The sequence below is a fragment of the Labeo rohita genome, chromosome 8, assembly GCF_022985175.1.
Source record: "Labeo rohita strain BAU-BD-2019 chromosome 8, IGBB_LRoh.1.0, whole genome shotgun sequence".
In the NCBI taxonomy this organism is placed as follows: Eukaryota; Metazoa; Chordata; class Actinopteri; order Cypriniformes; family Cyprinidae; genus Labeo; species Labeo rohita.
Genome location: NC_066876.1, coordinates 24,392,862 through 24,450,781, shown reverse-complemented (window position 1 = coordinate 24,450,781; position 57,920 = coordinate 24,392,862). Strand labels below are relative to the sequence as shown.

Genomic DNA, 57,920 nt, shown 5'->3' with positions numbered 1-57,920 from the left:
ATGACCTTTAAAATGTCAGAATTTTACACGGACAATCTTTAAAAACAGGGTCAAACCTAATCCCTGTTACCCACATGTCAAAACCTGTTATTTTAAAAAGTAACAGGTTGACAGTAACAGGTTTGATGATTTCAAACAAATTTGCTAATTGCTAGCTAATAGTCAATTTCACAAAAGCGCATAATGTACACTTTGAAAAGACTTTACTTGTAGATATTAATTATATTAAATGTACATTTTAAAAATGGTAACAGGATTGACATTGCACAATGACAATGTGACTATATTTAGAACAATATGCAAATTTGATTTTTATCAATAGATAAATAGATTTTTCTTTTTTTCTTTTTTTATCTATCTGTTTATATGCATACTATAATTTCCATACTTTGTTATGATGCTTACATCACATATATATTACAATCTATTTTAGAATTTAATGCTTGCGTTTCAAGTGAACGCATATTGAATTGACCCAAAGAAACATTGAAGACTGTTCTTTGTGATCACTTTTATTATTTTATGTATAAAAAACATCAGTAATTAGAAAATGCCAAAAGTTTGTTTTAAGCTGTATTCAAGAATCTGAATTCTGCTCCTCAAGCACTGTAGAAAAATAAAGTGAAAATGAAAAGACATTGTAAAAAATCATAATTTTAAATAGCCAAATTAAGCCACTGGTGACTTTCAAATAAAGACAAAAACATAAAACCTAGTTATGTCTCTCTAGATTTGTCAACTCACCACATGAAATGTTCACTTTATTTGAGCGTAAAATGTCAGCTTGAATGTCATCCATGTTTAAATGTAGGACATCAGCATTGTGCTGTAAACAACATGCAGACAAACACAGTTTAAAGTTCACTTTAACTTTATATTGACTATTGATGTTTTTACTGCAAATTATATATATCTCACCATAAAAGACTCGAACAGTCTGGTGCCCATGGCTCTGCGTACATGCTCTTCCACCACTGGATACATGCGCACAAAATGCTAAACAGATATTACACATTCATATCAGATTCTCATTGGTCTATTGCTTGCCCAATATTATATTTACTTAAGGCTGATGCAGAATCAGTGTATGCAAGATTAGATGAGTGAGGTAGTTTTAATTGTACCTCCAAAGCCAGGCTGGCTTGTCTCTGAGCATCTGCATGTTCCTGATTCCCCATTGCATATAGTAAGTGATGGATCACTCTGAGAGAGAGCAGCTCTTTGGATATCTCTTCACTTCTCTGTGCCAGAATCCTTTAACATCATGTCAATATATACTGTAAGTCAAGCTGATCTGTGTGTTTATGTACGATATAATATTTTCCATGCAGTATGTCTTGAATGTATCATTGTTTAAAGTACCTGATGGTTTTTGCAGAAGCTGCTTGCTGGAGAAGCACAGGGAGTGAATCAGTCATTTTGGCCACCTCTGGATCTAACAAAACAATTCAGCTGAATTTCAAATACAGAACGGGCCTGTTTATGACTCTTATGTCAGACGAATCAATAATGAGAAAGATGCTAATTCAAGCCACAATCTGTGTTTGTTTCTCATCTCGTCTACATCTGCTCCAAATTAAATTAAAGGTAACAATTGGGAGGTTGAATTAAGGACGTCTCCACGCTGCAACATGATCATAATGCAAAGCAGTATTGTTATTGGAGAACCACTGTTTCAGTTGCAAACAACACATACCTTGGCAGTTACACAAGTTTTATGCCTTGCTTTAATTGAAAGAAAATGAACAATAGATCATACCCTCCAGGATCTTGTGTTTGGGGTTTCTGTCTTTAGTTGGTTTGAGAAAAACCACCAGACCCCTGAGCAGAGCCGGTCTGACCTCTGATTGCATGAGCTCTGTTATCAGTTCTATGGCTGGAAGTTAAAATAAAAGTACAAATGAAACAGTGGGATTCACAGTAGGATACACAACAAATAATGTCAAATTGGAAATGTACACTTGCCCTCATATTGCACTTCTAAATGTAGGGACCTCAGCAGATTCAGTAAGGGTTCCACTATGCTATGATGGGCTGTCTTTACAATGGGCTGGACAAAGCAAAAGAAAAATTCAATACATTTTCATACGTTTTATAAATTGCAAAAATGTATACAAATTATAAAATTGGATAGTTGATGCAGTCATAGCAGTGTGACATCCCATTATTTAAAACTATTTTAAAACTAATTTAAAAATTTTGTTTTTCTATTTCTTAAATAATTATTTATTATAAATGGAGTTTTTTATGCTCATATTATAAGAGAGACTATCTGGAATATTTGTACTTTTAAACATTAATTTGTCACATCGCTAAAACAGCTAAAATGTAAAATGGTAAGCAGTTATAGTACTTACAAAATATACTTTTCCCATATACACTGCCAGTCAAAAGATTTTTACAATTTTTTAAAGGAGAAGTCCACTTTCAAAACAAAGATTCATATATAATGTACTCACCCCCTTTTCTTCCAAGATGTTTATGTCTTTCTTCAGTCTTAAACAAATTACGTTTTTTGAGGAAAACATTTCTGCCTTTTTCTCCATATAACGGACTGATATGGTGCCCCGATTTTGAACTTCCAAAATGCAGTTTAAATGCGGCTTCAAACGATCCCAAATGCGGTTGTAAACGATCCCAGCCGAGAAAGAAGGGTCTTATCTAGCGAAACCATCAGTTATTTTCATTAAAAAAGCAATTTAAATACTTTTTAATCTCAAACGCTTGTCTTGCCTTTCTCTCCATGAACTCTGTGTATTCTGACTCGAGACAGTTAGGGTATGTCGAAAAACTGCAATTGTATTTTCTCCTTCAACTTCAAAAATCATTTCAAAATCATCCTACTTCACTGCAGAAGTAACAACCCAGTCTTTGCAACATGAACATGCAAAGAAGATCAAACACCCTTAACAAAAAAAGTAAAACAGCGATATAGGGCGATTTTGAAGTTGAGGGAGAACATGAGATGGGAGTTTTTCGACATATTCTAACTGTCATGAACCGGAACAAAAACAACAAAAACGACGAGCGTTTGGCATTAAAAAGTATGTAAATTAGATTCTTTTTATTAACATAACCGATCGTTACGCTAGATAAGACCCTTCTTTCTCGGCTGGGATCGTTTACAACCGCATTTGGGATCGTTTGAAGCTGCATTTAAACTGTATTTTGGAAGCTCAAAATCGGGGTACCATATCAGTCCATTATATGGAGAAAAATGCAGAAATGTTTTTCTCAAAAAACAATTTCTTTACGACTAAAGAAAGAAAGACATGAACATCTTGGATGACAAGGGGGTGAGTAAATTATTTGTAAATTGTTGTTCTGGAAGTGGAGTCCTCCTTTAAAGAAGTCTCTTCTGCTCACCAAGCCTGCATTTATTTGATCCAAAATACAGCAAAAGTAGTAATATTGTGAAATATTTTGAACTATTTAAAATAATTGCTTTCTTACTGAACATATTTTAAAATGTAATTTATCCCTGTGATCAAAGCTACATTTTCAGCATCATTACTCCAGTCTTCAGTGTCACATGATTCTTTAGATTTGCAGTTCAAAAAATATTTATTATTATTATTATTATTATTATCAATATTTAGAACAGTTAAGTAAAATTTTCTAGGATTCTTTGATGAATAGAAAGATCCAAAAATCAACATTTATCTGAAATAAAAAGCTTTTGTAACATTATACACTGTACCATTCAAAAGCTCTGAGTCAATATATATATATGTATATATAAATTTGTTTACTTTTATACTTTTTTTTAACAAGGATGCTTTAAATTGATCAAAAGTGATGATAAAGTCATTTATAACGTTACAAAAGATTTCTATTTCAGATAAATGCTGTTCTTCTGAACGTCCTATCCATCAAAGAAACCTGAAAAAATTCTGCTCAGCTGTTTTCAACATAAGAATAATAATAAATGTTTTTTGAGCAGCAAATCAAAAAATTAGAATGATTTCTGAAGGAACATGTGACTGGAGTAATGATGCTAAAAATTCAGCTTTGAAATCACAGGAATGAATTACATTTTAAAATATATTCAAAGAGAAAACAGTTATTTTAAATAATATAAACAAAATTTCAAATTTTCAAAATTTTACTGTTTTTCCTGTACTTTGGATCAAAATAATGCTTGCTGAGCAGAAGAGACTTTAAAGCAAACTTAAAGGCATATACAATACTACAGATTTTTTTAACAATTAAAGATTCCTCTGGTGCTGATTGTCATCTTTCAACACTATTTTACCTGAACTACACGTAGGACCTGTAAAACAAGCTGCTGTGCTCTTGGTGAGATGCAGGTCATCAGGGAGATCAGGCCCTTATACACCTGATTGTGGTATTTGGGATTTCCATGGGCCAAAGATTCTAGTAGGGCGGCGGCTGTCTCCTGAGTCCCCTCTGTCTCTGATTTGGCCAAACATTCAGCTACGGCCTTCACACCTGTCAATCAGAGAAAAAACAGATGCGAGCACTGAAATCAGTTCATGAGCCAGTATGTGTGTGTGTGTGTGTATATAAAGTTGTCAGCGCTTGCCTGTCAAAATCCTTAACTTTCAAAATGGATCCAGATTGGATCATGCAAGGTTTTAACCTCAAAATATTTCATGAAAATGTTGCAGGCTCTCACTGAAAAATGAGCTGGAGCTGTTTCACTTCTTGATTGGTGGTTTGCTGTGCGGTCGTGCTGTGTAAGTACCGTAGCTTTCACAGATAAGCTCTTTATATTTTTGGCCAGCGTTGGCGATGATCTGGAGCAGGCGAAGAGCCTCGGTTTTATCCCCGTCTTTGAGTTTGTCTTGTCCTAGAATCTCAAGCAGGGTAAGCACTCCACCCACCTCCAGAAACTCCATCATGTACTGATGACTGATCATGCAAACAAACAAAATGAAACCACGTTTGGATAGACTGGAGTTTTCGGCTGTTTAAAAGACCTTGCGTGCTTGACATCTAGTACTAAAATTATATTCACAGCTTTTATTTTGTCTTTTACCTGCTGTTGGCAGAAAGGAAAACCCCCACTGCTTTAAGCTGAAGGTCTAGACATGTTCCAAACATATAGCTGGAAACAAAACATGTAAGGAGGAATACAACTCACAGTTAAACTTGTTTAAGTTTCAGTCAGATATTCAGAAGGTTTCTGATTTTGTAGAGCATATGTGTGGATACGTTAGTCTTATCCAGGCAGTGAGCCGAGCAAAGAACAGGCTGGCAACTTGAGCAAACTCATGCTCCAGTTCAGGACACGTCTTTCCTGTGTTCTTGGCCAAAAAGTCACTCAGCATTCGAACGCGCACCATCTTACTCCCCTGATCCCACTCATGGAGGAAACACATCACCTGACTGATGGAGGCCTGCTCTTTACTGCTAGACATGACTCAAACATTTCATAGACTGTGGGAAACAGTGAACAATATCAGTTGATGAATGTGTTATTAACATAAAACTTAGTGTTGCCCAGCAATGACTGACATTAATAGATCCAGAAAAAAGATTTTAGAGACACTACCAGTCAAAAGTTTTTGAACAGTAAGATTTTTAATGTTTTTTAAATAATTCTCTTCTGCTCACGAAGCCTGCATTTATTTGATCCAAAATACAACAAAAGCAGTAATATTGTGAAATATTTTTACTATTTAAAATAACTGTTTACTATTTGCATATATTTTAAAATATAATTTATTTCTGTGATCAAAGCTAAATTGTCAGCATCATTACTCCAGTCATCAGTATCACATGATCCTTCATAATTTATTCTAATAGGCAGATTGGCTGTTCAAGAAATGTTTTATTATTATTATTATTATTTATTATTCATTATTACATATATTATTTAAAACAGTTGATTTTTTTTTTCAGGATTCTTTGATGAATAGAAAGATCCAAAGCTCAGCATTTACCTGAAATAATAGGCTTTTGTAACTTTATACACTATACTATTCAAAAACATGGAAACAATATATTTTTTTTATTTTTTATTATTTGGCAAAGAAATGATAGAAATTAGTATTTTCTTTTAGCAAGGATGCTTAAATTGATAAAAAGTGGTGAAAAATATATAAACGCTATTCTTCTGAATTTTCTATTCATCAAAGAAGCCTTAAAAAATTCTACTACTGTTTTCAACATAATAATAATAATAATAATAATATATATATATATATATATATATATATATATTTTTTTTTTTTTTTTTTTTTTTTTTTGAGCAGCAAATCAGAGTATTAGAATGATTTCTGAAGGATCATGTGACTGGAGTAGTGAAGCTAACAATTCAGCTTTGAAATCACAGGAATAAATTACATTTTAAAATGTATTTAAAATATATTCAAATAAAAATGGTAAAAATATTTAAAAATATGACTGTTTTTGCTGTACTTTGGATCAAATAAACGCAGGCTTGGTGAGCAGAAGAGACTTCTTAAAAAAACAAATTTACTGTTCAAAAACTTTTGACTGGTAGTGTATATTTAATAGATTCAGACGAAGGAAATCACAATACATAAAATATTTTGTATATTTTTCGTATATATTTCCTATATATCACATTGTCAATTTCCCCATAAGTTGAAGAACGCAAACGTAACAGTTAATTACTTTGCCAATAAATGTTTGTTTACAGTAATAAAACAGCTTTCGTCGGATTGTGGTTGTTTCCCATTCGCTTTATAACGCACACTCAAAACCGAAATTCTTACCTTAACCTTATCCGTTTCATAATCTATATCATATTTGTTTACCAGCGAACAGGTTCACCACGGCATGTTTCTCACCTTCACTTCCGCCGATGTTTGCAGTTGCCATGGTTACTGACGCCCCTGTCCGTTTGGGAAGATCTGACGTCAGAGGCGTGAGAATGTTATTGGTGTTGTTTCATATATTGGTAGGCCTATATTTATTTATAACAGTCAGTTAGGAGATTATTAACTTTATTTCGCTTCACTTTCACTTTCTCATTAAAAGAGAAAAGAAAATTCGAAAAAAGATAATGGGGAAATGCAGCTGTAGTTTGATTTCATTTTATTTCAGCTAACCCAAAATTACATAATTTTATATTCAACACAAACTTGGAAACGTGAAGGTGCAACTCAAACTAACCATTCAGCGGAATACATTCAAAACTTTTGATTGAGAATCAAACATGCTGTATAGCATCTAACAAAGTTCACATATGTTGAAAACAATCATTTCTCTATTATAGAACTAACATACTGGTTGTAAACAAACTATTGCCATAAATACTAACTGAACTCATTTTTGTTACCATGTCTCCCTTCATTATTGAAGGTGCAAACATGCTCTTGAGAGTCCTCAGCTGAGAGTGAGATGTGCATTATCTATTTATGCATAGATTTTCTCTCACCCACAGAGAAAAGCTCTATAGACACACTTTTTTAAAGCACCTGTCTTGATTAGCCGTTTAAGTGAATTACGTTTTTAGAGTCTGACATCAGAACCAACACCATGATTGCATCACACAAGGCTGGAAAAAAGGCTTCATGTCTTGTGCTGTCAGACAGAAAGGTCAAAAATGCTGTTTATCCTTTCTTATTTCTTGGCATCTTGCACCTTCTCAATTTCCTGTTGAAAAAAAAAAACAATAACTCAGGGTTATTTACTTATTTATAAAATTAATACAGATTAGTCAATCTTTTTACATAGATAAAATAGATTTACCTCAATAAGAACACTTTTTAGTTTCTCATAGGCTTCTTCCAGGTCATCATTAACAATTACGATATCAAAAACTCCAGGTTCCTTACCTACAGAGAAGAAAATAGGCAAGGGGAATTAAGGTTTTCTTTTAAGCACAACCCGACTTACTGAAAGTGTCACTTACTGAGCTCCATGTCAATCCTCGCTGCCTCCAGACGCTTCTGTAGACTGTCCTCTGACTCTGTTTGTCTGTCTCTCAGACGCTTTTCCTGTAGGGAAATAAACCACCTTCCTGTATCTTATCACAATTTAAATGCTATATAACTATGAAACTGAGAATGTTTCTATCAACTCACCAAGATCTCCATTGAAGGTGGCTGGATGGAGATATATATGGGGTTCAGATCAGTCTTTTTAATGTTTTTCACTCCTTGTATGTCAACATCCAAGATGCAGATGAGGTTTTGTGCTTGAACGTCTTCAATGGATGATTTGCTGCAAGTGATAGTAAATTAATGACAATCTCTTGAACAATCTCAGCTACTTCGAGATCTTTTGGGAATTGGTATGACGACTACGAAATAGCGGTGAAGTACCTGAATTAAGAGGATAATGGGATTAGATAACGTATGTCACTTTATGAAATAAAACATACCTGGTTCCATACATGTTCCCAGAAAACTCTGCATTCTCAATGAATTCGCCCTTGTCAATTCCCTCTTGCATTTTCTCTCTGGTGACAAAGTGGTAATCTAGGTTGAGGACAGAAATAAATGAAGGTTAATTGTAAAACCAAGCAAATTATGACTTGCACCATTGCAAGCTGGTCTGTTGCTAGTCATCAAATGAACTGAAAGGGTGTTTATTCGACACATTCTAATAACCAGGTACTAGGAAACTATTAAAATAAAGACATGCAAGAAAGAAATTTCCAGAGGTTCGCTAAATAATAAAAGATTATTATTTTTGTATGAACTAGTTGACATTTCTGAAATCGTTTCACTGGTAAACAACACAAAATCCGTCATGCTCAGCAGAGGGCGCCAAATGTTTATTTCAAAATCTCCATTCGTATTATTGTTAAAATAGTTGCTCTTAACCTACCCTGGTGAAAAAAACAGCATATGCTGGTTAGGTAGGTTTTGATGCTGGTTTAAGATGGTCCTTTGCTGGTTTTTGCTGGTCATGTTGCTGGTCAAGGACCAGCATGAACCAGCAAAGGACCAGCATAAACCAGCAAAGGACCAGCATAAACAGCAAAGGACCAGCTTAAACCAGCATCAAAACCTACCTAACCAGCATTCCAGCAGAAAAACATACCTACCAGCATATGCTGGTTTTTTCACCAGGGTAGTAAATAACGGGAATGGTGTAAATTAAACAAAAACAAACAAACAAACCAAAAAAAAAAAAAAAAGCTGTGTTTGCGCATAAAATACATTTATATTTTCACAAAAAAAAAAAAAAAGTAGTAAAGCCCATGAGAAAGCTTTAGGGTTGCATGTTGCTGGATTCATACCATTCTGACGGTTTAACTCCACAACAGCACATCAGAGGGGAACTAAAGCGGGACGCAATGGTTCTGCAGGCAACACAAGACAAACAATTCACAACTACAGGAGGGCAAAACACTGACATCATCCGTGGCAGCACTGCAATGGAGACTTCCATTAGCATAACAACATGTGTCTGTGGAAAAACATCGCAAGAATTACAAAACAATAAAATTAGCAATGGCTGGTTGTAGTTACAGAAACTTTTAGATGCAGTATTTCTCTGTTCCACCTTTAAAGTCTCTTTAAAAAAATTAATTGTGATCTATTACTACTTAAGATGTTCATTAAATGTCCCAGAAGTTTAAGGTTCTGTTGCAATGCTAATGATTCATCTCTAAATATTTGTGACCCTGGACCACAAAACCAGTAAGGGTAATTTTTACAATTCAGAACTATTTGAAAATGTGAAATCTAAACAAAATCAAAATATTGAAAAAATTGTGTTTAAACTTGTCCAAATGAAGTTCTTAGCAATGCATATTACTAATCCCAAATTAAGTTCTGATATATTTACAGTATGAAATGTACAAAATGTCTTCATGGAACATGATCTTTACTTAATACCCTAATGATTTTTGGCATAAAATAATTAGATCATTTTGATCCATACAATGTATTTTTGGCTATTGCAAAATACAAATTTACCCATGCTAAGACTGGTTTTTGTCCAGGGTCACATTTGTGCTGTAGGGAAGTGATGCCACTAGTTCACATCACATGGAAAACCTAGGTATCACAGGGGGGCTATTTTCAAAGGCTTTTTACTCCAAAGTGCAGACTGGCATTCATGTCAGAGAGAACATGTGATGTCCACAATCATATCTTTGTAAATCTGGCCTAAAATGTAAATTGCTTACAAAGTTTTAGATTTTAGAAAGATGAAAGTAACCCCCATTACTCTTCTCATCACATGATTAGATATGCCAATAATCAGTAATAATAATCATTTATGACTAATAATGGAAATCAAATCTACACCTTCAGATGTCTCAGAGGATAGGACGTCTGCTACAGGAAGTAATGTAGCCCCCAGAAGCATTGGGAGACAATTCAGCCCTAGAGAAAACAACAAAGGCACATTGGGGAATAAAAAGAGAAATTTACCCCTGTGAAATGTGTCGAAATGTTTGGAAATGATTCTAAACAGTTCACTTGGGAGTAAGAAGCAGGGTAGAGGGAGCTTTCGAATTGGATGGGAACGTAAGCCTTTTTTTTCAAGGTTCCACTTCCACTTTCTCTAATTCACTTCCTACTCTGTAGGCAAATAGGTATACATTTAAATTTGTTATTTAGTCTGTTTCTAAACTCATACTGTATCTGACATCATCTGTTTCTCCGATATAGCAGGACTCTCAATTATAGTTGTTGAGTAGGAAATTCTGTCCTACCTTTTCCATCTTCTTCTCCAGGTCGAGGATTTCTGGTGGTGTCTGCAGAAAAAAGAAGATAAATGTATCAAAATATTCATCCAGCATTCTTGACACTTGGCTAACCATCTGTCTAATTTTTCCTGAAATGTTACATACGGGAGACACTGAATCCAAAAACCCCTTCATATTCTTTCATGAGTCTCTTCAACAGGGTGCTTTTCCCAGCTCCTGATGGGCCACTCAGAACTACAGGCCTGGGTCCTGACATTTCTCTGTGAGACAATCAAAACAAAGTGTACATGAGATGTTTTAAGCCAAGTTTTTTTGGTGATTAAATCCACAGACCTACTGTATTATGCAACAATTTTTTTAGTGAGTCTTAAATGTTTTAAAATGTTTTCTCCTGTTCAAAAGTTACAGTAAAAACAGTAATACTGAGAAATATTATTACAGTATCTGCTTTATCTATATATTTTTTTAGAATACAATTTATTCCTGTGATGGCAAAGCTGAATTTTCAGCATCGTTACTCCAGTCTTTATGATCCTTCAGAAATCTTTATAATATGCTGATTTCATCAGCAGTGAAATAAAAAAACATGGGGCTGATTAATATTGTTGTGGAAACTGATACAATTATATTCAGGATTCTATGATGAATATATAAGTTCAAAAGAACAGTATTTAATTAAAATAAATGTTTTGTAACATTATAAATATCTTTAAAGTCACATTTAATGCATCGTTGCTGAATAAAAGTATTCAATTCTTTAAAAAAAAATTAAAAGTAGTGATTAAATGCAGCTAGGACAGCAAAATATAAATTTGTACACTTTTTAACACTTTTACAAGGCAGGTGAAGTACCTCCCACATCTTTTGACATCAAAAGTCATGTGTTCGAAAAGATTCTATGGTATTTTAGCGTAAATCCATCTGTCGCTACAATAGCAGCCAACTAGACAGATGCCAACACGGGTTGGTTACGTGACATGACTTCATCCTCAAAAACGCAAACAAGGTCAATGAAAACTTTAGCTTTAAATGACCCTAGTGATAAATAAATATACTAAAATGTATTTAAATTTAATTTATAGTATACTACAAATATATCTACATATTATGTATTTAATAAAAATACCCTGCAGTTGTACTTTTAGTATACTAAACTGGTATATTTGAAGTCTAATTTGGACTAATTTCATACTTAATGCACTTTAATTGTGTGAAAGTAGTGCTGAAGTCCAACTAAAGGTATACTTAAGTATATTTGAATGTGCTAAAGTGAAACTACTGCAAATATACTTTAGCCAAATAAACCAAATAAAGTTTATTTATGATTTTATATCAGTAAGTCTCGAGCGATTTCTCAGTAAATATGTTAACAGACTTGAACTATACGTAGTATAAAATAAATGCATTTTAAATCTGTTACTTTTTTACTAGGGTATACTGTACCATTATATTACATTAAAATATGTATTTTAAGTGTAATTTTTAGGGATGGCAAACGATTAATCGCTTTTAATCGCATACAAAATAAAAGTTTGAGTTTGCCTAATATATGTGTGTGTACTGTGTGTAATTATTATGTATATATAAATACAAACACATTCATGTATATATTTAAGAAATATTTACAAGTATGTGTATTTATTATAATTTTTATATCATTTATATTATATATAAATAAAAAATGTGCATTAATAACATATTTCTCTCAAATATATATACATTCATTTGTGTATATTTATTTATACATAAAAATGACACACATGTATAAGGCAAACACAAACCTTTATTTTGTATGCAATTAATCGCGATTAATTATTTGACAGCCCTAGATTTTTACTTAATTTGTACATAAAAGTCTTTATTATTCAATCACAACAAACAAAAACCTTCCGTACTGAAAACGGATTACATCAAGTAGGAAGCTTTTGTCTTGGTGCCCATCTGACAAAGAGAGAGAGTGCTATAAGCTAGAGAAGCTGACATGGGCAGACACTGAGCCTATTGCACGCCTGCGCCTCTGCAAGAGAGAAGCTCAGGAACTAATCCACTGATCCGAGTGATTAGTGATTCTGTTTTGAGGTCTGTGGACTGGGTCTTGTAATGGAGAACAGGGCTATTTCCTGACTAAGAAACTTTTTAAATAGTTTATAATGGAAGTCGTTAAAAGTATGTTTAAAATGTTAAATGTGTTGATGGTGTTCTGACCTGGGCAAAACAGATAAAAATGTTCTGGTGTGAGGTTTTATAAATAAACTTTATCGGAGAGTCTGTGTCTTTCACAAAGCATTTACGTGCTTTACATGATAGTAAAGGATTTGCATGTTCATGTGAAGTGGCATGAAAATATCTTAATGAAGTCAGGTTAGGCCAGTGAAGAGGATTACCCAGCATGTAAGCCAAATGACAAGCCTAATGACAAAGGCCCAGTGACCCGATGCTTGTCTTAATATTTTCTGCAATGTCTGTTTGGAATAATACCCAGTCCATTTTTAGGGACTCTGCTGGAGACTACACAAACCAACTGGACGCACAATCCCATCTGGGAAACTCTAGAATAAATATACATCTGCCTCCTAGCAGTTTGTTCATGTTGTTCTTTGTTTATTCTATCAAATATCTCAGATGACATTTTCTGGCTACTGTATGTTTCAGTGTTTCTGTCTTAATCTTGTTTTAAGATGATGTTTCAAAATTTAAAAACATTTAAAGTGTATCATATTGTCTTTTCAAGACAATATGGAATGTCAAAACTAAAATTCACTGTCAAATATATTATATATATTTGAAAGAAAATTACAAATGAAATTAAAACCACAAATCAATATGCTTTTGCAAATTAAACATATAAATCCAGTACCTTTGTCCAGTATTCTTTTCAGATTGATCACATTTCATGCGTGTTTAATAACAAAACCATGTTATTAAAACCATTTGGATTACAATAAATTATACATTTTGACCTCTAAATTTTGAACCCCAGAAAATACAAAGTCAGCTCTTACCTTGCAAGTTAGACGGTGGTGAGTACGTAAGTGTGGTTCTAACTCACTGACTTACTGCCACAGCTTACTGCCAGTGACAATTACCACCTCCTCTGTTTACTCTCAGCCAATCATATTGCAGGTTTTGTGTATTTGTTGTTATGACATAGATAAGAGGTTTAACCATATGAAACTTTGAAAAGCTGTAATGAATTGTTTTTCCTGAGAAATAATGGTGAAAATGTACAAAAGGTTTTGTAGTCAAGACTTATGTGTCCATATTAACATCCAGCCTGAGAAATGTCCTATATAAAACTATATTACTATACTATCTATATATAACAAAAAAAAAAAAAAAAGTGACAACTAGCCCCAGTCTTTCCAGTAATGCATTGTAAATAATCAGGGCAAAACTATAATTATGTAATAATCCTATATTTATAATTTACAGTAGTATGGAAATATAAAACGAAATTACATTCAAACTATACGAAGTATGCCACACTTACAAGCAATATGGAATTTTATATTCACCATTAATATTTACAGCGCTTCTTACAATACAGATCGTGTCAAAGCAGCTTTACTTTGACCTCTGATCTATTAAAAAAGACACAATGTGCTAAATAATTATTATTAAAATGCTATTTAATTATCATGCAATATCACACAATGCAGTCAGCTAAAAATGTTATTTGGTGTAGGCCTGGCATTAACTGAACTAGATCAAACAACAATAAAAACTGTCAAATATAGCTGGAAATTTGTTTATAATTCTCCACAGAGTCTCCAAAATAAAATGACAGTCAAATAAAGTTGCATAATCCTACATAAATCTCCTCACTGGCTGCTAGTAGAGACTCGTGACATTTTTTCTGCTAAGATATCCCTTGCAAAGCGTCCAAAAACTCATCTCATTAGTTAGGGTTGCTGGGGCTGCAAGTGTAAATATAATTTTTGCTCACATTTGGGAGTTCTGAAGTAAAATACACTGTGAGAGTAGTGCACTAGCTAACTTCCGTTGCATTAGACACACGGCTAGGCTAATCCAGCGCTAACCTAAATCCACACAGACGAGCGTCCGTATACTGGTGCTAATTAGAGATATGTCATGCCATCAGCCTCAGACATCCTTTTATCAGGTCATTCATTAAAGGAATCTTTAAGAATGGCTGAAACGAACTGGCCAGGTGGTGTTAATGCCGGCGGAAATGCCGGTTATTATTGTACCTGCCACTGTCTCAGCTCAAACAATAGCAGTGCAGAAAATGTCAGCGTCATGGCGTTGATTTACAGGGAATACAGTACAATAATAACTGATCAAATGCATACATTTAATGCAATTTAAGTACGGCAGCTTTTGTTAAAATGTCTGTAAAATGCATAAACAATCCTCCAGGTCCAGTTCCACATTTATGTCCATGCTGATGCCTTGGTGCTGACTCATGTGATCAAGTAAAACCATTTGTTAGACAACAACTTTATTTTTTGTCAAAGAAAAACACGTGTCTGTACAAAATACATCATCATAAAACAAAGCTGGTTTTATGTTTCATTCTATTTCAGTTCTATCAAAAGTGCTTCATGATCTTTGAGTTACCTGTAGTAACTTGACTAGAGTGTCTAGACAGTAACAAAACTATTGCTAAAATACCACAAAGGAAATTGAACTCCTTTTTTGTTAGTTCTGAGCTTAGTCATCATGTCAACAGACCTTTGTTCTGCTTGGCAGTGGACAGGAGTGAGGGCTAAGCAGAGATCAAGCTCAGCGTCCATATCCTGCATTAAGAATCAATTCCATCTGCTAAGGGAGGGAATCACATGGTCCTCGATGCAGCTCTGCTGTACAGTACATATCAATACAATAACCTGCCAATCACCTGTTAGGGGTTGAATATTAATTCATTACAAGAATGTAGACAATTCTACACAGCATCTGAAGTTGAAGAGCACAAAATGTCAAAAATATACAGGGAACTACTTCAACATCTGTTGCTGGAACCTATAGTAAAAACTATTTTTATTTATGCATGTGAACTGTTTGATAAAATTAGCACTTTTTGAATCTACAAACCTTGTGAGAATGGCTTTGTAATTTTGCATCATATTCAGTTTCGTCTTTGAGGTTTTATGCATGCTTAGGATAAGGGGTTCATGAGACAAAAACAATTACACTATATCACCTGTGTAACAGCTGAAATTATAATTTATCTTAAACCATATTTAAAGATCCCATTCACTATTAAATTACAATTACATAAGTATGGAAAATAAATGTACAAGATTGATTTCTTTTTTGCACATTCTACACGAAACACAGTTTATGAATGATTTAAAAGTTAACTGCTTTACCATTTCAGATATCAACACGGCTAGATCCAAATTAGAAAAGAACTCTTCGGTGTAAACATTCACAAAACTATTTGACAGATTGCTTTTGAGCTTTCTCTATGAGAATAACTTAATATTTTATAAAACAAGGATTTACAACATTTTGCGATCAGTTTTACTGTCCTTACAATATTGTTGCGGCAGATTTTAAACTTTAAAACTTTACCATTTCACTAAGAAATGAACACAGTGGTCTTCATGTAACTGGGTTGCATTCCAACAGGACTCTGTTGGGGTGAGACATCCTCTAAGTTTTGCATCGGCCCAGAAAGGTTCTCCTTAGTAAAAGTGATCTGTTTGTGAGTACAAACAGGCCGATGACAGGGCAGCTGTAACTCTTCATAAATACACTCGTCTCAGGTCCCCAGGTGAGGTGATAGTGTTGCACTGTGGACACAGTTTCTTTGCTCCCTGCGATCAAAAACAAGTGATTAATTTACAGGATTCATTTGATGAAGTGCTGAAAAACTTTAGATGAGCATGCTCATCTCACCAGGGTGCGAAGCCAGCATTCCTCACAGTGGACATGCCAGCACTGGATGGAGGTCAGAGGTACTGTGTAGGAGTCCTGAAAAATGTATATGTTCACATTAAAATTCCATACATAGGAAAAATGTGAACTACACCAGCTCTCAAGTCATATATTACACACAAATATTACAACAAAAGATATGTAATACTTAAAAAAAATCTTTTGATGGATCTTTTAAATATATTTTAAGTATATACTACCAGTCAAAAGATCTTTAATGTTTTTAAAGAAGTCTCTTCTGCTCACCAAGCCTGCATTTATTTAAACCAAAGTACAGTAAAAACAGTAAAATATTTTTACTATTTAAAATAACTCTTTTCTATTTGAATATATTTTAAAATTTAATTTATTCATGTGATTTCAAAGCTGAATTTTAGCATCATTACTTCAGTCACATGAACCTCCAGAAATCATTCTAATATTCTGATTTGCTGCTCAAAAACATTTATTATTATTATTATTATTATGTTGAAAACATAATAGTAGAATTTCAGGTTTCTTTGATGAATAGAAAGTTCAGAAGAACAGCGTTTATCTGAAATACATATCTTTTGTAACATTATAGATGTCTTTATCATCTTTTGATGAATTTAAAGCATCCTTGTTAAATAAAAATATTCATTTTTATAATTTCTTTCGTTTCGTCAACAGCAAATCAGCATATTAGAATGATTTCTGAAGAATCATGTGACACTGAAGACTGGAGTAATGATGCTGAAGATTTAGCTTTGATCACAGGAATAAATTACATTTTTAAACATATAAAAATAAAAATGAAACATACATAATAAAAATATTTCACAATATTAGTGCTATTGCCGTATTTTGGATCAAATAAATACAGACTTGGTAAGCAGAGGAGAATTCTTTAAAAAACATTACTAATCTTACTGTTCAAAAACTTTTGACTGGTAGTGTGTATATATATATATATATATATATATATATATATATATTCAGTAGGAACCTGTTAAATTGACCAAATGTAAATGTAAAGAGTTTTTTAATGTTACAAAAGATTTCTATTTCAAAGAAAATATCTCTTTTTTTCCCCACTTTTTTACATTTTGAACTGTATTCATCAATGGAAGATGAAGAAATAATTTTCACAAAAATATTAAGCAGCAAAAACTGTTTTCACTATTGATAATAAGACATGTTTCTTGAGGACCAAATCAGGAACGATTTCTGAAGGTTCATGTGACACTGAAGACTGGAGTAAAGGCTGCTTCAGTTCAGTTTTACCATACAAATTACATTTTAAAATATATTAAAACAGAAAACAATATTACTGTTTTAACTGTATTTTTGATCAAATAAACACTGCCTTGGTAAGCATAAGAGACTTATTTCCAACGCATGATAAAATAAAATTTTTAAATGGTAATGTGTACATAATTAATAGAAAGTCTGATTATTTGTAATTATTTATTACTCTTTTTTTTTTTTTTGAATAAATATGTAAATAGCAAGGTCAAGCTTACCATGCAGATGAGACACTTGAATCTGTCCCCTCGTGTGAGCTGCTTCTCCAGATCTCTGATCCGTGTTTTCAGGGCCTCCAGCGTACTGAGGGAGGGGTCATCCACCAAGCTAAACGAAACAAAGAACAAATCCATCAGAGATTGATTAGAGAGTCACAGCGTGCTGAGGGCTTTGTCGCTGAAGGCCACATGTTATGAATTCTAAATTACACATGAACGGTAATCAGAAGACAGATTGCATCATTAAATGAGCTGCACTCAGAAGCAAATTCAACATTGTAAAACATGAGCGTGAGCACCGCTATTGTAATGCCATATTGAACAGTAAAAATGAAGAGCGTATACTGACTGCATATGTCTATGTTCGAAACGTGATTGGTTAGCCACAAGAGATTAAAAAAAAAAAGCCCTACAGAAATTTGTAGCCACTTGTAGACCTAATAAAAGTACAACACAATTCCAAAAACTTTTAGTGTGGGCAAAAACAGCTTAAGATGGCCCCTAGTATCGGCCCTTCCCACAGCAGGTGAGGGACAGCCGTGTCATCGCAGTGTGCAAACATTGTCTCAGTGTAATTGCTTTATTAGCGTGTCCACACAGGGCCGGGCAGCAAGCGCCCCGCGGCGCACTGTCATTTGTCAGGAACGGTCCTCCTTCCCGCCTCACTAACCCCTCCTCACTCGAGTGTTTCCACTTCACCACAATTAAATAACACTCGCTCAGAGCCCCCCTAATCCCCGGTAGGAACATCCTGGCCAACGCATCCCCATTTAATCAGCTCTCAGGAATTGAACTATGACAGCAGGGGGTTTAAGTGATCCATCAAAAATGCCTCATGTAATAGCCGCCAAATATAAGCATAATGAATGCTGGTTTTTCTCTTGTAGCTGTCTGGTGGAAATATGAAATAACTGCCCTTGTCCTCAGGCTAAATACCTATTGGAGAGTAGTGACGGATCAGGTACATAAATATGCTGCAGAACAGAAATCTCACACAAATGCATACCTAATATATATATATATATATATATATTTTTTTTTAATGCTTTATATTGTGCTTTTGTGTGTGTGACAGAGAGAGAAAAGTCTTGTTTTGATAGTGGTGATGCAACTTCTCTAATCTGTGGGTGGACATCCAAATACATACAAATCACTTGCACATAATACATTTAGAATAAAAAAAGTCTAGTTTTTCTGCAATATGACACTCCTCGACTGATAAATGGATCAATCAAGCTGATTAATGATTCACTCCAAAACATAAGTCAAACACGCTTCAGTGAACCTGCCAAAATGTAGCTCCGCTGAGAAAGAACTGAGTTGCGTGACTCTTATTGAACAGGTCAGCCATATATAATTGCTCATGTGTCTGTTCCATGTGCAAACGTGAACTCAGTTACACAATTAGTAATGCATAAAAATCTGTCCCAGTGCACACGGAAAGAAGTTAAAATTTCCCAGCAGGATTTATAAAGTGCCGTATCATGATCCTGCAGAGATCTTATCCAAGAAAATGACATAAATGCTGGAGAGGAGAGGGACAGAGGAGAGTGGGTGGAGGCATTTGAATCTTAACCTATATCTGTATATAACTCTTTTCATTTGTATAGCTTTGCTGTTGTGTTACTCTGAGGAAAATGTCAGTTTTGTAATGAGCAAAGGTTTTATGACATGAATTAAATAATGCATTCAAAAATATGCAAGTCAAGATGAATCCTTTGTATTGTGATTTAAATAATGTGAAACATGCATGAATGAATAGATCAAAATAAGATGTATAATATTTAGAGAAAAGGATGAATTGTCATTTCATGCTGACTTTAAGGTATACTTACATTTCTAACTCACTGTTCTTACAGGTTCTTGGAGATGCTGTGCTTGTGTTGTTGTCAAACTCTCCATTGCTTGTAGTAGGTGTTTCTGCAGACGTAGTAAATTATTATAAATAATCTGATTTCTCTGAAAGAACACATGCACTATATATGTATATACATACACTACTAGTCAAATGTTTCTCACCATACCTGCATTTATTTGATCCAAAGTACATCAAAAATAGTACAATTTTGAAATATTTTTACTATTTAAAGTAACTGTTTACTAATTGAAAATATTTTAAAATGTAATTTATTCCTGTGATTTCAAAGCTGCATTTTTAGCATCGTTACTCCAGTCACATGATTTTTCAGAAATCATTCTAATGTTCTGATTTGCTGATCAAAAAACATTTATTATTATTATTACTATTATTTTTATAATGTTGAAAACAGCTGACTAGAATTTTTCAGGTTCTTTGATGAATAGAAAGTTTAGAAGAACAGCATTTATCTGTATCAGCATTTATCAGCATTTGTCTGATACATTTATCATTTATTTTACTTCTTTTGTAACAATATAAATGTCTTCACTTCTGATCAACAAAAGTCAGGGTCCCCCCTTCTACAATTTCTTTCCAAAAATAAAAAATTATACGGACTACAAGCTTTTGAATGGTATAGTGTATAATGTTACAAAAGCTTTTTATTTCAGATAAATGCTGATCTTTGGATCTTTCCATTCATCAGAAAATCCTGAAAAATTGTACTCAGCTGTTTTAAATATTGATAATAATGATAATGAATGTTTCTTAAACAGCAAATCAGCATATTAGAATGATATAAGTAATGATGCTGAAAATGTAGATTTGATCACAGGAATAAATTATAATTTAAAATATATTCAAAAAGAAATCAGTTATTTTAAATAGTAAAAATGTTTCAGAATTGTACTGTTTTTGCTGTACTTTTATTCAAATAAATGCATGCTTGGTGAGCAGAAGAGACTTCTTTAAAAAAACATCTTACTGTTCAAAAACTTTTGACTGGTAGTCTATACACATAGCAAAGCATAGTATAGTATATACATGCACTGAAATCTCTTGGCTCACCTGAGTTTGCTAACTTGGTTTGCTCTGGAGTTAATCTGCTGGTTGTGTCACCACTTTTAAAGCAAAATAAATGAATAAGTAAGTATTAGTAAAGTAGAATAGAATCTCTAATAATATGCTGTTTGTCTCTATGCATACTTTAAAACAGCTCCTCTTAACGCCTGCCTCTCCTCTGCATCTCTGGGTTCATTTCCTGAACATGGAATCACATCCGCCTCCGTGTATCTGAGATGATTTGCTAAGGAGACATTTCTTATTATCAAAAATGCTTTCACGAAAAAAACAAAAGATCAGAGCATGTTCTCATTGAGCCATAAACTGTGCTGACTGACAGCAAAAATAAGGATACTGTGCTTTTCCATACTCCAAAGTATCATCGCCATCCACATCCAGATCTGCATCGCTGTCCTGATGTTCTTTCAACGTACTGCTCACCAAACCTTAAGACATTTGATATGAGGATTCATGAAATGACAAAAACACAAAGGAATAGAGTGTGAAATTCAAAAATAGGTTGAGACACAAATACGCCCTACAAAAATCAAAAGTGTGTTTAAGGACACAAGGGTCTGTATGACCTCTGAGTCCTTTGTGATCGGCTCTGTCTCTGTTTTTGACCCCTGTCTGAGTGCTTTTACAGTAATCTCCTTCTCAAGAGGTTAACACCACTCCCATTACCTCACGTGTCTGCTGTGAACTAATCACACATACAAGTCTGTTGCAAAACTAAGTGAGCTGTCTTGCTGTTTACATAGGCGGTCACTCGACCTCATAGGAAACTGATTTTTTAAGATATTCGTTTTTCTAATCTGATACCTGATTTCAATCTGACTCCTTATAAACACGTTTTGATTTATATGAATGCATTTGGTGTGTAGTTAAATTGCTATAAAGCGTGTGTTAGTGTTTCGTACCTCTGAAGCCTCTGAGAACAGAAACCATCTGTATTCTTCTCTGTTCGGCCCATTCAAACTCCCTCCCAGCTGACAGCACGGAGCCATCTTCAACAACACACACGTCTCTCTGTGGGAAACACACACACACACACACACACACATATATCAGTATCTCTGGTGAAAATGTCTCCACCAGCCTCAAGACAACACTTTCATCTGCTACCTGCCCTGAATGCCCTCTTGGCATTAGGTCACAGCTGAAAATAAAAAGAAACAGACATTTCACTTGCAGGTTTATAGTTTGTTAGATCCTTCTGGCCACATGTACCTGTCCTATACATCATATGACTGACTTAGTAGAACAGGACAGCTGACGCCTGTCTCATGCTGCCTGTCACATACAGATATTACAAACAATCTGCGATCTGTCAGTGAAAGCAGATCTAGAGAAAATACAGACTACAGAGGAAGGAAGGTTCATTGTTTTGAATGACATTTTTAAACACACGCACAATGAGAAATAAGCTGCATTTTCATCATACCTGGTCTTCCTCTGCTTTCCGTCTTTTTAGTTTCCCAATGCGTGCTAAAAAAACAAACAAAAAAGATGATTTTTTTTTTTTACTGAAGCTTGACACATTTCATATTATGTTATCTAAAAATATGAAGCATAAATACATTTCTATGATTTGATTTTTCTCCAGTGGCAGTTTTTGATGGAGATATATACAATTTCAAGCTGACATAAACTGATAAGACGGAAAGGCCTCTATGGCCTACAAAAGATAAATAAATGGCATGGGAATTGGACTGATCTGTTTATCTGATTATAAAACAAAGACACATAAAAGATTTCCAGAATTCTCTGCATCTTCTCTTGAACACACACACGCAGAAGAAGTAAAATTCAGCATTGTGGAACGGTAGCCACCACTCCATTAAAATCCCTGTGTTTTGCTGAGCTGCTAATGATGTTAAGGAACATTAATCTTTAGGAGCCTCAGCTCATAATAGTCAAAGCAGACAGTAGAAACAGAGCTGAGGCTGTTACAATCACAATGAAGTTGAGCATAACGGAGAGGGGATCATTAATTAGAGAGAGAATCTGATCAATTAGCTGTGACCAGTCGTGTGCACCTTTTTTAGATGTTAATGAAATAACATAAAAATTAACAGTCCTGATAAATGATCGAAAATTCAACATGATAGAGTATCAATATTTCACAGTACAGAGATTCAATACTCTGCGTATTACTGTCAAGGGCGTAATAATACATTAAATACTACATCGTTTTCTGTTGAAAATAATTCTACAGTCATTTTCTCCTTTTTATTACTATTCTTGATAAAGCCTCTTTACATCTCATTTAACTAAAGCGAAATCTTCATGTAAACAAAATAATAAAGTGTTGGTAGTGAATTAGCTTACCAGAAAGTGGGCAAGTAGATACATGTGGGAATCCAGAGTCAGGCCAAACATGAATAGATTTCACTTTCTGTTTGGCGTAGCACCTGCACCAGCAGAGCTCCTTAACTGTTAACATATCAAAAGGTTAAAGGTCAATAATCCGCTCTGCTCGTGAGGGTGCTAGGTCAAAGGTCAGGGGCTGTGCTTTAATTGTTACTGTTCATACTGTGTTATGCACCAGTGCTGTTTGAGGACAGTTTGTAATAATTACTGAATATCAGTTTCAAAGAATGTCTTTTTATGAAACTTGTATTAATATTCAGATTAGGCAGATAGGCAATGACTGAAATGCAAAATACAGAAAAGAGAAATATGGTGAGACTTTGAGATACTGAAAGTCAGTGACAACATACCATTGAGTCTTGTTTGCCTGTTTGCTCGTACTCGCAAAAATGTCTGAAATTAAAAAGAGAAGAAGAAACGGATGCTTTCAAATTCATAATCTCATACAAAAACATTACACTTAACATTTTATTTGAAAGAAGAAGCCAAAATTTGTTCTCACTGAATATCCAATTTCACAAATATGTCATGTTGTGGAAACAAAATGGAAGTAAAAAAATGTTTTATGCAAATTTGACCATACACTGCAAACCAATTCATACTATGCAAAAATGGTTAAAATAAATAAATAAATAACCAAATAAATAAATCAATAAATAAATAAAGTGTGGATATTGTGAGGACAGTATTGTTTGTAAAATAATAACTGGCTTTTATATTGGCATTTCACTAAACCAGAAACAAATTATTAAAATATCATGTTTTTCTTCTATTTTTTGTTAAAGTGTATGTTTTCTACTCAGTGCATATTAATACATTTATAAAACTTTTTATATATATATATATATATATACACTGCTGTAGTTTCAGATCGGTACGATTTTTATTATTTCTTAAAGATGTCTCTTATGCTCATCAAAGCTGTGTTTATTTGATCAAAAATACATAAAAAAAACGGTAATATTGTGAAATATTATTACGATGTAAAATAACATTTTTCTATTTTAATATACATTAAAATCTCATTTATTCCTGTGATCAAAGCTGAATTTTCAGCATCATTAGTCCAGTCTTCAGTGTCACACGATCCTTCAGAAATCATTTTAATATGCTGATTTATTATCAATGTTGGAAACAGTTGTGATGCTTAATATTTTTTTTGGAACCTGTGATACTTTTTTTCAGGATTCTTCGATAGATAAAAAGTTAAAAAGAACAGCAGAAAGCAAAATAAAATTATAACAGTTTTTTAGAGCATAAATATTATTTTAAATTCAATTACAGTCCAGTAGATGGCAGCACTACACTAAGGTCTGTCTCAAACTTTTGATTGACATGTAGTGTAGCAACGGGTAAAGCCACACTTAAATTAGACTGAATCAAAAGAATTGCAAGTTAATGCTGTTAGATGTATATAACACGCATTTTGTTCTCACCTGGTACCTGTCGGAGTGCACAGCCTCGTCCGCAGGACGTGGAGAGGAGGCGGAGGAGGACCCCTCTCTCTTTATGTGCATAGAAAACAGAGACTGAGAGAGGCAGAGTGGTTATTATTGCCTGTAGACATAAATAAATTGTATATAACAAGTGTTGTGAAGTACATTGGAGAGTCCGTACCTTAGGCGGTCCAGCAGCGAGACATTCCTTTTGAGCAGGACCCTGACTGTAAACGGGTGAGAGTGTTATTAACACATATTTCATCACCACAATCCCATTACCAACAAAACTCCGACCAGTTTTAAACACAAAGCACGAATCTGAATAATCAAACTTGCTTGGAAACAAGAGATCAGCTTGCATATTGTTCTCAAACGACATTTCCTTCACAGTCAAATAAAAATAACGTATAAAAACGCAGGTCCTGTACAGCGGGGAGGTTCTAACACACCCTGGGGCCGAGTTCAATTTGACACAATTACTGTCCACAGCTCTGTCACTAAGCAGATTATGGCTATAATTTCTTTATTGGAGAAATCTTTCATGTGTTCAGAGTGGCTAATGTGCCGCCCTGCCTCGTCTGATGCTGATAGCAAACGTTGAGGAAACGCGTTATTAGCTTGCTATGATTTTCGCAGGGACTGCCTTGAGCTTGACTGGCTGTGAAATGTCAGGAACAATGTAACAGCTTGTAATTTGTGATGTTGCAATGATGAAGGAGACAGGGAAAAGGGTGGAGGCATGGTGCACGTGCCCGGAGGCTGTAGATAAATATGCCATCAAGACCTGGAAGCATTTAATGTGCCTTTGGAAGGGACAGGCTACGGGGAGGAGGTGTGTGTACATGTGTGTGTGTGTATGTGTTCATTGTCTCAATCTGCTTTAATTCTGCCCTTCCTCCATCTCGTCTGCTCTTGTCTCCAGTTTTGATCTCTTTACTATGAGCGCCGATGCATTTTCATGAGCCTGGATGAGATTTGAGTAAGAGTGACAGAAGAGCATGCTGACTGTCAGCGGCACTTTACTGTCTACATGTTGCGGTCGACACAAAGAGACTGAGGCAGTTCAAAAAAATCAAATCAGCCCTCGACTGATCGGCTGATGATCTCAGATGGAGCTGAATGGACGGAAAAACAAAAGGAGACATAAGCGAAGCAGAGGGAGTCTAATAGATTATTGATTGTCTGAGTCATTATATGGATTGTATCATGTTCATTACAGAAGAACATGACAGGTTTCATTTTTGGCCTCTCTATGAGAATCACAGGTGAAGAATGAGGGGAAAAAGAGTGTGATAGAAAACAACACTGGGATACTCTATTTATTTATGTTACTTCATTTAAACAAATACATTTTTAATAAAACTTGTGATAATAACATCAAATAATGAATAATAATATAAATTATTTGCATTTTGTATTATGCCCAAGCATCCCCGCAGTTTAAAGAATTAACGGTTGGAAGGATTTTTTTCTATATGAATGTATAAATAAGTTATTGTTTGATTTTTATTAGGATTTTAGATTATGGCAACAAAATACAATTAAGAACCACAAAAACTAGGACAATATTGGGACATTATTGTTTTTTCAGATTTTCAAAAAACATTTTTATTCAAATAATTAAATGTTAGATAATAATGCATTTATGATCAAATAAAATGTATGAATTTCTTAACAAAAAAAAAACTTGATTTAAGTACTCAATTTAAATAAATTAATATTAAATATTTATAATAAATAAAATGCAAAACAAAAAACAAATAAAGCAAAACAAAACAAACAATCACAAACAAACAAAGTTATTGTTTGACTTTTCTTAGGCATTTTGGATTACGGTAACAAAATACATTAAAGGACCACAAAAATTGGGTCAGCATTGGGATTTAAGTACTTGATTTAAATAAATAAATGTTAAATAAAAATGTATTTATAGTAAATAAAATGCAAAACAAATAAATAAATAAATAAATAATAACTTAAATAAATAAATTAAATACATTTATTGTTTGATTTTTTGATTATGGCAAGAAAATACATTCAAGGACCACAAAAATTAGGTCAGCACTGGGACACTCTCGATTTAAGTAATTGATTTAAATAAATGTTAAATAAAACTTTATAATAAATAAAATGCAAAACAAAAACAAATAAATTAAAAATACTTCAAAATTAAATAAACAAATATGCCCCCGGACCACAAAAACCAGTCGTAAGTAGCATGGGTATATTTGTAGCAATAGCCAACAATACATTGTATGGGTCAAAATTATAGATTTTTCTTTCATGCCAAAAATCATTAGAATATTAAGTAAAGATCATGTTCCATAATATTTTGTAAATTTCCTACAATAAATATATCAAAACTTGTATTGCTAAGAACTTAATTTGGACAACTTTAAAGGTTATTTTCTCAATATTTAGATTTTTTTTTTTTTTTTTTTTTTTTTTTTGCACACTAGATTCTAGAATTTCCAGTAGTTGTATCTCGGCCAAATATAATTGATCCTAACAAAACCATACATCGATAGAAAGCTTATTTATTTAGATGATGTATAAATGATGATGTATAAATCTCGATTTAAAAAAAATGTACCCTAATGGCTAGTTTTGTGGTCCAGGGTCATAAATAAAGCATTTTGGATTCTGGCAACAAAATACAGCATTGGGATTCTCTCAATTTAAGTACTTAATTTAAAAAAGGTTAAATAAAAAAAACTTTATTTGTAATAAATAAAATATACTGTGTTAATTTCTACATGGTTTGAATATACAAACAAATGAACAAATAAATAAATAAATGAAAAACTGAAAAAAAGTTTCAAGTGAGTGTTAAGAATGAATTAGAATTAAAGAAAGTACCTATTGTGTAGCTGCATTAGACGCTCCATTTCCTGCTCCATGTGTTCCTGCAGCTCTCCTGGTCGCAGCACAGCATGACAGATCGGACACATGGGTGTCTGAGTGTCATACAGGGCCTTCACTTTACCTGGAGAGACAGGTGGGTTCACACAAAAAAGTTTCGCTTTATTATTATAAACCTACAATGAGCAATAAAGAGAATTCTTTACAATGATAAAAATCATCTTGTCCAGGCAGATGTGTCACCTAAAAGAAGCTCATCAACATGACAGCAGAGACATCGAGTAGAAATGCCTGTCTCGAAGTGAGGCCATCACAGGCTAACAAGTGGCCAAATGAAAGCAAATAGATGTGAATAAAACATGGATCTGCATGTAAACGTCACCCGGAGCCATGCCCTTGACAGTTGGCCCCCCCTATGAGTCCCCTCTCTTTTAAATTTCATCTACGGTGCATCTCAAATAAATTCACTGACAAGTACTAACTGCTTGCATCTCTGCCTAAAGGCAACCAACATCAGTAAACAATGAAATCCCATGGCTGAAATTGAATTTATAACCACATTACCTGCACAGATAACGTCGGCAAATAACAAGATGATAAGAGGAATTTGATTTGATTCTGGGACGAGCATGTCTTTTTCGCCTCCTCCTGCTGGAGGGACTCTCATTGGGGGAATTTGAGATAACTTCTAAAATGATAATGTTAAACCTTTACATGGATACATTGCCTTAATTAATATACATAGAAAAACCTAAACCTAAACCGGCGTGTAGCTATGAAATATGGAAGCTTGTTTCCGCCACTGAAAAAAAAAGGTAATCTTGTAATACTGACTTTACATCTCACAATTCTGACTTTTTATCTCAGAATTGCATGAAATAAATTTATAGTTGCTAATTATTGTGTGATATAAACTCGAAAAATAAAGTTGCAATTCTGAGAAAGAATTGTGTGACGTAAACTCACAATTCTGACACTTTAACACGCAATTGTGAATTTATATCCCACAATTCTGACTTTATAACTGAAAATTGTTTATATCTCATGATTCTGTTTTTCCAACTTGCAATTGCGAGTTTGCATCATGCAATTCTGAGAAACAAGTCAGAACTGAGTTTATATCATTTCTGACTTTCTCAGAACTGCGAGTTTATATCGCACAATTCTGACTTTATATATCACTATTCTGACTATATAACTCAAATATCTCTCAATTCTGACTTTATAACCAGCAACTGTGTAATTTTGAGAAAAAAGACAGAATTGCATGTTTATATCTTGCAATTCTGACTTTCTAACTCACAATTGCTAGTTTATATCATGCAATTCTGAGAAAAAAAAAGTCAGAAATTTTAGTTTATATCTTGCAATTCTGACTTTCTAACTCACAATTGCGAGTTTATATTCCACAATTCTGACTTTATATCTCACTATTCTGACTATATAACTTAAAATCGTTAATATCTCGCAATTCTGACTTTACTCGAATTGTGTGTTTATATAATGCAATTCTGAGAACAAAAGTCAGAATTCTGAATTTATATATTGCAATTCTATTGTAAGCATTATGGATTATGATAAAAAACATTTTTTTAAATTATTATTATTAAAACAGGATTTCATAATAAACTGCTTAAATCAAGTAAAAAAAAAGTTTTATTAATTCTGGTATTTTATGTTGCTTCATAAATGCCTATATTTCTCAAGATTTGGTCTTTTTTTCCCCCTACATTGTTTGTTTTAAACTTTAATTAATTTGAATTAACTTTCATTTTAATTAATTACATTTACACTACCATTAATTTTGTGAAATATAATTACAATTTAAAATAACTTATTTTTTTAAAAACACTTTAAAATGCAATTTATTCTTGTGATGGCAACTGAAAAAAAGGCTTAATATATTTGTAGAAAGCGTGATACATAATTCATAAGAATCAAACTCATTTAAAATAGGAATTAAAAAAAAAAAAACGTAACCCAAAATTTAAATATTAAATTAACATACTTCTAACAAAAAGAAAAAAGTCATGACAATTAACAAAAAACTGCTTAAAAATAAGCATTTTACTTCAGAATATCACAAGAAAACAGGCAATCATCATCCTCAGACGGTCCCGTAGCATTTTTTTTTCCCGAAGTTATAGGATGAGTGCACATGCCAACATCCATATGACAACTGCCAGAGTCTTGATGGGAGACGAATTCTGAGACGGCCATGAACTGACCTTTCCAAAATGCCACATTTCATCCTGGCTTTCTGTCACATTACGACAATATGTCAGAAGCCTGAAAAAGACAATACTAGAGGCTTGTATTTCACAGAGCCGCATGCAAAGAGGTAAACAGTCATATTACTGGAGGCCAGATGAACGTCTCTCTTGGTAATTGATTGACGTGAACTGTATTGGTTGCAATGGCTTTTTCAAAATGTCAGAATTCAGAATTCAGACAGCCAACGAGGTTTGAGATCACATATCAGTTTCTTAAGTTCAGCAATCTGTGAGGAACATTCCAAACTGAACATTCTAAACTTTAAAAGGAATAGAATAGAATAGAATAGAATAGAATAGAATAGAACAGAATAGAATAGAATAGGTGACATTTGAAGTCAAGTAAAGGGAGGTCCCTTAACGATTTCTGCCATGATTTTGCCTTTCAATAACTCCATAATGGGCGCGACCTTTTAGTAATCCGAGGGCATGCGAGAGGCAGGCGACTGGCAGGGGGCTTGTTCCCTGGCAGACTTTCTGAGGAGAGTGGCAGTTATAAAACAGAATTGGCCCACTCCACACCTGCCATGAAGCCCCGTCAAGTAGCCTGAACCCGTCTGGTTCGTGTTTAAGACATCAAATGTTTCATTTTATACAGGGGATTTCATCGTTCCTTCAATATGCTTTCTGAAGTGCAGGGAGTATGCGAGCTCCAGTGAGTGTTTTTATTGAGGAAAATAATGGGCCATTGAAAAAGGCTATTTAATAGGCAACATAATAGGCAATGTAGCAACACATCTGCTGTGGAAAGTCATTTCCTTCATTTTCAAAGGTATTTTCTTGATTCAGACCTTCTTTCATTAATCGGCTTAGAAGCAGCTTAATCACTCTGGCACTGGACCAGGTACATGTGGAAAAAAGTCCAAGTTTGCTGTTATTGAGGGTAATCAATGTCTGAAATGGGAGGCTGAGTGGAAATATTACCACGATAAATCCTAGAGCTCGGCTACAATTGTGAGAGAGGGACGTTGCACGCTTGCATGTTCGATATTATAAAGCGATCTATTAGAGTAAAGCGAAAATAGCTTCCATTAACATCCTTACTGTCAAGTCAATGAGCTCATTCTGTTCTGTTCCTGCCCCCGCATACTTTTGCTGGCCAGTCAGTGTCTCGTTAATCAATATTAAAATACATCAAAACTCATTTGAAACAATTCTCGCCAAAAAATTGTTTTTTAAAAATACACGTCGAAGGAAAACTAACATGACTATGCAATAACAACTGAAAAGCAGCTAGTACGCAGAACCTGGAAATATTGGATTTTGATATAAATGTCTTCTTCAGCATATTACTAACAATACAGATTATTTTAGTAAAACATCAACAACAACAAGGCTCACAAAAAGCATGAAACTCTAGGTTGGTCTTGTAGGTTATGGTCTCAGATACAGAGGAGAGTGATCAGTGTCTTGGAAATCCCTCCATCATAAATGTCCCCATAAAGATGAGGGATAGACATCTATACAGCTGCCCGATAAAGCTGTGGCACTCATCACTCCAGAGAGCTGATTGCTGCCTTTAACTGTGTGCTGTGTCAAAGAGTTCAGCCCTGGAGAAACATTTAAGAACAGGTTCAGCTCTACACGCAGACAAGTGAATGACCACAAACACAAATGATTCACTGAGTTCAGACTCATGTGACTCTCTTATAAATTATCTTATGAAATTAAAGCCTTATCTTTTCTATATTGTTACGAACATCCAAGTGTTTTTTTTTGGTAAGAAAAAATGTAGGGTGGGTTCTCAGTTATTAAGATGAATGCAAATTTGCGCAAAGTAATTAACTGGACAAGTCTAATATACGTCACTTGAGAGAAGATTGTAGTCTCACCAGAAGATCAAGTTTTGAGCCATTTTGAGATCTAAATAAATACATAAATACAAATACATCAAATAAATAAATACTTTAAATTAAAAAATGAAATAATTATCAGTATTATTTTACTTTCATTAAGATACTGCTAACACTTTACAATAAGGTCATTTGTTAATATTAGTTAATGCGTTAACTAACATGAACGACCAATGCAATAAACCATACTTTTTTTTTCACACTATTTGTTAATCTTTGTTAATGTTAGTTAATAAAATTAGTCGTTCATTGTTTGTCCATGTTAGTTCACAGTGCATTAACTAATGTTAACAAACACAACTTTTGATTTTAATAATGCATTAGTAATTGCTGAGTGTAACATTAATTAAGATTAATACATGCTGTAGAAGTATTGTTAATTTTTAGTTCATGTTAACTAATGTAGTTAACTAAAGTTAACTAATGAACCTTATTGTAAAGTGTTGCCAAGATACTATTATAATTTTTACTAATGTTTTGAATTAGTTTTTATTTTTACAGTATATCTTCTGTTTTCATAAAGTTTTAGCATTTTTTTATGTCTTTTTTTTTTAATATGTTGATATAGTTTTTATACATTTTTTTATACGTTCAGTTTTACTTTCAGTTATTTTAGTTCATCAAGTAAGATTAAGGTTAAGGTTATTTAAGATTAATTTAATTTAATTTCAGTTATTTTATATCAAGTAATGATTTTTTTTATTGTTTCAGTCTTAGTGGTACAACGGAAAAAAAAAAAAAAATACGATTACAAGTTTAAAATCATAATATTTAGATAATAAAGTCAGAATTATGAGAATGAAATCGAAATATTACACACTATGAGAATAAAGCACATGCAAATGGCCCATACTGAGAGCAGTTGCCAGGCCACTGGAATTTATTTGAATATTATTGATACGGTATAAAAGTGAAGGAACATCAGAAGGCATGAAATAAGAAATAGTAGCCTAATTTAATCAAACGAATGTCTCATTATTGTAACTGGAAAGATGATTGACTTACATACCGCTTAAACTGAAGCGAATACAGCGATCTGTCACACCACATTAAAGATTGTGAAAAATACATTATTGTAAGACATTGTTTGTATTTCACTATAAAACTGCCAGAATTTGAAAGCTGAGACTTTGGAATTTCTCCTGGTGCCCCCAATCCAGGCCTTTTGTATGCACAATTGGCTAGAATATACTCTCAAAATATTATAACCTTAATCTCTTAATTGCTATGAATTAATTCTCATAATTTTGACTTTATTCTTGAAACATTTCGACTTAATTCTCATAATATTTAGACTTTATTTTTGTAATTTCAACTTTATTATCGTAGTATTTCGACTTTATTCTTGAAATATTACAACTTTAATCTCGTAATCTTTTAACATGCCACTAAAACGCTGAGGTATAGTAAAATATAATAACCCTGGAATGGATAAATAGTTCACAATGAAATCAATAACATGCATTTAGAAAATAGGTAGGATGAATTTCCATTTCATGCTGAATTTAAGATAAAAGAAAGGTACGCGCACACACACACACAAAAATATATACAGACGTAAGGCAATTGTAAAATATCTCTGTGTATCACAGCCAGTGTTATGTAATCCTAAAATAACTCAACACAACTAGACTTGATCGTGACCACCATACATGCATTATCCTTTAGAGTGATCTTTTAACAAACCTCTGTGACCACTGCTCTCCAGCTCATCTCCAGAAAATCAATACAATGTGTCTGGATGTGTGAAGAAAAGCAGATATTTAAGCATGCAATCCTTTAAGATACTCAAGAGAGCTGACTACGAACATCCAACGCAGTGCCAAAAATGTTTAAATATGTGCATTAAGGCTGATTTTTTTAAGGACATTGTTAAAAACCTTGTTTTTATATAAAAAAAGAGTACTTGTAAATAAACAATATATCTAAAGCAATATGCTGTAAATTTGTCTCTTCAAAAGGTTATTTTGATAGTAATTGATATTGAGGGAGGGAATTATTCTCTAGATCTTCTCAACAGGCTTAATTAATGAGCATTCAGGGAATCTTAAATAACAGAGACAGCCAGATCAATAATAGATCAGTGATAGAGAGAGCACTATGTGAGAGAGAGTGTTTAAAACAAAGCGAAAAAAATAAATAACACCAGCAAAAATGAACAAGCCTTTGGAGGAACAATTACGCAATACACACCTCAACAATATGATGCAGTCGGCATGATATTCTAATGACACTCATTAACCCTCATCCATCCCTGTGTCATGACTCAAACAGTGGTGCGATGACCATACACCATCATTCCCCTCTGAGATAAACTCCCATTATTTGATGGGTGGGTTCTGCTTTTTTTTATGGTCTCCCCAAGAACTCATCAGCAGGAGTTACGGGGCTGTGAAGGCAGACACTTCAAATAAACCAAGTCTGAGAAAAGGGCCAAGATGAAGACGCACACCTGCAAACCAGAGGACAGGAAAGACAGTCCTGTCTGAGGTCCACACAGATGAAGCAACTAAAGTATCTGTGCTACACCTGTGTGTGTGTGTGTGTGTGTGTGTAAACACACAGGTACAAATGTGAAAATACTGGTTGCATTCAAAATTTAAGATGCACCACTTAAAAAAAGTTCACACCCAATCTGAATGTTTCCGACTATGTATATGCATGTAAGTGTGTGTGGGGCCAAACCCCAACTCTCAACCTGAGACAGCTCTGTCTGCACAGAGCGTAATGGGCCAGTCGGGAGTCAATGAAGTGACAGCTAACACCTCATAAACCTTGAGCTTGAGGGGTTGAACTGCACTAAGCCTAACTGTAAAACACACACACAAACAATTAGAAATGCACACACAACCAAATACACAAAACAATAACTTTTAAATCCACACAAACACTTATGTGAAGCAAGGGCTTCAACAACTTCAAGCATTTTTGATTTTTGCTGTGTATGGTTTGGTCTCATATCCACAGCGCTATGTTCTTGTTATTAAAAATACAGAATAACCATATGATTGTCATTATTTTGCCTCAATATAAGTCTCACCCACACACATTCAATACATTCTTATGGAGCAGGTGTGGGAAGCTCAAACTAATGAGGCCGATAGACCATAATAATCCATTTCAATCTAACGCAACCAACTCCCACATACATGCTGATAAGATCAGATAGCCTTGCACTCGCTGTGTCAAATACGGATACCCTGACAAGGTAAAGAAAGCCTGGGATGCTTTGAAGATGAGCTTGTTTTGGAATAATACAGATTTCGTGACAGCTTTTGGAGGATGTGATCAGAGGATCCTCAAAGAGGGTAACAGGGCTTTCACAAAAGTCGGAAGCACTCTGAAAATTAATAATAACCCAATGATGAAAGAGCAAAATTGATTACCCTGATTAAGCACACCTGCAAGTTATCTGCATGGCGGAACTTTAAAACACCATTAGCGGATTTAGAAATTGATTAAAGGGATAGTTCACTGAAAATTTACTCACTCCCATGTCATTTCACACCCGTATGACTTTCTTCTGTGGGAAGACGTTTTGAATAATGTTCACGTTGCTCTTTTCTATGCAGTGAAAGTGGATGGTGACCAGGGGCTTACAAGCTCCAAAAGCTGCACAAAAATATTTAATTGCTATATTGAAAGTCTTCTTGTTATTCACTGAAGATCTTGCCCTGACCATTCAGCATTCAGCGTTTATTTTTATTGTATGGAAAATTGCAGCTTGAATGAAACTATGAAAGACGTGTAAACGATGATGGAATTTTCATTTTTGCTTGAACCATCCCTTTAATGATTTCCTGTATCACTCTTTGAACAGTTGGATGAAATCTTTGGATCGCCACAGCCATGCTGACACACATTCACACAGAGACAAGTGTATTTATCTGGCTGGCTTGCGGATGGTGGCACAGTGGTTGATTTTCTCATTTTATTGGCCACCGGGGTAGAACAGGCCTGTGCTTGTTCAGAGCCAGCCAGCGAGACACAGTCAGCCTAAGCACACAACTGCCTCACTGGAGTCTCTACCAGTGCCAAACATACTGCGAGAGAGCGAGAGAGAAAGTCTAACATTGGGCAAGATGGTTGTATGGTTGCACTCCACAGAGGAAATAGCTGATGAAATGATTCAGAAATAATTGGGTGAATATTTCAGATTCTGAAAAAAATGTCTATTTTATTTTAGTTCAAAGACACTGAGATATGTAATACAGGGCACTGATGTAGTCCTGAGCTCTAAAACATCATCTGAAAATCCCAGGAAAGATAAGTAAATTATCTCAAATTTGAGTGGATGTGTTACTATAGTATTTTCTAGAAGGTGTCACTGCATGTTCACTCTATAATTTGAAGAATAGCGCCAAACAGTTTTGATTACTGGTGTAGGGCCCTATGATTTCTGAATTGCGGAATCCAGTCCTAAAAAAAGAACTGTATAACATGGAATGTCATGGAATGTTGTCAAAGTTTGGATGAATAAATCAAAAGTAGGTCAGTACCCTTAAGTCAAAATGTAATATGGACTAGTGTCTGTGAATATTAAGCTGCAAAAACACTATTTAAATATGAATCCTGTATGTTCTGCGTATTTCTGTGTGAATGAATGGCGCAGACGCGCAGTTTCGTTTAGTAAACAAAGTGAAACACGCATGATGCTTGCAGTGTTTTCAGCCTCTGCTGAGTACATGAACACGTAAACATAATCTTTAAAACTGCTCTGAGAGTTACCCTTTCTTTTGAGAAAAACTGTTGTCATGTCTTGTACAAACAGAAATTTAAAGGTCTTCAACAGCAACCAGTCTAAATAAAAGTTCAGTTTAACTTGAAGAAACTGTGACAGAAAAATATTACTCAATGTAATGACAGTACTACTACTACTAATAAAACATTACATTTACCAGAATTTTTTTTTTTTACCAGAATTTATTTACCAAAACAAATGTAAATACATAACACAGTATTTAATAAAACAAAATAAATTACTTCTTTAAAAAATTCATTACATATGCTTTTGATTATCAAAATCTACTGAAAGCATTCTGAAATCCAGAAAATTAATAGAAAACAGAATTTGGCAAAAATAAAACTTAATGTGAGGGGGAAAAAACAATTTCACAGGGTCTTAAAAATGTAATTTTTGTTAAACTTTTAATAAATTGCTGTTAAACTATGTAAGTTTCATTACTTCAATTAATTAGACATGCTTTCAGATTAATATTTTTTAATTTATCCGCTACAACACATTCTTGAAAAATTAAAAAGCATTAAAAAGGAATCCAGAAAAATTTAAATGGAAATTGGGAAAAAAATAAAATGGATTTTGATATAAAATGGATTTCGATAAACGATATAATATGCACAATTCATGTTTGCGTATAACATACAAACCTCATGTAAAATGAATAAACAGCTAGTTTCACAATCAAAATATTAAATAACTAATACATAAAAATGTATAGAAAATAAAAACTAGCAATATATAAAGTTTACAAATAAAAGGTATTTTGTCATTTTTAATTTTGCATATTTTGTTTCAATATTGACATATAATGTTTGATGTAAACAATATAATATATAATATGGAAACCTCAGCTCATATAATATTTAGTTTCAAAATCAAACATTTCTTAAGATTAAATGACCTTTGTTGAAAAAGGAAAAAAAAAGATTTAATTATTTAAGGGATTCATTCCCTTTTTGCTCTATTTTGTACATTATTCTTTGAAAGTGCTATTATATTGTACTTTTTTGTATTTTATTACAGAAAAAATTTAAAACCAATACATAAAAAAATAAAGTTAAAAAAAGGTTATTTTGTCTTTTTTTAATTTTACATATTTTGTTTTATTTTTGATGTTTAATGTTTGTTGTTTGATATAAATAATATGTAATATGGAACCCTCAGCTCATTCAATATTTAGTTTCAAAATCAAAATTTTGGACCTTTTGCTGAAAAAGGTAAAAAATGATTTAATTTTTAAAGAAATGTATGCCCTTTATGCCCTATTTTGTACTTTATTCTTTGAGTGCTATAACATTCCCATTTTTTTGTATTTTATTAGAAAAAATTTCAAACTAATACATAAAAATGTACAGAAAATAAAACCCTGCAATATATAAAGTTTAAAAATGGTATTTTGTATTTTTAAAGAACTGTACATATTTTGTTTTAATTGTGATGTTCATTTAAAGTTTATTGTTTAATCTAAACAACATAAAATATAATATGCAAACCTCAGCTCACATAATATTTAGTTTCAAAATCAAAAATTTTCCTAAGATTAAGTGACCTTTTGATTGAAAAAGAAAAAAAGGTTGAATTATTTAAGGGATTCATGCCCTTTTTGTACCTTATTCCTTGAAAGTGCTATTATATTGTGCTATTAACCTAAGGTAATGTATTTGTCCCATTTTACAATGTGTCCTGTGTGTCTACCTTTTTAAATAGTAGTCACTGGGTGACATTCTGTGAATATCAGTTTCTTTTTTTTTCTTTCTCCTCAGAACTGGACTTTATAACTCACAATTACGAGTTTAAATCTCACAATTCAAAAAAAGTCAGAATTGTGAGATACAAACTCGCAATTGCGTGACAAAAAGTTAGAATTGTGAGTTTGTATCTGACTTTATTTCTCTCAATTTTGAGTTCATATCTAACAATTCTGACTTTATAACTCGCAATTGCAGCTTTTTATCTCACAATTCTGACTTTTTTGTCGCAATTGCGAGATAAAAAGTCACAATTGTGGCTTTATAACTCGCAACTGCGACTTTTTATTAATTGTGAGTTTATATCCCACAATTCTTAGAAAAAAGTCAGAACTGCAAGTTTGTATCACGCAGTTCTGAGAAATAAAGTCAGAATTGTGAGATTTATTTTTTATTCAGCGACGGAAATGGGCTTCTATAGCTGACTTCCATTGAATGGAGAAAAAAAAACTTCTAATTTTTCAAAATATCTTCTTTTATGTTCCACAGAAGAAAGAAAGTCAATGAAGGGTGAGTAGATAATAACAGAATTTTAACTTTGGGTGAACTATCCCTTTAACTTCATTTCGACTGTAGCATTGAAATTTCCAGAACCTCACATTGGTTAAATCCATACAATGTTGCTTTTTTTCATGACGTAGGAAAAAACACAAACACTTTGTTATTAATGACAGTCCTCTGACCTTCGTTTAATAGCAATTCTTGGTTTCCACCTGCTGTGGGAGCTGTGGGAGGACCGGGCCACCCAGTCTGAAGAGAGTTTAACACAGACGAGCTCCTGCGGCACAGAAAAACATGACTTCATCTTGAACGTCTAGAAGCCCATTACGGGCTGAAACAGCATCTGTGTTTTGGACGGCACTGGTCCATGAGGCTTGGGAATTCGGTTCTTAACTCAAACAGACAGTTTACGTAAGACATTATATGTCAGCGTGGCTTTGGCAGGTTTTTAATACTAGAGGCACAGTGATTGACAAATGCAATTATATACATTAAATGCATTGTTGCAACAACATGCAACAAACCATCAATTCCTCTTCCACTCTCTTCTTCAACAAGCTCCGATCAGATTGCATGAATTAATATGCAACTTCTGGGTTAGTTGCAACCAATTGCATCATGAGCATAACTATATATATTTTTAATGGTGGTAGGCCACTGTACATGACCAGAAAAACCTGCTAAGTGTAATACACTTTAGTCTGATAGGTAAACGTCAAGCTATGTGAGACTAGTTTGATAAATGAAAAGGTTATTTTAAACTTTTTGCACAGCAAGAATTTGACCTTACCGATACATGTTTGTGGCTTGCATAAGACGCTGGTTCAAATCTTTCTCTCACCATTTCAACCCAAACAAAAGCAACAAACCATCACACTATAAAACTTCACTCCAACAAAGGCCACAGAGAAAGACATAATTCAAGCAACCAATGGGAAAACGGCCACCAGGCAACCAGTTCAGCACAACATCCAAACATCCTTAACCCCAACCCACTAACATGCCCTAAGCTTGTTGCTCCACTAACGCTGCATTGTTCAGCTCATTAAGTAGCTAAAGGCTAATTAGACAGCTAACGAGTAGAGGGTAGTAAGGCTGAGCAAGTAGGGGGGACGACAGAATCAGGGTTTTCTGCCACACTGGGTTGTCTTGGAGGCAGTAAAACCATGAAGTCCGAGATGCAAGGGACTGACAAGTCACTGATGCAGCAAAGGTGAAAAAAAAAAAAAAAAAAAAATCACTTTTTACAGCCATTTTAACATATGATTACAGTACATTTGTGTTGCCATTATTTAAAGAGAAACAAATCCTATTCATATCTAGATATTATATAATTATCTTGTTATACAAAGCCTATATATAGTTTTTAGAAACTAACATTCACCATAAAAGTGTATCTAACAATAAAAATGCATACTATTTAGCTGTGGTTCCACATTTTGGTTGTTACTGCACCATTACAGAAAATGTACTTTTTTTTTTTTTTTAATTACAACATGCAGGAAATTACATTATTTAACATTTTGTACAGGATTAGTGGAAGTTAAAACAAATCTCATTCACTTTTCTCAGATTTTACAATTATTGTCCTAAATTAATCAAGCTTAAGTTACAATAAATGTTCAAATTAATACATAAAAATGTATACAAAATAAAAGCAATATATTTACATGGTATTTTGTCTTTTTAAATTTTACATATTTTAATGTTTATTTTGATGTTTATTTTGATGTTTATTTATGTTTAATGTAAACAATATAATATGCACAATTCATGTTTGCGTATAACATACAAACCTCATGTAAAATGAATAAACAGCTAGTTTCACAATCAAAATATTAAGGCTAAGTGAGCTTTTGCTGAAAAAGGAAAAACATTTTTTAATTTTTTTTTTTAAAGGAATTAATGCCCTTATTGCCCTATTTTGTACTTTATTCTTTGAAAGTGCTATTATATTGTAAGTTTTTTGTATTTTATTATAGAAAATTTTCAAACTAATACATAAAAATGTATAGAAAATAAAAACTAGCAATATATAAAGTTTACAAATAAAAGGTATTTTGTCGTTTTTAATTTTACATATTTTGTTTCAATATTGACGTATAATGTTTGATGTAAACAATATAATATATAATATGGAAACCTCAGCTCATATAATATTTAGTTTCAAAATCAAACATTTCTTAAGATTAAATGACCTTTGCTGAAAAAGGAAAAAAAAAAAAAAAGATTTAATTATTTAAGGGATTCATTCCCTTTTTGCTCTATTTTGTACATTATTCTTTGAAAGTGCTATTATATTGTACTTTTTTGTATTTTATTACAGAAAAAATTTAAAACCAATACATAAAAAAATAAAGTTAAAAAAAGGATATTTTGTCTTTTTTTAATTTTACATATTTTGTTTTATTTTTGATGTTTAATGTTTGTTGTTTGATATAAATAATATGTAATATGGAACCCTCAGCTCATTCAATATTTAGTTTCAAAATCAAAATTTTGGACCTTTTGCTGAAAAAGGTAAAAAATGATTTAATTTTTAAAGAAATGTATGCCCTTTATGCCCTATTTTGTACTTTATTCTTTGAGTGCTATAACATTCCCATTTTTTTGTATTTTATTAGAAAAAATTTCAAACTAATACATAAAAATGTACAGAAAATAAAACCCTGCAATATATAAAGTTTAAAAATGGTATTTTGTATTTTTAAAGAACTGTACATATTTTGTTTTAATTGTGATGTTCATTTAAAGTTTATTGTTTAATCTAAACAGCATAAAATATAATATGCAAACCTCAGCTCACATAATATTTAGTTTCAAAATCAAAAATTTTCTTAAGATTAAGTGACCTTTTGATTGAAAAAGAAAAAAAGGTTGAATTATTTAAGGGATTCATGCCCTTTTTGTACCTTATTCCTTGAAAGTGCTATTATATTGTGCTATTAACCTAAGGTAATGTATTTGTCCCATTTTACAATGTGTCCTGTGTGTCTACCTTTTTAAGTAGTAGTCACTGGGTGACATTATTTCAGGTCATGGCCAGACAGCGTCTCTGCCTTGTTCACCTATCCAAGGATAACCAAACATACAGAGCCTTCACACAACCCTGAGTAAACACAATAGCCGATGCTCCTCATCTGCCCAGCCTGCCAAAGTCATTCTCTGGGTGTGTATGTGTGTGTGCTCACCCCATCCTTCCCCCATCAATAGCCCAGCAATCCCATGAGCCAATACTCCGTGTCTGCTAGCACAGAGGAACAAAGGCCACTGCCAGCTGAGCTGATATAGATCCACAGGTCTCTGTTCTTGTTCAATCAGGTCATGAAACAAATCAGCAGTAAGGGCACTTTGAGCTAAAAGTTCAATCTCCCATCTCATCTGCTCAGGACGCAGCTATCGAATGCCCGCTTAGCATCCGCTAATGAGGGTAAATTCTCTTCCTTTTGGACAAGGTCTTGCCCGAATGCCTACAAAGCATAACTACACTGACAAATAAATATCAGATTAAGAGTAATCAACACAAAACACGTTTAAGCAAGAAAAAGTTCGCCGGGAGAAACCCTAGATATGCTCTGGAGGATGTGATGGCCTTTTGATTGCGCTAACTCGTGGGAATTGTTGAGTCATAATGAGACTGAACCTTTTAATGCCACAGTGCTTGTGTGGTCCCATGGGCTAATTAGGCCAATTAGCATACTAATTGCCACATGCAAATTAGGAGCATCTCAAGGAACAGAAGCTGAGGAACACGGACAGCTTACGGACAGCAGCCATCTTTCAGGGTAATTCCCTGTCCACTCTGTGACACAGACCCTCGTTAGTACCGCAGTAAAAAACATAAGAGGCACATAAAACATTATATACTGCTTGACTGTTGTTTTCTTACCAATTAGCAAAGGACTGATTTATGGTTATGACACAAGTCCCCAATAGATTTTAAACTACATTTCCCCAGGCTCTTTCACGCTTTCATGCAAATACACATATACCCCAAGATACAGAGGGGTCAACGATAAAATTTTGTAAACCACCGTATCAAGTAATTAAATGAGAAGTTCACTTCCAGAACAAAAATTTACATTTAATTTACTCACCCCCTTGTCGTCCAAGATGTTCATGTCTTTCTTTCTTGTTTTTTTAAGGAAAAAAATTCAGGAATGCTTTCTATGTAGTGGAGTTCTATGGTGCCTGCGAGTTTGAACTTCCAAAATGCAGTTTATGAACTTTGAACTTCCAAAATGCTCATTCACTTTGTAAACACTGGGTCGGTACTTCTGCAGCGATGTAGGATGATTTTGAAGTTGGAGGAGAAAATAAGATGGGAGTTTTTCAACATACCCTAAATGTCATGACCAGAATGCACAGAGTTCACGCAGAGCTAGACAAGATGAGCATTTGAGGTTAAAAAGTATATAAATATTAATTTTTTAGAAAGTAACCGATCGTTTCGCTAGGTAAGATCTTTCTTCTTCAGCTGGGATCGTTTAGAGCCTCAAACAACACAATTTCTTTATGACTGAAGAAAGAAAGACATGAACATCTTGGATGACTAGGAGTAAACAATCTATGAATTTTTGTTCTGGAAGTGAACTACTCCTTTAATGGTATGAAGACTTTGAAATCATAGCCAAAGTTTCAGAATACTGAATTCTGAAAGGCATGCACTGATATAAATACAAAAATATAAATATAATTTTAAATGTTACAAGTGAATAGTCATCATGTCACCATAAACATAGATATTCATTGTGAGCGTTGATAAAGATTATTAAATTAGCATTTTGGAGACTACCCTGAAGTGAGATTTGATTATGGAAAATGTAATGTAAAAATAGGGGAAATTAGCATGCACAGTTAAAATTAATAAATTTAATTGTGCGTGTTAATTTCCCCCATTTAATGAAGAAGAAAAAAATACTGGAGGCCTGGCCAATTATCTATGCCGATATTAAGCAGTTTTATGGTAATCGCTATAGGTAATTTTACAGATTAGCCGATAAAATAATTTAAAAGCATTTAAAGCTTTTTGTTGGGGGGCAGAGCCCTTGTTATTCTTAATTTTGACAATAAATAAACAAGACATATATATCAGTTCCAAATATCGGTTATCGGTCTACTTGATCTGTAATAATCCGTATTTGCATGGATATTATTACAAACTTCAGCAAAGCATCAGTCACTAATGACAGCCCCAGATGTTAGAGGCCCTACAGGAGGACTGTGTTTCAAGGGTCAGTCACAGAAACAACACTGTGCCCAAATCGGCCCTGAAAAACACATATCGGTCGATCCCTAAAAAATACAGTATTAATACTACGCTTTTTGTATTTGTATTTGTGTTTAATAAAATGAATATAAAAAAATATATATATATAGCGCTGATGATTTTAATTGTAAGATAAAATTGGGAAGGTCAAGAGCACTGAGAATGGACATGGCAAAAAAAAAAAAAAAAAACAGTTTAGGACAACCGATGTTTAAAATTAGCCCCTTTTTATTCTAGGTTTAATTTGTTACTGAATAAAATATCTACCTGATCTTATGATAAAAACGTACCTGTGGGAATTTTTTCGCAAGACACGAAATACGTACCAATAAGTACATATCACTGCAGTTAACAACAGAAATTAACACTAACGGCGGTAAAACAGCGGGCACTTGTAAATGTTTTGGTACACAGTTATGATTACAGCTAGAGGGGGTAAAATGAACACTAGAGGTGGTAAAACAGCGAGAACTTGTAATCATTTTGGTACACCGTTATGATTACAGCTCCATATGTTGTGCCTTCCGGACATAACAAGCCGGCGCAGAATTGGACTTATGATGCGGAATCCTTGGGTACGAATTCCATGAAAAACATGACTCCCAATGAAAGAACTGAAAGATGAGAGATCGAAAAACAAGCTAAAACAACGTTTAAAAAAGTTCCCACAAGTACGTTTTCGTCATGAGATCAGGTTGAAAAATATATCACCAAATAGCCAATGTTGTACCAATAAATTGTCCCTACATTTTGGGGGGTTCAATTAAAGTAACTGGAAAAATATGAGCCATATGAACTGTAAACTCCATTCTTCTATTATATGAGAAAAGCTTACAAACCCTCAGTGCTTTGTATTAAAATAGCATTACTTGCTGTTTTTAATTTAAAGCTCAGGAGTAAGTGAAACCAATTTACTCTGTTACACACACAAAAAGTGGCATGTCATCTTTTCTCAATATCGTGTAGAGAAACCCCTAAAACGCAGTTCTAGTGTGGTTTGTGGTGAGCCAGCTGTGTGTTTAGTGTGACTTGTGTAAAAAGGCTGAATAGCCATTTGGATATTATTACAAACATCAGCCAAGCATCAGTCACTAATGACAGCCCCAGATGTTAGAGGCCCTACAGGTGGACTGTGTTTCAAGGGTCATTCACAGAAACAACACTGTGCCCAAATCGGTGCTCTGTAAAGACCTTTGTACACAGAAACATGTCAGTCAGGCACGATTCTAAAATCTAATTGCCGTTTTTAAACAAACATGTTTTCGATTGCTTCCTTAATGCAAGGCTACACACATGCTCTTAAACTGAATGGCAAAGGATGTACAGAGGCACAGGATGAGACAGTAAGCAAGAATGAGACAGGTAGACAGAGCAGTTGTCAAGCCGTCGTCTGCCTGTTGTCTTTGACTCTGTCGGCTCTCTGAAATGACTATTTAAACCCACATTCTGCCCTTTGCATTTGCTTGACTGATTTGTGGGCTCATGGGACTCGAGATGTGCTGTTTTGTACTGAGCCAGCAATCGACAGTCTTTGCTGCCCTCCCTCTCCACCTTGGCTTACCCCACATGCTTCCAGTCTTCTTCCTGCCGCTCTTTGATGTGAGATCAGAGAGGGCCGCTTTGGCACACACAATGCTGGTCAATCAGGTGCAGTGTCAATGTACTTCAGAGCTGTCTATTGCCTAAACAAGTCCAATCTGCTGTTAAACAGCATTCAATTAAGATCTTCTAAAGTGTTGTTTTAACACTTTAATTTAGTCATGTCATTGCACTTCCAAAGCCACTTTTGTTAATGTCTGTTTAAAAGCTTTACTGTATATAATGTCCTTGAACTACTTCATTGTTTTTTGTTTTGTTTTTTTGGAGCAAATAATGGCATATGCAATTATAAAATGTGATTAATTAATAAGTGTATTAATTCATTAAAATGCAATCCAAATAAAAACACAAAAATAATCTGTAACTGATCTGCATAGGATTATTTCAAAAAGGCGCAGAAATTTGTTAATAATGGGGTGCGAGAAACTGTTATCGCAGCTCCAACTGAGCCTCCGGGGCTTAAGCCCCTATTTTATTTGTCTCACGTTCCCAATAACACATAAAAGCCCTGGGTGGAGTAGCGCTGCTTTAACGAGAGCCCCCTGAGTCTGTGAAGCCCTCAGACGACAAGCATGCTGATCCTGCCAGTAATGGGCCTACAAGCCCCTTGTTAGGCATGTTAATGCATCTAATCTGCAGTCAACAGCAAAAACAAAGAGTTTTTTTTTTATGCTAAAGTGTTAAAAGGGTATAACTATGATCTCTAAATGATGGTATGTTTGTGGTGTCTAAGATGCTTCTGAAGAACATTAAGTTGCCATTTTAATGCAAAAATCTTAATGTATTCAAGCTGCACAGCAATTTCTGCACACCAGTACAAGTTTGCACATCTGGTTACTGTTTGAATATACAAAACATTGCAATTGAAACCTATTAGGTGTTCATAAACTCTGAAACTGAGATGGATGTAACAATCATAGCGGTAAACATCTTAATTATCAAATAAAGCAGACTTTAGGAAAAAAATAAAAAATACAGTAACTAAACACCACCTAAATAAATGAGCTGGGCTGACTGGAGTTTGCTTGAAGACAGTATGGGTGGTACACAGACCTCCCCTCTAATTCACATTCCTTCCATCCGGAGAAGATGAATTAGGAAGAAAACAAGGGAAGAACATCAAGCCCCCGACCAGGATGAAAGCTTTCCCACTTAAGAGAATATTAGGAGAGTAAACTACTTCAGCAGCGGGAGACAAAATATCAAATTAGCCTCATTTAACATCAAACAGGATAAGTGAAAGTAAATGATTACTTTTTTTACAAGATGTTTTCACCTGCAAAAATATATAAATTCATTATATTATATAATTCTATAGTATATTTTATTATATTATATTATATCATCACATATATCACATGCTGAATAAATAAGCTCTCCACTGGTGTATGGTTTGTTAAAACAGGATAATATTTTGCTGAGATACAACTACCTGAAAATCTGGAATCTGAGGGTGCAAAAAATCAAAATATTGAGAAAATCGCCCTTTAAATTTGTCCAACTGCAGTTTTAAGCAATGCATATTACAAATCAAAAATTAAGTTTTGATATATTTATGGTAGGAAATTTACCAAATATCTTTATGCAACATCATCTTTACTTAATATCCTAATGATTTTTGGCATTAAAAAAAAATCTATACTTTTGACCCATACAATGTATTGTTGGCTATTGCTACAAATATATCCATGCTACTTATGACTATAATATAATATAATATAGTATGGGACTTTTTTGCAAAACCTGCTGGCCAATAAATATTGAAATAAATCTTTATACATCATCTTCAAAACACAACTAAAATCAAAACAGGCCTTGCAAACCTTTAACCTTAAGGACAGAGAGAGGATGAGAGGAACATTCAGCAGATCAATACAACTTTGGACAATCTCTGCAGATTTATGTTCTCCGTGGCAGCCAGTTGAATACAGTCCATCTGCAGTTCTCACAATGAGCCACATTTTATAGCATCTGCCAGCTGTAGCTCATACATATGCTCTTTTTGTCCCTTACAGGCTCCCTTAATTAGGCCGCCCAATCACTTTGCTTCATAAAGGCCGTACTGCCATAGAGACAAGAATCAGCTTCTCTTGGCACACATAGCAGGCAAAGCAGTGATAACATTTTTAGGGTCTGGGCAGATTTATAATTGGACCCTCCCCTGCCATTCAGGTTTGATCATGGGGATTAGAGATACTACCTGCGGTATGATAAGAAACAAAAGACTTAATATTTACAATGGCAAACTCAATTCACCACCCCAGGCAATAAAGTCAAGCCCAACAGGGTAAGGTGATGTACACCTTCACCTTGGCTGTAGATTAGCTATGGCTCATCTGTACTAATAAGCAGCAATAAACAGGTTATAAATTAGCAGCAGTCAGTGGAGCTGTTGCTGTCTCACTGATAAGCTTTATATCTTCAGACTTTTGTTTGTCTCTGTCGCTCTCTTTGAATGTGGTGATCCATGTAATTTCCAACATCAATGAAAACCAGACATCTTACAGTGGTCTCTGGCACAGAGAGAATACACAACAAATAGCTTAAATGATAAAACTGTCATTCTGGCTGTGAATCACAGAATCACTCCAGATAAACTGGCAGGATGGTCCAAACAACCAATTAGAACGGAAATTCCAAACACTGACAGCTCTGTCTCCCATGGTTTCCTGGGAAAACCCTTCAGAGTTTAACATACTATGGAATGGCACTCCTGGATTTCAATGGAACACTTCACTTGAAGGGAGTCTTGTTTATTTAACAACAATTCTCACAGAGCTCAGATGTGTTCTACCTGTTCCACACATTCACTCATCACATGTCTAACAGAAGGTGCAAAATCACCCTTAGTCTGACTGGATCAGATCAACCCATAACTTTAACACATGTTCAGCTTTGAGGAAATTGATAGCAAGAACGTGAAACTCACATTGTCAAGCTTATATAATAACACTATAAATTTGAGTGTTATTGATACAATATACGATCCTAAACTAAACCTAAACATATTGCCATACTGAAAACAAGATTTTTATCCTGTTTAATATAGATAGACAGACAAATATATATATGTATGTATGTATGTATAACAGTGGTGTGCAGTGGCTTTCTGAAATGAGGAGGCATTTTTTTAAATCAAATGTAAGTGTGTGAGTTGTTTACTTACTTTTTTTAATTAGTCTTCCCATTAACGCCATTATAATGTTCATTCAGACTGATTTGCAAATACAAAAAGTGAGATTTATCACATTAACCAATCACAGCAGATCATAACCAGTCATATCCAATCATATCGCGATGTCTCATGTGACTTTCCCCCATTCATTCCCATTCATCCCCCCCCACAACTTCACCACATGCTTTAGAGGGTCGGTTAAAACTCAATGGGCTCAGGGGGTGCAAGAGAGATGCGGACTCCCGCTGTAACTTTACTCGCTGGTGTCGCTGTTGGACAATGTTTCTTTAGAAAAACAAGTGATTTATACAATGTTTAATGTTGTATTTTGTAGTATTCATGTTTTATTTTTTTTGTTTTTACAATGATTTTTTTCCTCATCTAATATTTTGAGGACAAAACACCCCTGATATATATATTAGAGATGTACTGATATTATCAATATTGTGATATCGCAATAGCAAAACTACCTTCATATTATAATGGTCACATGACGATACGAAACGATAGGTGTTCTGAACAACAAGTGTAGTTTTAAAAAAAAAATGTATACTTCTTATTCTAATATAAAAGGTTGTTAAAGTTGTGTTTTGGGCCATTATGCTTTGACACAGTATCTGTCAAACGAACTAAAACTAAAAGCACAATATGGCTTAATCCCTTCATCAAGTTTGTTTTCGCTGAGCGTTTCAAAGCGAAGCGCACACATTGTTGCGGCGATCAGCTTGTGATCCGGTGTTTTCCGCACCTCAGAATGTCTCCGTTTACAGTAATTGAATGCAGTGAACTCGGAAACGCAAAAGCCACCAGTTATGCTTTACTTTTGCGTAAGATCATTACTGCATTTCACTAGATTTGTAGTGAGACGCATTTTTGTAAGCCTGTTTTCACTGAAGCTGGAGTTTTCTGTTAAAATAAAAGCTTAAAAGTGCAGTATGAATTGCTGACAGCTGTCAGTTTAAATGGGTAACGTTACTACAGTCCAAATTCAAGATATCTCTTTCAAGTGTAGAAATTATGATAAAAGTATTGTAATTTCCCTACTGTAGTGTAAAGCAAAAATAATCTATGAAATATTCATTTTCATTTATTTCAATTGTTTTACTATATATGGCTATTACTGTCATTGTAGTTGTTATTATTATTATTATGTTATAATTTGTTTGGCTTCCTAAAACACTAGTGTGAATGTAATTTAGACTGAGACAGTATATCACAAATAAAAAGAGGGTTGAGTCCCATTTAAAGTTCAGGTACAAGTCAATTCACTGACTTTTTCTGACAAGTTTTATTAGTTAAGAACATGGGTTGGAGCTCTTAATTTTGGACTCTCAAAGTGCATTAGATAGAAGAGTTTAACTTTAAAATGTATAAAATGTTAATTTTTTTTTTTTCAATTCTTCACTTGTCTTTATTTTATTATTATTATTTTTTTTTAAATATCACAGTAAATATTGTATATATGTGTGTATACTGTATATATACACACACACTGCACCCAAAATCCCTTACTATTACCATTTCATCCCTAACCATAGCATTGCATTGACAAAAAAAGTCTTCCACATCTTTTCCTTTAGCATCCACAAAATCCTGTCAAGAGACTTTGAGAATGGCATTAATACATACAATTATTGTGGAAACCCAGACAGAACTCTGTAAACAGTGAAAAGCAACTTGCACTTGCATTCTGAATCTGAGACAATGCTGTATGCACTGGCAAATTTCAACAAGTACACTGTCTGAGAAAGTTTATGCCAAGCACACACTGCCTAAGCCCAGAAAGCAGCAGGGCACAAGGCATTTACCCACACTTACTGTTGCTCTTTCTTTCTCATCAGCTCAAAAAATGTAAAATGCCTCCCGAAGGAAAATAAACATGATTCGGCCCAGTGAAGACATCTGTCCTTCGAAAGGAATATAAAAGATCTAACTGTTTAAACAGCTGTGAGGATACTCTGTCCTTTTGAACATTTTTGAGAGACAAGCACTAAAATAACACAGGGCTTAGAGTCACGGCCCAAGGGTCAGATATTAGACAAATGACAAATCTCTTTCTGATGACACAACAGCATGTGTGTGAGGTTGTGTACCGGTTATTAGGCCACGTGAATCCAAACTCTGATTTACAGTTCATGAACCCAAATTATTCCCAAGAATAACACCCATATTTACTATACATACATGCATACATACATATGTAAATATATATGTGTGTGTGTTTTGAAAGGACAATATGGCCCACTATGCAAGTGTACACATACACAACTAAGTATAATTTGATGTATTGAGGTGTACGGATGCACCAATCCGTCTCAAAAAGGAGCATGTCGGTAACCCACTTCTAGATGAGGCGAAAACTTTTCTAAAAGAACCTTGATGTGGGGCTCTTTTTCCTTACAATACCTCTTCTACCTGTCAAAGTCAGTCATTATTTTTCCTATTGACATTCGTCTCTGATATAGCGTGGCTCATCAGCCCCCTCTGTCGTGTCTTTCATGTCGCAGGTTCTACCCCTCCGCCCCCACAAGGAGTTCTGATGTCCTACGAATTTAAGCTTGAGCGTCTTTTTTCCCCGTCCCGCCGCGGCGCACGAACGTGGGGTCCTTCGCCTCAGCGGCCAATTACAGAGCAAGGTAATGAGCAGCCACGTTCTCCTTACAGCCCAGATTGACACTCTCTCCCACTCATTTGTCAACAAATCAGGATGGATGGCGTGGGGGCGATATTGAGCCGGAGGTGTCGCACTCAGAGACGCGGTTGCCGAGCAGCATCTCCTGCTCGTTATCATTGACAAGTTGTCTGGAGCTGAGAGATTTGCGAATCCTTCGCCTTTGTCATCTCAAGATCATTTGTTCGTGATTCGGTACTTATTCCGTGCATAGCCTAACCGTTATAGCCTACTCGGGTAGACTAGGCCTACTTTTGGCATTTATCTGTGGACTGCATGGGACTTATATAACAAAATCAGGTGCTGTAAGTTACACTTAACACATACAAACAAAACTTAGTTTCCGAAAGTGATGCATGAAATAGCCGCAGATCCTAGTTGCGGACCTGTGTTACCCAGTACATTGTTTACAACACATTCCAATAGCAGCAAAAAAAAAAATGTTTTAATAATAATGAAAAAAGTGAAGTAGATATGTTATAGATTTGAAGCAGTGGGCCAATCCCATTCTACATTTTCCTTTGTTACGTCCACTTATCTATCTGAGCTCTACTTCCCTATAAAAATAACAGCAAAAACACCTGCAAAAATATATTTTAAAAATGTATGTTTAATATTAATGTTAAATACTAATGTTCAATATTTAAATTTAATATTATATAATATATTTAATTTAATTAAATATTCACACACACACACACACATATATATATATATATATATATATATAAATAAAATGATGTGGAATTACATATTATATATTGCATGTATACATTAAATATTTTTTAAATAACTGAATATATTTGACAATATAGTAATACGTTACAGTATTTTGGAGGGTTTTTTCGTGTTTGTGCACTCTCTTTTTCTCGAAGCATAACTATATATAAATATATAATATATATATATATATATATATATATATATAATTATAAATTGTATGTTTATATTAATTATTTTTTTAATTATTTAATATATCTAACAATTTAGTAATATGTTATAGTAATTTATTTTACACTTTTAATTATTTTTTTTTAATTATTTGTAGGCTTTTTTTCATCTTTGTGCGCTTTATTTCTCTCAAAGCATAACTATATATATATATATATATATATATATATATATATATATATATATATATATATGTGTGTGTGTGTGTATGTATGTATGTGTGTGTATATATATATATAGACACACACACACACATATATTCACTGTGGTGCAAACAAAACCCCTAAAAAACCCTCTAAATACACACAATACCATGTGACATTAGATACTTACTTGATTCTTTGTGCTCCTCTAGGCCAGGCGAACCCTCTGTCAACAGCCCAGACAAGCCAAAGAGCTTCTTCCCAGCATCCTCAGCTACCTTCAGGGTGTTTGGTGAACCGGTAGGGACATGAGCACCCCCAAAGTCAAAATCTTTTCCCTCCACATCTGTGTAGCGGAGGTGGGGTGATGCCTCGGTTTCCAGACAGCCCTTCAAGCGCTTGGCAGGGAGGAAGGCAGACTGGTAAGCCCCTGCATCACGCTCCTCAGGTGGGGAGGAGAACGGCCGGAAGGCCCCCACCGCTCCGTGGTTGAGCATACCCAGAGGTGAGCAGTCAAGACTGGGTGGGGCAAACTGTGGGTGGAGGTGGAGCAGAGGGGTGGGAAAGTCTCGAGTGGGAAAGCCACCTTGCCGATGGTACATTGAGGCGAAGGTGTACGAGCCGCTGGGGAACGGGAGGTGCATGTCCTTTTCCAAAGTGACCGGCACTCCAAACGGACGAGGGGGCTGGCAGGGTACAGAGGCATCTCGTCCAGCCTCAGCTGTTGAAGCCAGGACCATGAGAGCAGGGGAGGTCAGCGGGCTGGGCATGTAGGAGGAGTTCTCCATCTTAAAGGCAGTCCGATGGAGGTCCATTTGAGCAATGCAATGTCTGCTCAAACTCAGTGTAATGTGATGAAGAGGCGTGATGAAGAGGCCTGAAGAGCACTGGATGCGATGCTTATACACTCAAGACTTACAGACTAGTCATTCTCTAACAGAAATCTGTTGAAAAAAAAAATCAGTCAGAATTATGTGTCCGAAAACACAACTTCAGGTGCTCAAAAGAAAAGCAACAATTTAACTAAACAGACATTCCTTAAAGTGTATATTTTTATATAGTCGTTTTTTTCTTTTCTTTTTTCTTAAATGTCACATGACTGAGACAGTAACATTTAGTGGCTAGATTAATTAGGTCAGAAATGAGTCCTTAAAAAAATTCCTAACAGTGTGTGCAGGACCCATATTGTGTGAATTTAAACAAACAATTTTATTATCAGAAGTAACCTGTCCTTTATTATAGCCCTAATGTTAATGTTAATAAATGTCAGGGTTAGTGATCTTGGTCAGATGCATTTTCATAATAAAAAATGAAAGAAAAATGCTATACTGCATAAATGATTTATTATTTTTGTTTATTATTATTCTAGTTTAGACTACCCGTCTCATGTATGGTGCTCTTATTCTGCATTACTTAGTGTTTATCAATTCTAAACACAGCTCTACACTTTCCTCTAAGCACGTTTGAAAAAAGGCTGTTTTTTATTAATGTAAACATCTAAACATAAACTCTAACATTATTCTTAATTATGTGTTTGGCTGGCAATCCCACTTTATATGGCTTAAGATCAGCAATGCTTGTGAACTTTCTGAATTGCTTATTTTAAATGAACAATGCAACCAGAAATTTTTATAACATTGTTTTAATTGTTTTAAACAAACGAGTTATTTATATACACGTTCAGTCATTTGGAAATAATTGCGTATCAAGAACAACAGCCCAACAATAGCCCATCATAATAATTATTATTTCCAATAATAAGAACAACAACAATAACAATGATAAAAAATAAATTCTAAATAATAAAAAACTTAATTCAAATGCTAATTAATTATACATATGGGCTAATTTGCTATTTGTGCATGTCAGTGCTTTTTTTTTTTTTTACAAACACAAGTACATTTTTTACAACAGTTCGCATATGCGGTGTGAGTGACTGTGTTTAAAACGCTGAAGTAAGCTTTTAAATATTGCCTTTAAGATGTGATATTAAATCTGAAATCTGCTTTAGACTAAATTCGATCTAAATATTACCTATCGGTTTCTGTTAGATGTTAAATTTACGCCAATTTCTCAACTGAACGCGTTGTAAGTTGTTCAGGTCACAGGTGTTACTCAGTTCTCCGAAAGATGTAATTATGCAGCTATCGCAAAAAAAAGTAGTAATGTCAGACAACTTTTCTGGAAAACATAATAAATTTGATATAACTTAAAGTTTCAGTGCACTCTGGAAAAGTTAACTCATAATGCTTCGCATGTGACAACAACAAACGTAACCGATTCCTAAAAAGCTTAACATCCATTATAACACAACAAGACTTACAAAACATTGTCCAGCGAATATCACATTATTAAACTATACTTAAAAAGGAGTACTCACAATACTGTTGTCAAACATCTTCATCATCACAGTCAGAAGTCAAACTGTTATTTTATCCAAGCTCGAACCCAGATGATGTCAGTCAGAAGAGTTCGCCAATGACTGAAAGAATAAGCGCGAAAAGACGCGTTCGAAAAGCTTTTGAACGTTTCTGAAAAGAATCACGGAGGTTTAAAGAGTTGAGCTGTTTAGCGCTGTGATGTAGATTATGCAGATGCGCGTGATGTGTCAACATCCGATCCGCGCGCGCTTCTGTTAATGCTGTCGAGCCGCTCACTGTACTCGCTCTCTCTCTCTCCTCTCAGCCCGTCCCGCTCTGTTAACTTTAAATTTATCATCCCCTGTCCGACTTGGATATTTTCTCAAATGTAGACCTCCATCCTGCGCGTCTATAGTGAATGTCAGTTTATCTGAGGCATATAAATGAACGCCGAAAATGTACAATGTCTCAAACATACCTTTTATATGTGTAGCTATTAGTTAGTACGAACTCAATACACTACCACGGGTGTCCATCTGCTGGTTAAACATCATATAGCACCTTTAGCGGGGCTTTCAGTTCACTTAATCTGCCATCCTTCAGAGTAAATTATTGTATTACAAACAGTTTAAGTGTACACAGAAGCACAAATATAAAACTGTAACAAAATGTGACTGTAAGACAGCATAAATGCTTCTTTTTCCTGTTTAGTCGCCCATTTCAGTATCTGTTCTGACTCATTCCAAATAGAATAGTGTAATATTTTATTATAATACATAAATGCAGTCTTACAGTCAACAATATTAATACAATAAACAATTTGGCCAATGTAAACATGTTTGGGGCAGCATGAATAAAAACAAACGTACACATACATTCACTGAAGACTCCGGCCATCCTGTCTAATAATGAGAAACAGTTCGTATAGAGAGAGGGAACATAAAATAAAGTTACTCTCTCATAAAGAACTAAGGTATTAGCTTGAGTAAATTAAATCACAGTTTAATAGAGGTTTCAGACTCGCTAATTATGACTTCCAAGATCATTAACAAAGTCTTTTAAGTCTCTTGCTTCATAATCCGAGTGCTTAAATGAAAATAAACGAATAAATTTGTATGCTAGAAGGCATGTTTTTGAATATTGAGTCTTACTCTTCTTTTTGAAATTCATTTATTCAGTGGTGAATCAAATTACGTCAGTTAATTCTGCAAAGCCATGAACCTAATTGGAGTTTAATTGCTGTTTGCAAGTTTTTGGGACAAGCAAGAGAGCAGCGTCCACGGTCACGGGTAAAGATGCATCACATAACGTCATGCACTGACAGAAAGCTTTATATAAATTGTATATGTTTAAGTACAAATTAAATGTTATTTTCTTTTTCTCCATATATGGGCCATTCTAGTGAGTTGGAAACGTCTCAGAAAAAAAAAAAAATTTCGAAAGAAAATTGTATGTATGCAAATTGTATAGTATATCCAAGGTACAGTTAATTCTCATATTGTATTATTGTATTTTGGAATATTTGTCCTCTCCCTGAATTTGTCACAACCGAAATGCATTAATACTAATTTCATTAGAAGGGTTATATTGACCTATTAAGATTTTGCTTACATCTACATTGTGAATATATATATATATATTTTTTTTTGCTATTTTATAATTTTTTTTCAGAGGTAAATCAATAATTACAATTTTAACAATACTGCAAGTGTGATTTCATGAGATTTGTTGTATTTTGAATCCAATTTTTCTTTGTAAAAGGCCCTAAGTTAATCATACTGATTTCAAACTTAAGGATTCATTTGTTTGAATATACACTGAACCAAAAACTATCACAGCATCTTATTTGATAATTCAGTATACTTTATTTTTGACAAAACATCCCATGTTTCAGTAGTGACTCTACATTTTCGGTATTGACAGTAATGCTTTGGTAGCGACCAGATCACATCACAAAATTTTAACTTGCAAACTAAAACACTAAAACATACTAAAACACACAAAAAAAAATGTGCATAACTACTAACATTTTGGTTATTTCTCTAAAATATGACGATTATGTGTTCCCTTTTGTCACTACCGAAACAATGACACATTTCGGTTGTGTCTGTTTCAGTAGTGACAAATTTATGGAATAACACCCAAAAAAACAGATGTCACTACCGAGACCCCACCAAATGTTTCAGTCGTGACTGTTTCGGTAGTTTTTAAATACTTTTAAACCTAGATGCTAATCAGCACATGGTTATCTAGCACAGTTCTGAACAGTGGTACACATAGAAAGACTAAATGGGTTCGGTGACGTTCCTTAAAGTTACACACAGATTTTTCAGACTTTTGAATACATTTACATCAAAATTATCTACTCACCATGCAGCTATGAGAGAGAGGGACACAGGAATATTTCCTGATCATAAATTTAGGGGTGTAGTTAAATTTAGTCTCAGCTAATGGACTAAAACATACAGTGTTTTGGTAATGACATTAAAACGCGGGACACGTTTAGTACATAAAATATAATTTAAAAAAAAAAAAACTTTACTTATTAAAAGAATCAGAAAGATACTTATTGTTAAAAATGTTACAATTATTTAAATATCATTTTCATAAATTGAAATTTAGGGGTTAGGGATAGCCACCTCCCAATTGAAAGTACCCAATAAATGATGACTTTAAATATTTTAAGCTTACTAATAGTTTAAATATTATTGTTTTAATAGACAATAGGAGGATCCTAGTAAACATCTAAGATTTGAATACTTTTTTAAATGTGTTTTTTGTTTGTGGGAAGCAGTGTTGCACCAATTCTGCAAAATGGCCCATATATATAGAAAAAAGGTATTGTTGGCAGACTCAGGATGGAGAACTGTAGTAAGTGTCAAAGTGATGAGCTGCGCTGCCTCACCATCCGTGCATATGTGTGCGTGTGAACCGAAGAACTCCCAACACAGGCAGAAGGCTTGAGTGTGACAAGGAATACAGCGAGACGCATTATGGTGTCCATCATTGATCGCTTCCTCCCAGGAGTCTTGGCGCCTGCTACCAGGAAAC

At 34.2% G+C, this 57,920-nt stretch overlaps 3 protein-coding genes across 5 annotated transcripts; all 3 read right to left on the bottom strand.

Annotated features, from left to right (window-relative positions):
- Positions 1–498: 498 nt before the first annotated feature.
- armh1 (armadillo like helical domain containing 1) lies at positions 499–6,788 on the bottom strand. Its single transcript, XM_051116991.1, has 12 exons — positions 6,708–6,788; positions 5,179–5,403; positions 5,003–5,071; positions 4,709–4,875; positions 4,256–4,452; positions 1,966–2,050; positions 1,760–1,876; positions 1,363–1,435; positions 1,125–1,254; positions 919–996; positions 745–826; positions 499–606 (listed from the first exon to the last, which is right to left on the bottom strand). The coding sequence occupies exons 2-12, from the start codon at positions 5,382–5,384 to the stop codon at positions 578–580; spliced, it is 1,233 nt and encodes a 410-aa protein (XP_050972948.1). The 5' UTR covers positions 5,385–5,403; positions 6,708–6,788; the 3' UTR covers positions 499–577.
- Positions 6,789–7,039: 251 nt separating this feature from the next.
- guk1b (guanylate kinase 1b) lies at positions 7,040–13,726 on the bottom strand. 2 transcript variants are annotated; one of them, XM_051116999.1, is made up of 9 exons: positions 13,606–13,726; positions 10,748–10,863; positions 10,610–10,651; positions 10,200–10,277; positions 8,321–8,417; positions 8,022–8,160; positions 7,850–7,934; positions 7,687–7,772; positions 7,040–7,590 (listed from the first exon to the last, which is right to left on the bottom strand). In XM_051116999.1, exons 2-9 carry the CDS (start codon positions 10,857–10,859, stop codon positions 7,558–7,560), a joined length of 672 nt encoding a protein of 223 aa, XP_050972956.1. In that variant the 5' UTR covers positions 10,860–10,863; positions 13,606–13,726; the 3' UTR covers positions 7,040–7,557. The 2 variants fall into 2 exon arrangements, with proteins under 2 accessions (XP_050972956.1, XP_050972957.1); XM_051117000.1 differs by lacking the exon at positions 10,200–10,277.
- Positions 13,727–15,086: 1,360 nt separating this feature from the next.
- Positions 15,087–55,121, bottom strand: rnf220b (ring finger protein 220b). Of its 2 annotated transcripts, XM_051116979.1 has the most exons (16): positions 54,890–55,121; positions 52,700–53,453; positions 27,583–27,709; positions 24,902–24,947; positions 24,721–24,813; positions 23,635–23,677; positions 23,243–23,347; positions 22,356–22,399; positions 21,832–21,940; positions 21,267–21,357; positions 21,056–21,142; positions 20,918–20,970; positions 19,827–19,911; positions 17,992–18,100; positions 16,469–16,543; positions 15,087–16,386 (listed from the first exon to the last, which is right to left on the bottom strand). In XM_051116979.1, the coding sequence occupies exons 2-16, from the start codon at positions 53,322–53,324 to the stop codon at positions 16,315–16,317; spliced, it is 1,764 nt and encodes a 587-aa protein (XP_050972936.1). In that variant the 5' UTR covers positions 53,325–53,453; positions 54,890–55,121; the 3' UTR covers positions 15,087–16,314. The 2 variants fall into 2 exon arrangements, with proteins under 2 accessions (XP_050972936.1, XP_050972937.1); XM_051116980.1 differs by lacking the exon at positions 23,243–23,347.
- Between the last annotated feature and the right edge of the window lie 2,799 nt (positions 55,122–57,920).

What these genes read in the sequence shown, in the direction of transcription:
- armh1 (XM_051116991.1), bottom strand. Translation starts at nt 5,384, where the DNA reads ATGTCTAGCAGTAAAGAGCAGGCCTCCATCAGTCAGGTGATGTGTTTC. An exon ending in GCTTATCTGTGAAAGCTACG is followed by an intron (nt 4,453 to 4,708) that starts GTACTTACACAG and finishes TCTGATTGACAG; the next exon opens with GTGTGAAGGCCGTAGCTGAA. An exon ending in AAGCCAGCCTGGCTTTGGAG is followed by an intron (nt 997 to 1,124) that starts GTACAATTAAAA and finishes ATATCTGTTTAG; the next exon opens with CATTTTGTGCGCATGTATCC.
- guk1b (XM_051116999.1), bottom strand. Translation starts at nt 10,859, where the DNA reads ATGTCAGGACCCAGGCCTGTAGTTCTGAGTGGCCCATCAGGAGCTGGG. An exon ending in ATCCTCTGAGACATCTGAAG is followed by an intron (nt 8,418 to 10,199) that starts GTGTAGATTTGA and finishes TCCTCAACCTAG; the next exon opens with ATTACCACTTTGTCACCAGA. An exon ending in GGGAACATGTATGGAACCAG is followed by an intron (nt 8,161 to 8,320) that starts GTATGTTTTATT and finishes TATCACTTGCAG; the next exon opens with CAAATCATCCATTGAAGACG.
- rnf220b (XM_051116979.1), bottom strand. Translation starts at nt 53,324, where the DNA reads ATGGACCTCCATCGGACTGCCTTTAAGATGGAGAACTCCTCCTACATG. An exon ending in TGCACTCCGACAGGTACCAG is followed by an intron (nt 23,678 to 24,720) that starts GTGAGAACAAAA and finishes TTTTAATTTCAG; the next exon opens with ACATTTTTGCGAGTACGAGC. An exon ending in TTAAGAGGAGCTGTTTTAAA is followed by an intron (nt 20,971 to 21,055) that starts GTATGCATAGAG and finishes TTGCTTTAAAAG; the next exon opens with TGGTGACACAACCAGCAGAT.